At 36.9% G+C, this 72,089-nt stretch overlaps 4 protein-coding genes and 1 pseudogene across 6 annotated transcripts; 2 read left to right on the forward strand and 3 right to left on the reverse strand.

The window, feature by feature from the left end:
• Nucleotides 1-4,271: 4,271 nt before the first annotated feature.
• Nucleotides 4,272-9,875, reverse strand: LOC107879360 (annotated as a pseudogene).
• A 2,704-nt stretch (nt 9,876-12,579) lies between these two features.
• Nucleotides 12,580-14,411, forward strand: LOC107839703. 2 transcript variants are annotated; one of them, XM_016683307.2, is made up of 4 exons: nt 12,580-12,745; nt 13,043-13,194; nt 13,324-13,787; nt 13,903-14,365. In XM_016683307.2, the coding sequence occupies exons 1-4, from the start codon at nt 12,692-12,694 to the stop codon at nt 13,920-13,922; spliced, it is 690 nt and encodes a 229-aa protein (XP_016538793.2). In that variant the 5' UTR covers nt 12,580-12,691; the 3' UTR covers nt 13,923-14,365. The 2 variants fall into 2 exon arrangements, with proteins under 2 accessions (XP_016538793.2, XP_016538792.2); XM_016683306.2 differs by having other exon boundaries at nt 12,581-12,745; nt 13,324-14,411.
• A 776-nt stretch (nt 14,412-15,187) lies between these two features.
• LOC107839705 (fanconi-associated nuclease 1 homolog) lies at nt 15,188-17,140 on the forward strand. Of its 2 annotated transcripts, XR_001665127.2 has the most exons (3): nt 15,188-16,038; nt 16,296-16,418; nt 16,516-17,140. XR_001665127.2 is itself a non-coding variant. In XM_047394756.1 (2 exons), exons 1-2 carry the CDS (start codon nt 16,391-16,393, stop codon nt 16,725-16,727), a joined length of 240 nt encoding a protein of 79 aa, XP_047250712.1. In that variant the 5' UTR covers nt 15,188-16,390; the 3' UTR covers nt 16,728-17,140. The 2 variants fall into 2 exon arrangements, 1 of the variants encoding a protein (XP_047250712.1); XM_047394756.1 differs by having other exon boundaries at nt 15,188-16,418.
• Nucleotides 17,141-52,007: 34,867 nt separating this feature from the next.
• LOC107839704 (thioredoxin-like protein Clot) lies at nt 52,008-56,202 on the reverse strand. The gene is made up of 2 exons (XM_016683308.2): nt 56,115-56,202; nt 52,008-52,807 (listed from the first exon to the last, which is right to left on the reverse strand). Exon 2 carries the CDS (start codon nt 52,775-52,777, stop codon nt 52,397-52,399), a length of 381 nt encoding a protein of 126 aa, XP_016538794.1. The 5' UTR covers nt 52,778-52,807; nt 56,115-56,202; the 3' UTR covers nt 52,008-52,396.
• A 1,168-nt stretch (nt 56,203-57,370) lies between these two features.
• LOC107839702 (polyubiquitin) lies at nt 57,371-60,311 on the reverse strand. Its single transcript, XM_016683305.2, has 2 exons — nt 59,958-60,311; nt 57,371-58,985 (listed from the first exon to the last, which is right to left on the reverse strand). Exon 2 carries the CDS (start codon nt 58,983-58,985, stop codon nt 57,612-57,614), a length of 1,374 nt encoding a protein of 457 aa, XP_016538791.2. The 5' UTR covers nt 59,958-60,311; the 3' UTR covers nt 57,371-57,611.
• Nucleotides 60,312-72,089: the final 11,778 nt, after the last annotated feature.

The following is a 72,089-nucleotide window of genomic DNA, read 5'->3' on the forward strand; positions in this document are numbered from 1 at the left end:
CATCAGCCATGATTTGGAACTTGAAAAAAATGGAGGTGAAGAGTTGACAGTCATGTCTGATATGCAGAAGGTATGGCTCTTCATCTATTCATATTTTTCAGTTATTTATTACTGGCTAGTTTGCTGCAATGATGTCTTTAATGTTTAACTATTGTTTTACATGTTTTGATAGAATTTTCATTTGACACTTACTAATTTACTGCCAAATATTGAGCATAGATGGTGTGCTAGACATATATGGGCCAATTGGAAGCAGGTTTGGAGTGGTGAGGAAAGGAAAAAAAAAATTCTGGCAAGTTGCAAGGGCCCCATTTGAAGTGTACTTGCAAAAGAAACTTAATGAAATGAGTGAGTTGGGTATTGAAATTGTGGAAGATTTGCTCAAGTACAACAAAGAGGCAAGGTGTAGGGCTTTTTTAAGGAACATAGCAGGTGTGATGTGATTGAAAACAACATGTGTGAGACTTTTAATAGTTAGATTTTAGCTGCTAGGTTCAAGACAATTATCACTATGTTGGAGGAAATAAGATGCAAAGTCATGGAAAGAATGAATCAAATGAGAGATTTTTGTGCAAAATTGATCACTGATGTATCACCAATGGCTATGGAAGTTCTTGCAGAGAATGCTGAATATGCAGCCAAGTGTGAGGTGAGATTTAATGGTGATATGGGCTTTGATATTGGTGATCCACCTTATACACATGTTGTTAATGTGAAGAGGAAGCAATGTAGTTGTAGGTCTTGGCAACTAAAGGGAATTCCTTGTGCACATGCAATTGCTGCAATGCATTACAAGGGATGGAATGTGGAGTCATATTTTGATCACTGGTATCAAAGGAAAACATACCTGAAGGCATATGAAAAGTATATTCAACCAATGACAAATATTAACATGTGGCCAAGAAGCACAAGACCATCAATTGAGCCACCTGAGATTACTCCCATGCCAGGTAGGCCAGGTAAAAATAGAAAGAAAGCTAAGGATGAAACTGTTAAGAAGAAGTTTGGAAATGCTACAAGAAAGGGAATAAAAATGACATGTTCTGTATGCAAGTGTATTGGACACAACAAGAAAGGATGTCCAACTTTGGTAAGACAAAGTTTTTCTTATTGATGAATTTTATGTCCAACTTTGGTAAGACAAAGTTTTTCTTATTGATGAATTTTACTCTTTTTGACCTTTCCATAATTCTTTGTAGAAAAAAGATTTCAGTAGTAGCTATGGCATTCAACCAAGTGTGCAAGCCAACACTAGTACTGCAGCTGCTGCTGCTGAGAGAGATACAAATGCTTCAACAGCTAAAGAGATGCTTGTAAATGCTAAATCAAGCAACAGAAGGCCTGCGGGAAGGCCTTCAAATGCTCAAAGTGCACCAACATGTTCAGGAAGGCCTGCAAATGCTCACAGTACACCAACAGCTGCTGGAAAACATGCAAATGCTGCATCAATTGGAGGTGTGAGGTTTGCACGTGCCTCAACAACTGATATAAGGTCTGCAGCTGCTGTGATGCCCACTACCACTTCAGCAGTGGGTACTACTGCTACACAATCTACAACTCAGCTGTCTACTAGTAGTGTTGGTGTCCAAAAGAGAAAGACTAGTACAACTTTGAGAGGTGGTGCAAATCTGGCATATAAAAGACCAAGGCAAAAGAAGCAGGTTTTGGTGTGCTAGTTGGACCAAGTGGCAGTGTGGTAGAGAGGGTAAATTTCATATAATGTACTTTACATTTAATTGGTTTTAATTAGTGCATGAATAACTGATTTTTTTTATTTTTACAGTCTGGAAATACTGATAGAGTATTACATAGTCCAACACTTATTAGTTCAGTTCCAACCAATGTTGACTTGGGTTTCAAATCAAATGGACTAAGATGGAAAGGTGGAGCTGCAATAACTCAAAGACAGCTACAACAACAAAGTAGCAAAAGATCAAAGGCAAAATCATCTCCAACCACTTAAGCCACATCAAGCACTCAAACCAGCAAGAATCAATCCACAACAAGCACTCAAGCAACCCATTAATGTAATTCTCTTTCTGTATTGATCCCAAGTGTTGTTAAGATAATTTTTTAAGACTCTGGTTCATTGTTGTTAAGACAAACATTTTGATGTTGTTAAGACAAGTATTTGATGTCAATTATATATTGCAAATTTTTATGTTGGCAATGGTGTTTCTCATTAAATTTTAATTTCGCTTCATTATACATACCAACTACATAGATCAAGCCATCTTAAATAATACAACAGATAGAAACCACATGACAATGATAATGATAATAGTGATATCAATACTAATGCTTGGTCTTTCATATCTTCAGTGCCTTCCATATCTTCCCAGTCCTTGTTGTCTTCGTTGCCTTCGATGTCTACCTTTATATTGTTCATTTTCATCGGCCCATCGAAAGAATCCACAACCAGTACCAACCTGATATTTTTGACAGCCCCAAAACATTCTTCCCGGATTGGTTGGTGTTCTTAACATCTTAAGTTCCGCGTAAAGTCCACAATAACAAATTCGAACTGTCATGGTGTTGCAAAAAATTACATAAAAAAATAACTTTCCAATATTACAAGAATAGTAAGAAAAAAAAATTAATGAACAAAAACTTGGAGAGAGAAAAAATGGAGAAGAACGGATGAAAAAAATGCTCAAATTGCTCCAACAATGGTGTTGGAAGCAAATGAGGAAGAAGGAGCATTTATAATGGGTGTTGGAACCCTTTTTGATCGTTGGGGCCCTTTAATTTTTTGGCTGACGCGCGGCTGGAGTGTAAAACACACGCTCCTATGTGGTAGCAGCCACATAGGATACCATATCAGAAATTGTGTTTAAAAAATTGTTTTTTAATGGGTTTAGGGGTTCAGATGACAAACATATAAGTAGAAGCGTCCAACTTACAAAACTGACATAGTACAAGGGTCCACAAGGTCATTTTGCCACAAAACAATAATGCCAGGACGGAACCTCAAAAGAAAAATCTAACATTAGAGGAAAGTGCAAACAGTGCTCGTGTGTGTATATATGAACATATAGGAATGAATGTTTATGGTGAATTTGGTGAAGATATGAAGGTTTGAAGATGCTGTTGGAGTATTTGTTTGACCACGATTCTATAATTCCTCTCTATGTGAAGTGGTAACCGTCCCCAAAAAGGTTGTCATAATCATCTGAACATGCGATGGGGCAATAAGCTAGCAAATCTACTCTTCCAAGAAAAGCGCAACACCCATTTTTCGTTATCTTATAACCTGTTACAATAAGTTTATGATCGATTAAAGTGCAACATACATAAATCAAACGGAGGGAGTGTGTGTATGTGTATATATATATATATAGATGATTCTTACCATATTTTGTAGGGTTGTTGAGTAGATCAAGCATGATATTATAAACGTCAATGTAAACCATTTTGGCATTAGGAAATTTGTTATTAAGAGGTCTATCTCAGTAGAGAGCTTGTTGTTGAACATGTATACTTTCTCATTGACAGAATCTACACAATTTCTTTCAATTCCTCCTAGAGTATTTCTGATAACTGGCAGACATCCCATTGTTAATACACCAGCTACACCAATCTTACGTGCCCCCAACTTATTTAGATCCTTTCAGAATTAAAAATTTAAATAGCTAATATCAGACATATCAATATATACCTACACACACTGGGATATATATATACACACAAAATATAACAGATTCTGTGTAATTTGAAAATAGAATCTAGGAGGATAGAGTGCATTATTTATCCCTAACTTTTAGACATAGAGAGGTGGCCGATTTTCGATAAATCTTTAGCTCAGAATAAAGCATATCCAAATAATTAGAAAAAGGAAAAAACATAAATGAGGACAGTATCAAATTAATTTTTTTTTTTTTTTTTTTACATAAATAAGAAAGATATTATTCCTTAGAACTTGTTCAATATCACTAGTATGAAAATTGCATCCATTCGCCCGCACGGATCATGTTTGAATAGAATTCACTCCGACCATTCACAAAGAGCTTTTCCCCTCGTTGAGATAAGTACTTTTTACTACAATGTTCAGTCCGTTTGTAGTGTATAGTCATTCGTCATTTCAATTACTTCATTCATAAGCTTTACTTTAAAAAAGAATTCAAAATAATGATAACACTATAAAAAAACTATAAAAAAGTAAAACCGAAGCTTCCCTTCTAAAAGCAATAGCTCCCTGCCATTGATTCAACTATATATAAAAGAATTAAAAGTGGTAGGGTGCATGTGAATTGAAATTATTACCTGCAAGAAAGTGGAAGCAAAGTTGAGCATGATATCGATGTATGATGGATTTAGAGAGGAAGATGGATTCAATTGAATGTCATTGTTCCCCGTGGCTACTACATAAAGGCTCTCCTTCACTATTTCTAAGGCTCTTGTTTCTCCAACAATACCTTTAATTTTACCAATATATTCCTTAAACAATTCTAACTGTTTTTGAAGTGGTAGAACTGGCTGCATTTTCATCACAAAATAATAATGCTTTCAACCTCAAGGGTAATGGTTTTGCCAGTCAAAGTTTTCACGAAGATTTGCATCCCACGGCGAAGACGAAGGACCAAGTGAAGGGTCGACTCCTTCTGGATGTTGTAATTAGCAAGGGTGCGGCCGTCCTCAAGCTGCTTTCCAGCGAAGATCAATCTTTACTGGTCTGGGGGGATTCCTTCCTTGTCCTGGATCTTGGCCTTGACATTGTCAATGGTGTCGGAGCTTTCAACCTTGAGGGTAATTGTCTTTCCAGTTAAAGTCCACGAAAACTTGCATCCCACCACGAAGACGGAGCACCAAATGAAGGGTTGACTCCTTCTGGATGTTGTAATCAGCAAGGGTACGGCCGTCTTCAAGCTGCTTGACTGCAAAGATCAACCTTTGCTGATCTGGGGGAATCCCTTCCTTGTCTTGAATCTTAGCCTTAACATTGTCAGTGGTGTCAGAGCTTTCAACATCGAGCGTGATTGTCTTTCCGGGTAAAGTCTTCACAAAAATTTGTATCCCACCACAAATTCCTTTTTTTCCACTATACAGTAGTCATTTTTACCGCAGGTGAAAATATTTTATTGTAATCTACTCCCTCTTTTTGTATATCACCTCTAATAACCAATCGGGACTTGTACCTTTCAATACTTCCATCTGAATATTGCTTGATCTTATAAACCCATTTACAGGGCAATGCTTTCTTTCCTTGAGGTAAAACAACAACATTCCAAGTTTTATTCAATTCTAGAGCTGCTAATCCCTTATCCATCCATAGCTTCTTGCCATGCTGGAATACGCATTACCTGCTCATAGTTAACAGGTTCATGAATACTAGAAACGGAGTGGAACATGACTTGATTAGGAGAAGAAAATTCATTAAAAGGAAAAAAATAGGGGTCACAGGACTAAGAAAACATGTAGAACTTACATCTGTGAATTGAAGAGCATTGCAAATATAATCTTGAAGATAAGATGATGTTTTAGTTATTTTAGAAGACTTCCTAATCACGGTGTCCAAGATTAGATTTGGACGAGGAGAAGTGCAATTTTTGGTAGAAGTAGGAGAAGGGGATGAAACAGAGACTAGGGAATGAGGATCTGACTTAGTGAAATTAGAAGTTAGCATAGTAGGATCAATAATTGGAAAAGTAGAAGATTAAGTAAGATAATCAAATTCTGGTTTCGATAGATATAAAGGGAAATTAGAGCTTGTAGGCGCACCAGGAATATCAAAATTTGATGAAGAAGAAATAGAAAATAATTTTTGAGAAATATTTGACTTATCCAAAAAAGGAAAATATTCTTCATGAAAAATCACATCTCTAGAAATAAAAATATTCTTTGTTTTGAGATTCATTACCTTATATCCCTTTTTTTATAAGGATAATCCTAAGAATACACAAGGTAAAGCCCTTGAATCAAACTTTATTTTATGATTAGTTAAGATGGAAACAAAACATAGACAACCAAAACATTTGAGATTTGAATAAATAGGTTTAGATTTAAAAAGAACTTCAAAAGGTAACTTATGTTGTAAGATTGAGGAAGGAAATCTGTTTATAAGGTAAGTTGCCGTTAACAAGCATTCTCCCCAATAAATAATAGGTAAATGAGATTGATATAGTAAAGCCCTTGATGTTTCTAGTAAGTGTTTGCGTTTTCTCTCTACTATTTCATTTTGTTGTGGAGTGTAAACACATGTAGTTTGATGAATGATTCTTTTTTTAAGAAAAAAATTAAATTGTATTTTATCACTATCTAATTCAAAAGCATTGTCTGTTCTGGTTATTTTAACCTTAGTATTGAATTGTCTTTCTACCATGAAAAGAAATGATTGTAAAATAGGAAAAACATTTGATTTAGTGCTAAGAAGATGAGTTCAAGTGGCTCTACTAAAATCATCAATAATTGTTAAAAAAATACCTAAAACTATCATGTGTGTCGATTTTATAAGATCTCCAGGTATCCACATGTATTAAATCAAAAATTGCTTTAATGGAAATAACACTTTTAGAACAAAGATAACTTTAATTGTCTAGCCATTGAACAAATAGCACAAGGAGAAGAAATTTGAACAAGATAAAGAAACTGAAACAATCTTCTTCATATTACTCAATGGCATATGACCTAACCTATAATGCCATAGTCTTTCTTTTACATTGGAATCAATGAAACTCGAATAAAAAGTAAAGACATTAGCTACTGAATTTGAAAAGGACAAACTATTAGAGCTAAAATTAGATAAACTTTCTGCAGACTCTGTTGATTGACTCTTTGTGGAAACTGTTGATTGAATTAACTTGAACACATATAGACCTCCTTGTTCTCTACCAAGCACCAGAAAGGTCTTCAGTGAAGGGCCCTGCAACATGAAACAAGTATTAGGAGTGAAAAGTATGAATTTTTGAAATTGTTTACACAATTTATGAATAGGAAGAAGATTGAATTTGAAAGAAGGAATGTAAAGGACATTATGTAGTAGTAGATTACTTAAAAGATATACAGATACAGAATGAGTAACTTTCACTTTATGGGAATTAGGAAGATTAACCATGATAGGTTTGGACATGGAACTTAAATTAGAAAAGAGACTTTTATTGAAAGTCATGTGCTCAGAGGCTCCTGTCACGCCTCAAATCCTATTGGGGCGGACTGGCACTCGTAACCGAGGAGGCCCGGGAGAACCAGCTCATAACCTTATACTTCCCATGCATACCTCTATGACAACCCAAAATTCGGACAACATCATGTCGCATATAAAAGGAAATAATCACCTGTATAAGCTCGAGCACACATATATATGTATATACAATACTTGGCCGTTGGAGCCATCACGTCTATTAACAAAACACCACCTTGACTGTACATTAGGTCTACAAAGCCTCTAGACAATACACAGAGTTTAACTAAGGTCAGGACACACCCCGCCATATAACTAACTTCTATACAATACCAAAAGTGTCTGGATATGACACGAAAAGCCCCGAAGCAAACTGGAGCACACCAAAAGCAGTTGGGTATCCTGGCTCCTACTTGTGCGGTGTATGAGCTGAGGTACCTGTGCCTGCAGCATGAAATGCAGGTCCCCCGTGGGGGACGTCAGTACGAAATATGTACTGAGTATGTAAAGCTGTAGATAATCACATATGATATAGGAGCTCAATAGAAATCATAAACAAATGAATAAATCGTAATAGGAGTGGACCACACTTACTAGAACTTATGACAACCTGTACATTATATTTATTCAATCACTTTACCTTTGTTCTTATCATCTTTGTAATTATTACTGTACTGTATTGTGACCATTAGGCTGCCTCCAGTACATATCAATTGGGATCGACCCATGATAGGCTTATGCCCCTGGGATACCACCCATAAACACATAAATAGGGATCGACCCATGATAGGCTTATGCCCCTGGGATACCACCTAATAAGAGAGAACTTCCATCACTTAGTTCAATTAATCTTTGAGATTGTTATTTCGGTCGCCACCGCATCTTTGATACTTTGAAACAATGATACATCAATAAGAGACATATAAATAGACCATCAATGCAATAACAATGAAGTAAGAACTCATTGGCACATCAATGAAGTGTTTTGGAGTCATCAATGCCATAACAATGAAGTAGGAACTTATTGGTATATCAATGAAACGTTTTGGAGTCATTAATAGCACATGGATCTTGTTTGAGTAACCGGATACCTTCTGACATTCATTAGTGCAATAAACATGTAAGATTTGGAAAAACAAGTAAGTATTGGAATGCCTTGATATCTTGTAGGGTGGAAACAAGTTCATTGGTAACGTAGGACATCATACAAAACCATTATGGATCACATGTTATTAAATAACTTTGGAAACTTTCTTATTAGAACAATTGTTCACTTTCATGCCAAAGATATGGTATAGAGTATGCTTTACATACCTGACTATCAACCTTCAATACTAGTCCCAAATGGACTTCCCGTCTTTTCGGATTACTTATCTACAATGAACATATATAGCAATCTAGTATTAGCAACCATACATCACAATTCAATTATTTGAATTCACCAAACTAGTGGTTGAGTAGTAAGCCTTAATTACACCATAATGGGTATCACTTTAACCTTCTTATACTCCAATTACATTCACATGCCATGCATATTCATACAATATCCTCCAATATCAAGTTTGGATTCATTTATCCTTCCAACCAATCCATTAAACCAAATTGAGCCATAGACATAAATAATCATCAATTCAATAGTATATCACCATATCCACTTTCCATAACTCAATTACCATATTCACCTTCCACAATTCAATACAACCAAACCATGCAAAATAGTCCATAACCCTATTTTCATCACCTTTCAATAACAACCAATACATATAATCCTCTATCACATATATACATATGGAAGAGAACAAAGGCAAACAATATTCATACCTTAGAATTCACCTCTTGATTATGCAATCCTGTTTGCACAAATAATAGGTGCCATTCGAAGCTCTCGAGATGACAAACGCAGTTATCGGATTACTTTGGAATTTCTACGGTTGAATCAAAAGTAATTTAAAGGTCAAATTTGGCTAGGATTTGTTATTTCTCAATGATTGATGATGAAAATGAGTTTTTGAACTCATATACATGTATATATACACATATTCCCGTCCATAATATCATAGGGAATGACCAAAGTGTCTTTAAAATTTAAATAATGTCAAATCTGTCCTTTGGTGGACTGTTTTGATAAGCTAAAGTAGATCGACCATAACTCTTTGCTCCGATACCGGATTTGGGTGAAATTGGTATCGTTGGAAATATAATTCAAAGGGCTTTTATTTCATAAAGTAGGCCACCCAGTTCGTCCTGTACAAGGAGTTATGATCGTTTGAAGTTGACCCTAAAAATCTATTTTGAGAGGTTGAAGTAAAACGAGTATAACTCCTTACTCAGATGTTGGATTTGGATGAAACCAACTGCATTGGAAAGAAGACTCAAAGATCTTTCTTTTCATAGGTCGTAGCTCTCCCAGTTCATTATATTAAGGGAGTTATGATCGTTTAAAGTTGACCCAAAAAATTGGCTGGCCTCAGTAGTTTGTGTGCAGGAAATCTTCCTGCACATTTACTATTCCCAAATATCCCGGCCACCATTTTATAGTTTCGAACGTGCTCAATTATATCCGAAACTTATTCATTTTTGGAAATCCTTATATCGTTGGAAAGCTTATTCAATAACCTTCGTATGGAACCATCGACGGGCGAATTCCGGTATTAATAAAATAAAATAAAATAAATTCCATATAAATAAGACCAATACACGTAATTGAATACGCCAATACACGTACTTGAATACGGGGTGTTACAGCTCCACTGTCCATTATCTAAGAATCATTGTCAACTTTAAACAAGCAAGCATATGAATTGAAAAACTTTGTCATACCAGCACAAGTGAGATTAGCAGACGCATCAGTGGTTCCTGAATTTTTCTGATTTATTTTCTGCAAAAGCTGCATGAATTGTGCAACATTTTCTTGACTAAGTGACATACTATCTGCAGTATTATTCAGTTTCTGCGAATTTTCTTCACCTGTTCCAAAAATATTGTTAATCATAGCTCCTTTTTGGTACCTTTTGGTCTTAATGAACTTGAAATCTGCAGAAAATTCATGAATTTTGTAACACTGATCAATAGTATGACCTACTTTCTTGCAATAGTTACATATCAAGTTATTTTTCTTAATGAGATTGCCTTGTTGAGTCGTATACTCATCAAATTTTCTTCTACCTCTATTACCAACAAAAAAAGAAGCTGATTCTCCTGAGTAAGCAGGAGTAGCATGAATTTCTCTCAGTTTTTCATCTTGAATCAAAAGGGAATATGCTTGACCAATATTAGGGAGAGGAAAAACAACAGAATATTAATTCTAACCCTTATGAAGGAGTCATTCAGACCCATGAGAAATTGGAGCAGCCTCTCATCTTGATGGGATTTTCTCCCTTTTCTTTTGCACCACATTCACACTCACAACTACAAGCAGGAAAGATGTTAAGAGCATCAAATTCATCCCATAAAACTTTTCATTTTAGTGAAATAAGTAGAAATACTTGAATTTCCTTGAACTACAACATTTAAATCCTTTTGTAATTGAAATAATTTTGCTCTATTGGCCTGACCAAATATATCTTCTAGATCGAACCATAAGACTTTGACACTTTTGAAATATAGGACAGATTCAACAATTTTCTTTGATAGGGAATTCAAGAGCCAAGACAGGACCATGTTATTACATCTTGCCCAGTCTGTCTGAAGATTTGTATCAGTAGGAACAACTAGAGATCCATCAATGAATCCTAGTTTGTTCTTGGCTGAAAGTACAATCATAACCGTCCTTCTCCAGCCACCATAAATCCTTTCATAAAAAATGGTGGAGACAAGGTTTATGCCGGGATGATCAGAAAGGTGTATGTAGTAAGCATGTGACGAATCAACTGCATTAATTGCAGGGATTCCATCACTTTTTTCAGTAGTTTGGATTGGAAGATCTTGAACTTCACCCATTTTAGTTAATAAAAGAAAAGAGAATATGAATACTAAACAAAAGAGGAGAAAAAACACAGAAATATGAATACTGAATGAAAGAGAGAAAAAAATTCAGAAATAGTTATATGAAAAGAATAACACTGCTCTTAATACCATGTAAAAATAAGTAAAGAAATAAGACAACATGTGAAAGAATTACTTTGTATATTCTTGAATAAATAATAATGTACAAAACACCTCTATTTATACAAGTTGTTAAACCCTAAACCTTAACAATTAAAGAAAATAAAATATTACATACACCCAAAAATAATCGCTAGAGTACTAAGAAAATATATTTTGTACACTAAAAAACTATTCTGTATACTTAAAGAAAATATTCACCTAAATTAAAAAATTTCAACACGGCATGAGTTAGGCAAAACCTAATAATTTTAATAAAAATTATGTATTTGTATTATAAAACAAATTCACTTAAAGGGAATCAAAAGGGCTTTTGGGTACGAGTCAGTGAGAGAGAGTGGGCCAAAAGCCCAAAAATACAGGACCGGGTCAGTGAGAACTAGTGATTTTGTATTCAAAATTTGGAAGTTCATTACTTTGACCATAAGATTTAAAGACATTTGATATATTTAACACAATTTTAATTTAGAATCACAAGACTCAAACGTCTTTTTTATTTTCTTAAACTCCATATCAAGTCAAACGAGGTCATTCTTTTTTAAACGGAGGGAATAATTCATATTAAATTTTCTGGGCCTCAAACAAACGTTTTACTAATGGATCATTCAACCTCATTTGATCATAAGTATCCTCAGATAATACTAGATAGTTTTAAGAACGGAAAGGGTCATATATAGCTTCAAATCATTATAAATGGTACATATATATTCTTTTTTACGCCAACAGAAGGACACATGGTACAATCTGATACATTTGCCCACTTTATTATTTATTTTATGAAAAAGGAAAATATATGTACCCCAAATTATTGTAAATGGTACATATATATCCTTCATTAGATTTTGGGTACGTATTTGCTCGTGTCGTCAATTACTTGGGTTGTATATTCCCTTTACATTAACGAAGGGAAACAAGCACAATCCCATAAATGGACGGTAAGAGTTATTTAGCACGCAAACCAAATTATTTAGGGATTATAATTTCAGTATTAGGGGTCATTTGGTGTGAGGTACTAAATCAAATAGTTCTGGGATAAAATAATAATTTCGGGATAAAAATTTTAGTGCACTGTTTGGTTGTCAAGGTCGAGATAACTTATTCCACCATTTACACCATAGTGATGGAATAAGTTATTCCATATGAATAGTGTGAGAAGTTATCCCAGGTAATCCCAGGATTACTATTTTCCAACCAAACGACCCTTTAGATCTGTATCATGTCTGATTGAGGGTATAAATTTTTATACCATTAACAAAATATGATATAAAATTTAATACCAAATTTAAACACGAGATATCTCACTTCATACCACGTACCAAACACCCCCTTAGTTCGGTTATCATATTTAGTTTTTAATTTTTTTTTTTTTTAAAAAATACCCTCGCCCGCCCCTTTTCTTTCTTTCCTTTCTCCTCCGCCATCGCCGCCGCCTGCAGCCACTTCAGGCAAAATTGCGAATTGAACCAAAACATGAAGGTTGTTCGAAGAAAAAATATTGACAATTGGGAACTACAACACAAAAAGGTACCTTTTGTTACACAATTAATTTCAGCAAATGAATTTGATTCGATATAGTATAGCATTCGCAAATTTCAGCTCAATTTTTGATATTTTAAGTTAGAGAAGTGGGTTAATTAGGTGAATACTATATTACTGTTTGATGTTCTTTCTATGTTTACTTCCTTTATACTTTTGAGTCATCTTAGTAAAAATCATTCCTTTTTTCTTCATTAATAAACTAATTGTAGCTCGTTAATGCGAGAACAGAAATCAATCAAATAAGATTACAAATATAACATTTTATTGATGATATTGCATCAGCGTAACAAGAAAATGAAACGATCAGTAATACGGAAAAAGACAAGTAGTACAGAGGAGGAGAAAGGGAATTGTGACTACTTCAATAAGCTACCTACTGATGTTATAATCTCTCTTTTGCTAAGATGCCCCCTCAAGTCATTATCCATGTTAAGGTGCACATTCAAATCGTGGAATGAATTTATTGTTAGTCCTTCGTTCCTTCATTCACACCTGTGACAATCAACAGAAAATGACCCCCAGATTCTTTTTATTGAAACAAAACTTTTGGAACGGCCAAAAAGGATTTGGATGCGATTTGCTTCAGTTAACATGGATGGAAGCACGGAGGAGTTATACAGTTCCACTGTCTCTGTCTCTGTCTCTGATAGCCAAATCATGTCTAGCACAATGCAAGTATGCTACGGTTTGGTTTGCCTCTATACAGATTGTCGTATTTATTTGTGCAATCCTGCCATGCAACAATTTTCTGAATTGCCGAAATACTCACCTTCTGCTATCCCTGGATATACCCACTGCGGATTCAGATATCTTCACTCAAGGAAGGAATACAAAGTGATGCATTTTTTCTACAGGCTTCCTTCCACGAACACAAAGCGGCGTCTTCAGGACCTTAAGCTTGCACACCTAAAATGTGAGGTTCTTACCATAAATAATGTTGGTGGTGGCATTTCTTTTAATAGATGGAAAAAAATTGCAGAAGTGCCTTCTTGTCATCCGTTCGGGCCAGGGCTGTTAGTAAATGAATGTATGTATTGGTTGACAAGACGTTATCGTGGTACCCTCTTTCGTCGTGAAATTATTTCATTTGACTTTGAAAATGAAAAATTCCTAACTATATCTCCCCCATCATCTTTTGGAAGTATTTTTGGCCAGGCTCTAATGGATTTGAAAGGGATGCTTTGCTTGCCAGACGCACGCCGTTTTCGCAGGAGTTCAATTCTAGACCTGTGGATACTCAAGGATAAAATAAGTTGCACTTGGGTAAAGGAGTATAGCATCGATTTGGTCAACTTTGGGTCTGAGAATCTCACATCTCATTTCAAGACATGGAAGGAAGAAATAATATTTACGCATTTAGATACGGTCGTGGTCTATGACTTAAAAAGAAAATGCTTCAGAGGAGTGAAATGTCTTGGGTTTAATCGTACTTATGTAATTTACTCGAAAAGCTTGTTTTCTTTAGGGATTATGTAGGTACTTTTGTTAAGTATTTAATCCTTTTATGTGACATGGGACATGATAAAGGATTCATTATAACAATTAACAATGTTTGAATATTGTTGGATTTTAGTTCCAGGGTGAAAACTCCCTTTCCCTGTTCAAGGGTTCTAGTTCTGCATGTTTATTAATATTCTAATTTCTTGATGCATGCCATTTCTTTTCTTTAATCATCTAAAACTTCAACTAGTCCAAATATAATGATCAGGAAGTGCTGTTTGTTTCTTTTTCTCATAGTGCCATTTCGGTGCTCGTCATCCACTTTTGGACTTGACTAATCCGGATTGCACTAGAAAGTCTCATGTTGGAATAAAGCATCCACAGTGATTTCATATTCTACTGTTCGAACCCGAATCCTCTGTCAAATAGGAATAAATGAGTAGTTACTACAGGTTGATTTGCCAACAAATGTAATAGAAGAATATGTTGCAAAGTGCTTCACAGGTTGATTTGTCAATTATTGAGATTTTTTTCCTACCATTAGAGTCTATTGTTTCAGGGCCTTACCGCAGATAATTGTCTCTTCATTGTGATTTATTTCACTTAACATGGTGTATTTTATATAAGGTTCATGATTAATAGTCTTTTCTTCATCCAAAAAACTAATGGTGTTCCTGAACTTACACAACAGTACTATGCTTGATCAACTTGGCATATAAAAAACCACCATATAGCTAAAATTAGATCTTCACTGAAGCCAAACACCTTCTTTTTATGGTTAAAGGTTTATATCAAGTTAGATCCAATTTGGATGATTGTGTTCTTTTAACCATAGTTCAATCAATGTATCAGTTATGTGTTTTCGAGAAAAGATTATGACATGAATATCTCAATATTATGCCCAGTAGTTGATATTTCTAAGCACAAGGTTTCCAAAGATGACACTGATGGAATATCTGCCAAGAACTCCATCATGGCAAAGGAAATAGAAATCCTACGAAATCCAACTTATTGAACGAGGTGCCCTCTTTATTCTGTTGTTTGGCCTTTGATTGTAGAGGTCAGTCTTCAATTAATTTTTCTCGAAATGGACTTTTGGTACTAAAATCGATTGAGAAGCTCAAATGTTACCTTAGCATTTTTGATGCCAATGTTTTGTGTGTTTTTTCTTATTTTAATTTTCTCTGTTTCTTGTTCTTTTTCTTTTGTTTCTAAATTTGGGCTAATTTGCTTGGAAAAGGAAGAGAAATAGAAAACTGCAGTGAAACTGCAAGAACAAGCTTAATCATGTGGTAGAAGGATATATATATATGTGTGTGTGTATATATATATACATATATATGTGTGTATATATTCAAAAATGAGTCAAATAGCATTCTGGCAAAGAATGCGTTTTTTTTTAATAACGGAGAAATCTCCGAAGGCCAGTGGCATACGGCTCGGAACTCGGTGATACCAGGCCTGCTCCTCTACCCTCTTCTACTTAACTGTCAGACTTTGTGTGTGGTGAGGTTCAATCCCATGTGCACGTATTGCTTACCCTTTTATGCTTTTGCTTTATGCTTTAAGATTGTTCTTCGTAGAACTCCTCGTATATTTGTATTTTGCTTGCAGTTTCCAAACACTCTTTTGTGGAACAGCTGATTGTTTTGAAGATAACTAATGGTGTTCCTGAACCCGATTTTGCTTGATCGACTTAGCATATAGAAAACCTGCACAACAGTTGAAATGATTGAAGTCACTGTGGCAGTCTATATAATCATTTCAGTGAAGATGAAAAGGAGTCGAATCTACTTCACGCTTTGCAACTCAGTTGAAATTTGTCATTTTGTTCAAAGGTAAAAACTTCTTTGAACTTTTTGATGTCTTAAAGGGAGAACTTTCATGGTTAAAGAATACTCCTATTTCATTTTGTTTGTAAACCGACAAGTAAAGTTGTTTACATTTGAATATCAGCAAATGTCTATTAAATGAGCTAACCATTTGATATTATAGTTGTTATTTCGTATTTATTTTGCCCTAAGAGTTTAATATTGCTGGAAGCATAGTATCCTATTTACGAGCTCTGCTCCTTTCCCAACAAAAATGTGATCAGAACTTAAAGTTGCATGATGGACGTGATGAGGTTACTCACTAGTCATGACCCGAATTTGAGAAGTTTTGGAGCAGGTAGTGCTCCTGACACGCTTTATGAAGGAAGCTTTATCACGTTTGGAAGGTAATGTTGGAACTTGTAGCCATCTGCATTCTGCAACCTTTGTTGATCAACAACACTCTTCAGATCAGCTTCCTGAAGACAGTCTTTGTTTTTGCAGAGACTGCACCTTTGGATCTTGAAACTGATAGCTTTTATGAAGCCAGAAAGGGTGCTCTTCTAGATAAGATTGAGCATGGCATGGCGGAAGAGTTACTTATCATGTCATGGGAATCACATGTGGGAACTGCCTGTAGGGGAGTCAATTGGGACAAGCATTCCCTATCTGAGCTCCGAGCAGCTGTTACATGCATTGGGGGGGTCTTTGCCTAGGATCTTTTTCTTGTGAAACATCCAGGATCATCAACAATCACCACTCACTTTCCATTTCCAAGGTGAACCAATGTGGTGAAATCAGGAGGACATTGTGTAGGTTGTGAAATTTATGTTCCAAGACGGCTTGGTGATACTAACTAGCTTTGACAATCAATACTCATATGATATTAGAAACATACGTATTATGCACACTATTCTTATGCACACTATACCTGGCCCAAATACACAGTAAAGGCTTCAACTGATGAACCAATTCAGAGTCTTTGGACAAGATCAATATCCTCATATTTCTGCTGCAAAACTGGCTTTTAATAATATAACATCCTCCCTCCGTTCCATTTTATAGGCACGGAGTTTAAGAAATAAGTAAAGACTTGATGCTTTTTACCAAATTGTTCTTTATTTAAACAATATACTATTATTATTATTATTATTATTTTTAATTAAGTGGCCCTTATAAGTGGAATTAATAAGGGTAAAAATGTAAGTGTGTTTTTTAAATAGTTACCAAATAAGGAACTGTGACATTTTTTTTGGGACGGACAAAAAAGAAAATGATGACACATAAAATGGGACGGAATTTTGAGCTCAAATTTGTTATTGATCAGTTGTATAAAAATATAAATTGAGCTGGAAGGAATCCATCCAGCTAATTAAATTTCAAAAATTCAGCAGATCTATTCTGAAGTTTGACATGCTATAGTGTAGCATATCAAATTTATTAGATAATAATTTTGTTATAACTTCTCCTTTCTATCTTTAGTATTAAAATATACTGTTGGACAATAAAATTCTCGAGACTAAAAATAAATAATTGAGACAAGAAAAATACTGCAGTAATTGATTTATTGATTTCAATAAGTGAGTGTTATAATCTCTATGATTCCTCTGATTCACCTTTTCAACTATAAATTCAAGGGCTCCGAGCTTGATCTTGAACTTTAACTTGAACTTGACGGATTTGATCTTGACTTATGCTTGAATCCAAGGGCTTAGTAGCTTGTTCTTGAATCTTGCAGTCTTGATCTTGAACTTGATTTGAGGACTTGGTGAACTTGATCTCGATTTGTACTTGAATTCAACGGCCTTTGAGCTTATTCTTGAATCTTGTAGTCTTGATCTTGAAGCTTGAACTTGTTCTTGAATCTTGAACTCTTGATCTTGAAATCTTGAGCTTTTTCTTGAACTTTGAACTCTTGACATCTTGAGCTTGTTCTTGAACTTTGAACTCTTGAATTTGTAGAGAAATCTGCTGCTTTGAACCACGAGCTCTCTCTTGCTTCTTGTTAAACTTGTTCCTCCCTTTTCTGAATTATGAGGCCCCTATTTATAGTTGTAGGAAGTAGAGAGTCATGGTAAACATGAACTTCCTTTGATCAATCAGATTTAAGCGACATGACATTTCTTATGGGCTTTTAATTTACTGCATCATTTTGACATGTGGCGTGGTCTCATTGGCTCATTCACTTGACCTGGCATGCCACGTCATTTGACATGTGACATCAAATTGGGCCTCCAGCATATGATGACATCTTGGGCTTGCTAAAGTGGGCTCAGTCATTTGTAGCCGAAATTAATATGATGGCATCTTGGACTTGATAAAGTGTGCTAATCATTTTTAACCCAAATTAATGGACTAGCTCAATTAAAAGAATTGGACTTTAATTAAATCCACACATATTTGAATTTAAACAATTAATCCATTAATCCACAATATTTATAAGCTTTACTGCATGCATGTGAATCGTGCCATGCTTAGGATTGTATGCAGTACAAAAAAAAAATGTTTTCTAGAAAACCATGATGACTATTTATATTTTAATGCTCCCTTATAATTTTGGAGAACATAATCTCAGCAGCCACCTTTCTTTTTCTTTTAAATTTGTACCTTACTAATTAAAAGCATTTTTATATAGGAAATCATCATGCCTTAAAGATGTGCACTTTCAAAAAATCATTTGGTTAATCATCATGTCTCCTGCCCCATCATATACTTAATACCGTAAAGGCCAATTATTCCTTCCACTAATCACGTGCTAGTGATTATCTTTTAAACCATGCAGACGTAATAAGATATTTTCCGTAAGGTTTAGGATCTGCATATCACCGCTTCAACAGGTTGTGTTTTGAGTAAAATTTGTATTCTGCTGCAGCCGCTTTACTAGTCCTAGAATCTTAGTTGGATTATATTCAACCCTTTTGACTCAAACTACGAATCTTAACATTCACCGCTTCTATACACCTATAAATACCCCTTGCTAATCATTGTTTGCATCATATTCTGTAGCATTCTTGGCAGCAACCTTGAGGTGGATTGAAATCAATAGCAAGGTAATTTCTTTTCCGCTTATTGATTTTGTTTTCCTTTTTTTTTTAACAGCTTATGCACGACTTATATTTCTCTCCCAAATAACATCTTCCATGCAAAGACGATAACCACATGGTGCGAAGGGATAACTACTCGTTCCCGCCATAAGAAAGGTAATTTTATGGCAAAGGTAAAAGGTAACTTCATGGTAGCCTTATGGCAAAGGTAAAAGGTAAAAGTAATTTCACGGTAGTCTTATGGCAAAGGTAAAAAGTAAAGGTAACTTCATGGTAGTCTTGTGGCATGTAGAGATGGCCACTCGTCCCCGCCATAAGAAAGGTAACTTTATGGTAATTTATGGCGCATAGGGATGACTACTCGTACCCGCCATAAGAAAGGTAAAAGGTAACTTTATGTTAATCTTATGGCGCATCGGGATGACTACTCATCCCCGCCATAAGAAAAGGTAACTTTGTGGTAATCTTACGGCGCATAGGGACGGCTTATTCGTCCCTGCCATAAGAAAAGGTAACCTTATGGTAACATTCAAGATTTTGTTGAGCCTCCAGCCTCTTCTCATCAAGAGCTTCTAACTCTGCAAGACGCAACTTGGCATTTTCTTTATCGGTGAGCCCTTCTTGAATAGCCAGTCTCAAAGAAGGTATTTGACGCTCAAGTGGCAGGACTGCTTCAACTCCAAAAGCAAGTGAGTATAAAGTTGCTTGCATCGGTGTATGGTAAGTTGTCCTATATGCCCATAAAGCTTCTTCCATTCGCTTATGCCAGTCTCGTTTGGATTTGGAGACGACTTTCTTCAGCAAGTTGCATAAAGTCTTATTGAACGCTTCGGCTAGACCATTGGCGGCAGCATGGTACATAGAAGATTTGCGCTGCTTGAAACCAAAGAGATCACATATTTTGTTCATCATCTTATTATCAAATGGCTTTCCACTATCAGTTATTATGTACTGAGGAATTCCAAAGCGGTAGACGATATTCACTCGAATGAAGTTTGCAACATTTTCTTTCTTTACTTCCTTGAGAGCAACAGCTTCAGCCCATTTCGAGAAGTAATCTGTCGCGGCCAAGATGTATAGGTATCCACCAGAAGATTTTGGTAGTGGACCAACAATATCCATTCCCCAAGCATTGAATGGCCAAGATGCTACAGTTGGATGTAGTACCTCTGGAGGTTGATGTATGAAATTTGCATGGAATTGGCAAGCTTTGCATCTTCTAGCATAGTCCAAACAATCTTTCACCATCGTTGGCCAATAATATCCCATCCTCTTAATGTGAAAATGAAGCTCGGCCCAGACTGGTGCGATCTACAAACTCTCGAGTGTGCTTCTTGCAAGGCTTGGATTGCTTCTTCCTCTGCCAAACACCGTAAGAGTACTCCTTCAAATGATCTTCGGTACAGTGTGTCTTTGTAGTAAAGAAAGTGAGGTGCACGACGACGAATGTCAGTTTTTCTCCTTAGATCTTCTGGAAGTATTCCATAACACAAGTAGTCGATGATAGGTTGTCGCCAATCTTTCTTTACAGCTTCGAAAACGGCGACGAGGTATTCAAACTTACCTTTTATGTCCTTATCCTTATTTGATGACGGTACTACCCATTTTTGACGGATAGTAACTCGTGTCTGATTTGGAAGAGTTAGAGTTGAGGCCAAAGCAGCTAGGGCATTGGCTTGTTTATTTTCTTTCCTTGGCACATGCCGGAGGGTTACTTCTCCAAGCCATCCCATCAACTTTCATGCATAATCATGATATGGTCTTGACTCAGGCTTCCTGACTTCATAACTTCCCAACAACTGCTTTATCACCAATTGGGAGTCACCAAAAACTTGTAATTGCAGTTGCTTCATGTCGACAGCCATCTCTAGCCCGAGTATTAGCGCTTGATACTCGGCAACATTATTGGAGCAACGATTCGTCAAGGTAAAAGAGTAGGGGATGACCTCTTTTTGTGGAGTGACAAACACTACGCCAGCACCAACTCCGTCTCAATGTGCAGCACCATCAAAGTACATCTTCCATGGGGATCTAACTTCAACAGCCATTGCATCTTCATCAGTAAGTTCATCGCTCAGTTCCCAGTCATCAAGTATTGGGTGATCTGCCAAGAAGTCAGCCAATGCTTGTCCTTTTACAGCCTTTTGGGGGATGTACACGATCTCAAACTGCTAAAATTGAAGGTACCACTTTGCAAGTCGGTCTCTGAGGACTGGTTTCAACATCACAAACTTGATGGGATTTGCCTTGGACACAAGACGAACAACGTAAGCTTAAAAGTAGTGTTTCATCTTTTGGATAGAGAAAGCCAATGCCAGACATAACTTTTCGATCGGAGAATATTTCAGCTCATTTGGTGTCATCATTCTGCTTAAATAGTACAGAGAGTTTTCTTTGCCTTCATTATTTGCTTGAGCCAATAGTTCTCCGACTGACCTTTCTTGTGCCGCGATATAGAGTATCAGTGGTTTCCCAGGTATGGGTGCCACAAGAACTGGTGGCTTCATTAAGTATGATTCGATACTCTCAAAGGCATTACTACAAGCTTGGTCCCACTTGAAGGGAGTGTCCTTCTTCATGAGATAGCTAAATGGTTGACATTTTCCGGTCAAGTTTGAGATGAACCTCCTTAAATATGCTAGCCTTCCTTGAAGGCTTTTTAACTCGTGAATGTTTCGAGGCTCGGGCATTTTTAAAATTGCATCGACCTTGTCTTGATCAATTTTAATTCCTTGGTGTTGCACAATGAAGCCAAGAAACTTTCCAGAAGTAACTCCGAAGGAACACTTCAATGGATTCATCCTAAGTTGATATCTTCGAAGTAACTCGAACACCATTCTTAGATCTTTTAAGTGGTCATCTCTCTTTCTTGACTTCACCACTAGATCATCCACGTAGCATTCAACATTCTTGTGGAGTAGGCCATCAAATATGTTTTTCATAGCCCTTTGATAAGTGGCGCCAACGTTCTTCAAATCAAAAGGCATCACCTTGTAGCAATAAATACCTTTGGGCGTACGAAATGCAGTGAGCTCTTCATCTTTTGGCGCTATGCGGATTTGGTTGTAACCGGATGAACCATCCATGAAAGACATTGCCTCATAACCAGTGGTGGCATCAATCATCAATTCTGGTTTGGGGATTGGGAAATCATCCTTAGGACATGCATTGTTGAGATCTCGAAAGTCGACACAAACTCGAATTTGGCCATTCTTCTTCCATACTGGAACAATACTTGAAATCCACGTGGGATATTTAACTTTACGAATAAAGTCAGCTTCAATGAGTTTGTTAGCTTCATTTTCAATCAGTAGAACCAACTCTGGCCTAAAGCGCCTTTGAGCTTGCTTAACAGGACGAGCATCATTCTTGACCGCCAACTAATGGACCATTATTTTTGGATCTAAGCTAGGCATTTCCTTATAACTCCAAGCGAAGACATCCATATATTCTTTGAGTATATTCATATACGCGGTTTTTTCCTCCATCTCTAGAAAAACACTCAAGTAAGTTGGTCTTGGGTCTTCATCGGTTCCAAGGTTAATTTCTTTCAAGGGATCTAGTGTGGCCTTCACTCCTTCTTCAAGTTGAGAAGGAGCATCTCCAGCATCTTCCTCCTCTTGAGGATCATCGTCGTTGATGGATATGTGGTGACACCAGAAAGTATCTTCCATCTCTTCATCAACCTTCATTTGAGATGAGACCTCATTCTCATTCTAGGTCGTAACATGATATGAGGAGCCAACACTTTCTTCATCTTTCGCACGTTCCTTGTTATAAACCACAGTATGATCCTTTGATTTTAACACCTTGTTGCATGAAACTACCAGTTTCTTCTATCGCTTTATTCTAGAAGGAATCAAACTTTGGAAATCCTTATGAATCTTCGGCGAGGAGTGAACTGTCATATTTTGATGACTTCTACGACGCTTGTTACTTCTCTTCTTATTTAGATGACCCAACCTCTCAAATACAGAAGTTCTTGCGGTTGATTCTCCAAGTCGGTCAAAGACATAAGGCCTTTTGTTGGATGCGGTAGACTCCTCTTCTATAGTGATGTAGTTACTAACTGCCCTTCTTATGGAGATGCGAATCGGAGGTGGCTGTGTGTATCCTAGGCCTTCATGTGCCTTCCTTGTTGTACCTTCCAACGGAAGTTTACCTAACCTTGATGGCTCATTAGGATTATACTCAACCTTTACAAATAACTTGTATGCATTTGGGTCGAAGCCCTCCTTTGTCTGCTTCGTAGAGAGTGTTATATCATGCGGCGGATTTTGAGCCACAGCTAGCCTTGAGGATGGATTTATCGTGTTAATATTTCTAATAGGTAAAATTAGCCCATTTAGCCCATTATCTTGGGCATTAGATGGGTGATCTTTCTCTTTCTTTACCTTTGGCACGTAGCGAAGAACAAGAGTTACCTTCTTTTTCATAGGAGCGGCGCTTTCTTCATTTGAAGTGGAGAGAGGTTTCTTGGTGGAGACCTTTTCAATAGTCACCACGGCCTTCTTGGCTTCAAGATCATCACACTTGGTATTGGTGACATCATCAAGCCTTTTCTCATCCACAACATGCTTCTTTAAGTGGAATTTTATATCGGTAAAATGTGACTCAGCTTCAGTGAATGGCTTGTCATCGGCAACTTTCTTTCTTTCCACTCCGCCTTCGAGGTACTTCAAGCATTGATAGTAAGAGGACGAGATAATTTTGTTCCCATGCACCCCAGGCCTACCAAGCAATATATTGTATAAAGTTTTGGCATCGATTACATGCATCAATGGGTTTGATTGAAAATCATCCATACGAATCCCCAATTTGATACATCCTATGGCCCTCTGTCCCCCTTGGTTGAAGCCTTGGATCATTATACAACTTTCGTCCAATTCGCTAGTAGCAATGCCAAGTTTCTTCATCATGCGGGTAGGCAGGATGTTGACTCTAGATCCCTCATCTATCAAGATTTTATTAATCTTCTTTCCTAGAATTTGACCCACCATGTATAAGGGACGGTTATGTAGGGCCTCACCAAGCAGAATATTGTTATTTGTGAATGTGATTTTTGTATCACACACATGTGCCTCTTCGCCAAGAGTTTCAGCAAGCTTTTCGGAAGGTGAAGGAACCTCCATGGGTAGATTCTCACCCTTTGCCCCCTCTTTGGCGGTACTAAAACAAGACGCCTCAAGGTTGACTTGGGCAATTTTTACACGAAACCAACTCGGTAAGAATTATTCTAAAGTCACCGAACGCTGAAGTTTTTGGTGGTGAAGCTCCGTCACCCTCGTCTTCTTTGGGAATTCAACCAACTTCTATTTCCTTGGTTTATTTACCATTATCCTTATGGTTGGCTGCTCGGATGACTCCTTTCGCAGACTCATCCTCCTGCGTCTGCGCCTCGTCACCAGAGTCCAACCTTCATCAACTGAAGACCTGTCAGGCTCTAATATTTTCTTATTATGCTCTTCGACACATATTTGGACTAGGTCGAGCGAGCCAAAAGTAATAGAGATTTGATGAGAACTGGTCATCTCATCATCGAAGAAGATCTTTTTCTCTTTTGCCAGTTGCATGACTTTATCTTTAAAGACAAAGCACTTTTCCAGAGGATGACTTACGAGCCTATGATATTTGCAATAATTAGGGTCATTGGTCCTTCCATATTTGTTGGTACGCTTCATCTCTGGGAGTTCAATGAGCTTATGCTCAAGGAGTTCATCGAAAATCTCAGCAACATCAGAATCAAGGAAGGGATATTTTTTTTCTTGCATCTCCTTTAAAGTTTTCTGATTCGGACGTGCTCCAGAAGTTGTCTTCACATTTTGCTTCTTGCTTACCTTTGTGGTGACCTTCACAGGAGACACATCAACATTCATGGACTCCTTGTTTTTATTTTTGGGAACAAACTTGCCTCATCTTTTAGGTTCCTGCTTTTCTTTCCCCTTCGAGGGTCATGAATAGGCGCTCCTTCCTTTCCAGCAGAAGACATGCTCAACTCCATGTCGTGAGCACGAGTAGCTAACTCTTCAAAGGATTTTGGTTTAATTCCTTGCAAGATGTAGAGAAGCCCCCAGTACATTCCTTTGACGCACATCTCTATTGCAGAAGCTTCACCGAGCCTATCTTTGCAGTTTAGACTCGCATTTCTCCATCGATTGATGAAGTCGATGACTGGCTCATCCTTTCTTTGCCGATTATTTGTGAGCTCTATCATGCTCACTGTACGCCTTGTGCTATAAAATTGATTTAGGAACTCGTGTTCCAATTGTTCCCAACTATCGATGGAGTTAGGTTCGAGGTCCGTATACCAATCAAAGGCATTTCCCTTTAGGGAATAAACAAACTGTTTGACAAGATAGTCACCATAAGTTCCAGCATTATTACATGTCTCAACAAAGTGTGCGACATGTTGTTTCGAATTACCTTTGCCTTCAAATTGTTGAAATTTGGGGGGTTGATAGCCGATAGGCATTTTGAGGCTATCTATTCTCGCAGTGTAGGGCTTGGCATACGCAAGGGAAGACTTGGTGACAATGTCATACTTGTCTTTGAGGGTCCCTTCAATAAATTCCCTTAATTGTCCAATCGGGATCATTCCTTCAGCAGAAACTTGCACCTCTTTAGTCGGTGGTGTTTGTTTTACAGGATTTTCTATCTCATGAACCTCTGGAGCTTTTCCTGGTGCATGGCTAGATTCTCCATCTATCAAGCCTTCCACCCTATCTACTATCTTATCAATCCTAGCCTCTTGATTCTGAAAATAGTTGGTCAGGCCTTCAATTGCCTTTGTCAGATTCGCAAGCTGCTCCTCCATAGACGAGGCATTAGTTACCATTATTTGCATGATCACCGGAGACGTCGAAGAGTAACATGGATTATCACATAGGTTGATCTTCGAAGTGCTTAACTTATGCGGTGTAAGTGGAGATGACGTGTTTGTTGAATGACCATCGCTCTTTGCGCCAGAGTATTTGGAACCAGAATGCTCAAGTAGAGCAAGAGTCTTCTTAAGCGATTCTGCGACACTGCTTCCTCCTTCCAAAGCACTTGTATTGGACTTCATTCCTTTTGGGGTTGAAGATCCAAAAACTAGAGTTGGCGCGGACGATACTAGATGTGTTTGTTGTCCTAGAAAGCCTGCCTTGTTCCTCGTGACAGCTCCTAAACTTCCGAAAGTAACACCAAGGATGCTTTCCACTTCAGCAGAGAACCTTAAATCAGCAGCCTTGAAAGCAGTTGATTGAGAGTTGATCTTCTTGGAAGTCATTTCAGTATTCTTAATCTTCAAAGTCTGAAAAGTTAAGATGAGAGGTAGAGATCGTCCCACTGGGCGTGCCAGAATTTGTTGGACAATAAAATTCTCGAGATCAAAAATAAATAATTGAGACAAGAAAAATACTGCAATAATCGATTTATTGATTTCAATAAGTGAGTGTTACAATCTCTATGATTCCTCTTATTCGCCTTTTCAACTATAAATTCAAGGGCTTTGAGCTTGATCTTGAACTTTAACTTGAACTTGACGGATTTGATCTTGACTTATGCTTGAATCCAAGGGCTTAGTAGCTTGATCTTGAATCTTGCAGTCTTGATCTTGAACTTGAACTTGATTTGAGGACTTGGTGAACTTGATCTCGACTTGTACTTGAATTCAACGGCCTTTGAGCTTATTCTTGAATCTTGTAGTCTTGATCTTGAAGCTTGAACTTGTTCTTGAATCTTGAACTCTTGATTTTGAAATCTTGAGCTTGTTTTTGAACTTTGAACTCTTGATCTTGAAACTTGATGAACTGATCTTGGATTCTTAAATTTGTAGAGAAATCTGTTGCTTTGATCCACGAGTTCTCTCTTGCTTCTTGTTAAACTTGTTCCTCCCTTTTCTGAATTATGAGACCCCTATTTATAGTTGTAGGAAGTAGAGAGTCATGGTAAACGTGAACTTCCTTTGACCAATCAGATTTAAGTGACATGACATTTCTTATGGGCTTTTAATTTACTGCATCATTTTGACACGTGGCGTGGTCCCATTGGCTCATTCACTTGACTTGGCATGCCACGTCATTTGACATGTGACATCAAATTGGGCGTCTAGCATATGATGACATCTCGGGCTTGCTAAAGTGGGCTCAGTCATTTGTAGCCTAAATTAGTATGATGGCATCTTGGGCTTGATAAAGTGGGCTAATCATTTTTAACTCAAATTGAAGAACTAACTCAATTAAAAGAATTGGACTTTAATTAAACCCACACATATTTGGATTCAAACAATTAATCCAATTACGTTAATCCACAATATTTATTTGAAATTAGTATATTTTAATTTAATATTATCCGAATTTTGTACGGATAAAATTTTGTTGCTTACATATACTTATAATTTACGATAATAATGAAGCTTGCAAAAAGTACAAATTCAAGTAAAAAGAAAAGGAGTTTTGATTTTATTTTTATTGTCCTACGTAGCAAATTGAAAAACGCACTTCATAAAAGTCATTTAAATGTCTTATAAAATTATTCATTATATTATAAAATTTTACCAAAACAACATGAATGTCACGTTGTCAATTAACTAACATTATGAGTTTTCTTTACTATCGATTTGGTAGAGTTGAATTTATTTATCTATCGCACATAAAAAAAAATAAAAAATAGTTATTTTATCCTTAAAAAAAAAAAAATTCTTTCTTACAAACACACTACGGATGCGTTTGGTTATAAAAATAAAAAATATATTCACTTTATTTGGCCATAGTATTTTACAAATGAGATATTTTTTAAGTTAAAAAATATAAAAAGTTAAATATAGAGTTTTATGAAAGACAAAAAAATCTTTTTTTGAAAAAAATAAATTAAAAAGTGAATTCAATTAAGTATATTCAGATTTGATGGGGTCTGATATTGGGATATAGACTGCCACGTGGCTTCTCTAGAAGTGTACTAAAGAAGATTCGATTCTCTTTGGAAAATCCCAAAATAACTCAACTGAAGTCAGCATGTACAAGTTTAAAGTACAATCCAAGTGTACTTTAAAGAGAAGTTATACACATGCTTGCACAGGCATATTGAGTAAATTGACCATTATAGCCTTGGACATCAATTTAATAACTATTCCTCTCGTCACTTTTACTTATCGTGAGCTTGACACATTCATTAAAAAAAATAACGAGGATGATTAAAAATTTTGTGAAGGCTATTTTCATTTATAAAAATTAATTAAATAATTAATTTTGATAAAAAGATTAACAAAAGATAATTAAGTTAAAGCTTTTTGATCTTGTGAATAGTAAAGAAAAAAAATTTAAGCTTTTTGGCATGAAGTACAAGTAATTTAACACAAGCAAAATAGTGCAGTGGATCCTTGTACTTGGTCTGATTTATAAAATAGATACTTTTACTTATACATTTGTCATTTAGACCCTTGAACTCATTAAAAACAAATATTTTAACCCCTATTTCGGTGTGTGTAACAAACTTGTTGCCACGTCAGCTTTCAATAGATTCGACATCATTTTTCACGTCAGATAGAAAATAATCCTTTTTTTTTTAAATAACAACAACTCTCCCTCCCATATCGAACATACAAGGCATGCCAACATACAATATGATTCAAATGAGGATACTTAATCGTAAAATTCAAATTGAAATCAGACTCGGGATAATTTGATGGGTCTTTTGTGAAATAGAAAATTTTCAGATCATTTTCAATCGAATTCAATTGCCTCAATTGATTTATGTTCACCGAAACAGCTTCGTCGGTCAAATTCACCATCATAGGATTAACAAAATCACAATTGGATAAGTTCGGAGTTATTTCTGACCAATCAAAAAATTGGGGCTAGAAACCCTAATTGACAAATTGAAATAGTTTGGACCATCAATAATTAGGCATTTTGATATAGTAGCGTTCTCCTTTTTCCCAGGTATCGATTGACATTGAATTTGCCCAATTTAACTGGTAAAATTTGCATCGTCAAAATTTAAATAATTTTCGACAGTGCAATCGACACAATTAATGGGGGAGAGGGGCTGAGGGGTGGGACGGGGGAGAGGGGCTGGGGAACTAGTAGGGGTAACGGGGAAGAGGGGCAGGGTGACTAATATATAAGTAAAGGTCGGAATGACTAAAATTATCGAAATACCCTTGATAGTCACGCCAACCTTCACTTATATATACCGAAATATCTTTAGTAGTCATTTAATAAAGAAGAAAAAGATATTTATAAAAACAAAAATATCATATACAATTTAATTATAAAGGTCTAAATTAAAATATTATATATAAATGAAAGTTAAGGTAACTAAAATTACCAAAATACCCTTGATAGTTACCTAATCTACACTTACATATAGCTGTAAAAGTAGAAAAAGTATTCTCTCCTACTCCTAGTCTCTCATACACTTGTATATCTATAATCTATAATATATTAAAAGTATGAATTTCCTTAGAAAAGTGAATTGAATTTTTTGCCCATCATTAAAAATTTTCACAATAGACAAAACTGTCATTTACTAATTTTTATATTTAATAATTTAAAATCACTTAAAAATTAAATGTAATAAATTAGTAGTTCTTTATTTAAACTAGGTAAGAAAACCTAATATTTTGGGTATCCTTTTAATTTTGGTCACAATAAAAAAATACGAACTAAACAAACCAAATTAAAGACAAAATAAATTAGTAGTCCTATTTAAGGTAAAATTTGATTATTCAAACAATTATTTGAATAAATTGTAGAAATCTTCATCAAAGGCAAAATAAATTTAAAGCCTTACTGCGGGTCTCATATATTTATTGGTAGCAAAGCAATTTTAAACCTAATCATTTTCTTTACTTTTAAAAAAATAAAATTAAAATCTTGTAATTTTTTATAACTAAAAATAGATTGACTTTTGTTATTTCTTTTATTTTTTAATGAAATAATTTATAATCTCATAAATATCAAGTTTTATTTTAAATCACAAATTGCAAATATATTATTTAATTTTTTAGGTTAATTTAAACAATATATTTATATCTATAATCTATATATAATAATAATAATAATAATAATAATAATAACAATAATAATAATAATAATAAAAATAATAATAATAATAATATACTAAAATGGAACCCCCTTATAAAAGTGATTTGAACTTTTTATCCTTTAATAAAAATTATCACAATAGACAAAACTATCATTTACTAATTTTTATATTTAATAATTTAAAATCACTTAAAATTAAATGTAATAAATTAGTAGTTCTTTATTTAAACAAGATAAGAAAACCTAATATTTTGGTATCCTTTTAATTTTGGTTATGATAAAAAAACATAATACTAAACAAACAAATTAAATATGTACGAGACAAATCAAATTAAAGACCAAATAAATTAGAAATCCCATTTAAGGTGAAATTTGATTATTCAAACAATTATTTGAATAATTGTAGAAATCTTCGTCCTAAAGACAAAACAAATTAAAAGTCCTATTTATGGTGATTTAATTATTCAAACAAGTATCAAGATAATTATAGAAATCTTGATTATTTTTTTATATAATTTAATGATTACGTTCTTGACACTTTGAAGTTGTTTTGATTTTCTTCGTTAACCTAATTGTGTGATTTTTATGTGTTTTATGGTATTATGAGATTTTATGCTTCGCTTTTGTTTAAATTAGTTCATATATTATTATTGCCATAATTTATGTTTGTTAGGTTGTCACCTGACGCAAAACAACGCTACAAGACTAAAAAATTTCAAGTAAGCTTCGACGCTTTATTGTATTTAGAAAATAAAATAAAATATTTTAATATTTTGATTCATAAGATGCACATGTTTACCTTCAGTTTAAATTCATTATTTTTAAGTGTTGCTTTGATTTTTTTTTAAACCTAATTGTGTGACTTTTTGTGCATATTTTGTGGTATTTTGAGATTTTATACTTAATATTTTTTTAAATTGATTTATATTGTTTAATTGTCATAATGTATGTTCATTAGATTGTGACCTTTAGAAGAATACAACAAGACCAAAATTTTCAAGTAAGATTCAAAGCTTTGTTGTATTCAGAACATATAATAAAATTTAAAATTTTAATTTTTGTTATTATAATTGGTTAGGAGTCGTGATAAAAGTGTTTTACTTTTTGGCATTATATTAATAAATTATTAATATTAAACATAAATAAATAAAGTGTGAAGGTCCTTAGAAAGAACTTTTTGTGAATCATTAAAAGACACTACAATAAATAAAATTGGTATTTATTATTTTTCTCAAATTTTTGTTTAGTTTTTTAATTTCAATTTATGTTATTCTAATTAGTTACGAGCCGTAATAAAAGTGTTTTCTTTTTTCTTTTGAATTATATTAATAGATTATTAATCTTAATTATAAATTAATAAAGTTTGAAGGTCCTTAAAACAATAGATAAAATTGTTATTTATTATTTTTATTCAATTTTTTATTTAATTATTTTATAATATTTCTCCTAAAATATGTAGAAAGAATTGTGATAAAATAATGACTCTTAAACCATAAAAGATTAAGAATTTGTAAAATATATTATATTAAAGGGTATTAATGTCAATATGAAGTAGTTGATGCGAAATTTTTTTTGGAGACACGTTAGACATAAAATAATTAAACTCATAAATAGAAATATTGAAAGACAAAATTAGAAGGTAGTTTCTAAGGTCAGACGATTTCTTTTTCACTTTTAAAGTTGAAACATTGTTGTCTAAGGAATGACTTTGTGGTACAATCAAACTTATGTACATTGTACAACATAAATATGATTATCTAGAATTATTTGGTTAATTAGATCTTAGTATTTTGCTATTTTGTTATTTCTTTCCTTTTTTTTTGTAATTATGTGTCTCACACTTTTTTCTTTTTGAGTTGAGGGTCTATGAAAAACAATATCTCTACCTCACAATATATCTATATCTATATGTATAATCTATAATAATATATTAAAAGTGTGAAGGCCTTTATAAAAGTGAATTGAACTTTTTGCCCTTCATTAAAAGAGTCCGCTTTAGATAAAACCGTCTTTTAACCTTTTCTCTACAATGAAATTCTTCAAAATAAATATACTAATTTTTTTCGACAATTGAATTCTTCCAAAATTTAATTTGGTTTGTACCTGGTTTCTTTCACCCAAAAAACACCCTAAATTTTCGTATAATTAACTTTTTTCAAATTTAGTTTTTCCCCTATTTTTTATAAGTATTTTTCCCTAACTAATTGTAAAACATACAATTTTTTTCCTACACCCTAAATTTCCCTATAACTAGCTTTTTCCAAATTTAGCTTTTCCTCCATTTTTTATAATTTTTCCCCCTAACTAATTGTAAAACATACGTTTTTATCCTACTATACTTGATTAAAACACCTTTTTTTTTTAGTTAATCCTATTTGGTTCCTACTTGGTTTCTTTCAACCCACAAACACCCTATATTTTCCTACAATTAAATTCTTTCCAAATTTAACTTTTTTCTACCGTCTTTTCACTAATTTTTAAATGTATTATTTAATTATTTTTATTATATTAATTAGACTTATTAAAATATATGGATTCCTAAAATATATAGTAGGAGAATTAATTAATATTTTTCTTTCTACTAGACTTCCTAAAATACATGGTAGAAGAATTAATTAATATTTTTCCTTCTATTGTTTAATTAGAAAAATACTTCTAAAATAGGACTCTATTAAGGAAATATTTCTATAAATATTGAGATGTACGTTAAACTAGAGAACAAGCCGGTTTGCCTATTGGAAGAATATCATTGATACTCATCTAACTTGATTCAATTTCATGTCTAGATTGATGGATGTTTGATTCTTTAACCCTCAACTTCTTCACTGTTTTTGTCAGCATAATAGAATTCAATAGGGTGTGTATGTGTGTGTGTGTATGTGTGTATATATATCTTTATTGTTTGTCAAAATTTTCGCCCAGACAAGAATTAGTTGGATGAAAATCGAAGCTCTGTGATCATTATTATAATTTTTTTTATTGTTTATAGGTTGTAGATGAATGTCAGTAGACTTTGAAGAATTTCTTGTGTAAATGTTAGGTTTAATTGTATTGTTTTGATATCTTTATTATCTTATTGTTTTATTTTAATTTACAGATGCTAGATGAATGTGTCGGCTTTGAATTTTTTTTTTAGGTAAAGGTTAGGTTTAATTGTATTATCGTAATATCTCTATTAGTTTGTTATTTTGTGGCAGTTTACAATTCGTTGATGAATCTCGATCGGGTTTGAGAAATTTTTGTGTGTAAAATTTAAGTTTAATTGTATTTTTTTATATCACTTTTATCATATTATTTTGTTGCAGTTTACAGGTGATAGATAAATGTTAGTCGGCTTTGAGAATTGCAAGGCGCGTACACTTAAACTAGTAGCTGTAAAAATAGAAAAAGTATTCTCTCTAGTCTCTCATAGTTTCTCTCCATCACCATCACCTTTCACTCACGTCCACCATCACTCTTCACTTACGTCCACCACAATGAAGACGAGTGCCCTTCAACGGGAAGGGCACCCTATTGAAGAAGAACATGTTGTTATGGCACAGTTGGCAGACGTAAATGCATGGGCCTATGGTCATGAGCAAGAAGCAGCAATTCCAATTCCTGTACAACAAAATCCTGTTCAAGAAGCTGATGTTCATGAAGAGGGAGGAGAAGAAGTAGAGAAAGAGGATATTCAAGAAGCAGCAATTCTAATTCCTGTGCAACAAAATCCTGTTCAAGAAGCTGAAGCTGATGATGAAGAGGCAGGAGAAGAAGTAGAGCAAGAGGAAGGAGAACAAGAAGAGAATGTGGACTTCCAAGAGCAAGAAAATGTGGAAGAATTTGATAATGATGATGATGAAGTAGAAGAAGAAGATCAAGAATTGGCTGCTAATGATGATGATGATGAAGTCCCACATGAGGCTGATAATGATGATGATGAAGTCCCACATAAGGTATGGAACACAGCTTTAGAAGGAGCCAATTTTCAGCTTGTGAATGAAAAAAAACTGACCGACATAAACGTTAATAGATTCAAATTATCCCTACCGAAGGGTAAGTTGAATGTCCCTGAATTTCTCAATGAATAGCAGTGATCAACCTTAGATTTGGAAAGATCAATTCAAGTTTCTCTACGAATGGGAGAGAGGAATCTAGACATGAAGATGAAGTTGAATCGGGATGGAGGGTCTCACAAAGATGAGTACACACACTTTATAATGTGGAAACCATTCTTCATTAAAAATGGTTTCAAGAGGGGTGATATTATTCAGATATGGAAGTTCGTCGCACCGAACAATGCCGCCCATGCATTTGTTCTTAGGAAACTGGAGTAAAAGGAATGAATTTTTTTTGTAAAGAGGCACCGTTGGCATTTTTGTAGAAAAACGGACACCCTTTTGTGTTTTATTTAGTGTTTTGATGTTGAATTTGAGTTATATTGATTTGATCCAGTGAAAAAAAGATGATCTTGATCTTCAATCAGAAGTGATTTTTCATTATGTTTGTCAACACCCTTTTGTGTTTACTTAGTGTTTTGGTGATGAATTTATGTTATATTGATTTTATCTAGTGAAAAAAGATGATCTTGATCTTTAAGACAAATGATTTTTCGTTATGCTTATGAACACCCTTTTGTTAGTTATGGAAACCCTTTTGAGTTTTGGTGATGAATTTGAGGTTGGATTGTGGAATTTATAAATTGGTTGGCAAAAAGATGATCTTGATCTTCAATCAAAAGTGATTTATCATTACGTTTATGAACACCCTTTTGTTAGTTATGGACACCATTTTGTTAGTTATGAACACCCTTTTGTTAGTTATAGACACCCTTTTGTGTCTTATTTAGTGTTTTGATGTTGAATTTGAGTTATATTGATTTTATCTAGTGAAAAATATGATCTTGATCTTGAAATATGAACACCCTTTTGTGTTTTATTTAGTTTTTTGATGATGAATTTGAGTTAAATTGATTTTATCTAGTGAAAAGTAGGATCTTGATCTTGAAATGTTCTTGTTTATGAACACCCTTTTGTGTTTTGATGATGGATTTGCTGTTAATTATTGTTATGGATAGGGAATAACAGCTTGATGATCTTGATCTTCAACACGCTAGTCTTCTTGGTGGTGTTCCTCCTTCTGCTGTTGTACCTCAGAAGTTAATCTTGATTTTGATTTTCTTGTTATGTTTTTTAACACCCTTTTGTGTTTTATTTAGTGTTTTATCTGGGTATGCGAAAAATAAGAGGTTTTGTGATGTTGCTGATGTGTTTGAAGCAATGCCTGAGAAGAATGTCGTGTCTTATAATGCGATGTTGAGTGAGTATTTGTGGATTGGTGATTTTATGAGGCACGGAAGGTGTTTGATGAAATGGGTGAGATAAATGTTCCGTCGTGGAATGCGATGATTAATGGGTATTTGAAGGTGGGTAGGATGACGGAAGCGTGTGAGTTGTTTGATGATATGCCAAATAGAAATGAGGTGTCGTATACGATTAGGATTTTTGGGTGTGTTGGGGTAAGTGAGTTTGAGGAAGCGTGGAGGTGGTTCTTGGATATGCATAGGAGGGGAGTGATACCAGATCAGAAGATGTCTTGGTTATTTTATCGGTGGTTATTGGATTGGATAATGTAGTGACCCATGCGAATTTAGTGACATTGGCTATGAAAATGAGGTATAGCGAGGATGTTGTTGTAGGAACTGCGATTTTGTTCAAGAATTACTTGAAAGAAGCCCACTTTTGATATTTGGAGAAAGTGATATGGTGTCACTGATATATTATATGCTGCTGCTAGGAGTAAAAGTTGTGATCTTTGTAGGGTTCTGTTAGATTTTGCTATCACCCTGATGTTTCTGGTGCGTGATGGTGGAGAGATGGATAAACACCTTGCTGAGGTTCCATTTGGGAGATGATGAATAGAGCAATTCATGCAGCTGCTAGAGCAGGTAATCTGCAGGTACTGAAGGAGCTTCTTGCTGACTGTTGTGATGATATCTTGGCTTATAGAGACATTCAGGGTACAACTCCCTTGGATGCTGCTGCTGGCAAGGGCCATGTTGAGGTATGACTTGCTTGCTTTTTATTTTGAGTTTTTTGCATTGATGTTTTCTTAGCCTGTCTACTTCTAATTCAAGATGTGAATATAGCTGGGATATTTGACCTGAACTTTATGATTGACACTGCACACACTTGACACACTAACAAAAAAAAAGGGGAGTAATCCACACACACCTCACAGCGAAAACACACACTAACAGAAAATGGGGAAAACATCAGGCGGAAACAACAACAACAATAACAAACCCAGTGTATTCCCACATAGTGGTGTCTGGGGAGGGTAAGATGTACGCAGTCCATACCACTACCTCCGAAGAAGTAGCAAGGCTGTTTCCGATAGACCACCGGCTCAAGACACGAGATAATAACCAAATCCGTAATAAAGCACAGAACAAAACAAGAAGACATAAATACGCCACCCACAATGAATAATAAACAAATAATAGTAAACAAATTCGTAATAAAGCATGCAACAAGGTGGCATAACAAGAAAAACATCAAGCGAAAAATGGTACAGAGATATGGAGTGAACAGGAGAGAAACAGAGAGAGAGAGAGCAACCCTTCAATTCAGACATTCCGGCCCATTCCAACCGAAACAAACTCACTAGAAAAGCCCGACCAAACACCTGCTAGAATCAGCAAAGCAATAGGAGAGAGAGAGAGAAAACAAAGGATAAAAAAAGAAATAAATCATAAGGGTATAATGGTCATCCTAAAAAGAATCAGAGGACAAGTTTCTGCTTTCAAGCAAATCAGAAGACACCCTTTAAATGTTTTTATCCATCAACCAACAGTGTGACGAGATGATTGAGATTCTTTCACTATTAGTTAGCATTTTAGATTCCATTATACTAAATAGAGAAAAAATCCTTATAGCGAGCGCGTTCTCTTTTTGTAGGTCCAACGTGATATTATAAACTAGATAGTCGGACACACCAGACCAAGAACTCAACAAAGTGAGGCTGAGGTCTGGTGCTGACATGGAGAGGAAACTGACTTGGTATGATTTAGTAGCACTTGGATTTGGAGGAATGCTTGGTGTTGGAGTCTTTGTTACTACTGGCCCCGTTGCTCGAAAAACCTCTGGCCTTTCTTTTCTCATCTCATATATAATAGCTGCTATATCAGCCCTTCTTTCTTCCTTGTGCTATACTGAGTTTTCTGTTGATGTTCCTGTTGCTGGTGGCGCTTTCAGTTATATTCGAGTTACCTTTGGTAAGATTTTGACTTGTATACATTGACTGCCGCGTCATTTAAAAGATAACTACGTGTAACTGTGTATAATTTAACTGATACTCCCTCCCTTTCCTTGTGAAGTGAAATGTAAAGGAGCGAGGGAGTATATGCACCGTCAGTGTAATTTATCATGTCACATAAATTGTCAATATTTTGGTTGTTTAGAACAAGTTTATATATTTGTTGTTAATGGATATGTAGGGGAATTTGTGGGATAATTTGCAGGAGAAAATATATTAATGGAATATGTGTTATCAAATGCTGCTGTGTCAAGAAGTTTTACTGAGTATTTGTCATGTGCCTTTGGTATAAATGATCCAAATTCATGGAGAGTTCATGTGTTAGAGTGGGTAAAAGTCCCACATTGGTTGGGGGATGGACTAGTGGTTTGCTTATATGGACTTGGGTAATCCTCACCTCTTGAGCTAGCTTTTGAGGTTGAGTTAGGCCCGAGGTCCATTCTTGTCACGGTATCAGAGCCAGGTCCATTCCCGTTTTGGGCTCCCGATCCACGTGCCAGTGCCAGTTGGTCCTGGGTGTGAGGGGGTGGTTAGAGTGGGTAAAAGTTCCACATTGGTTGGGGAATGGACTAGTGGTTTGCTTATATGGACTTGGGTAATCCTCTCCTCCTGAGCTAGCTTTTGAGGTTGAGTTAGGCGCAAGGTCCATTCTTGACATCATGTACATGGTTTAATGCAAGGTTACAACAACAGTGGAATTAATCACCAGACCCATTGAAAACTGTCGGTAACCACCCACCACTCCATCGACAAAATAAAATTACACTCCCATATTCTTCTTTCTTTTATTCTCTTATTATATAAGCCAACAACACAAACACTAATAAATTGTACCTAAAGCAATCTAAATGGTACTTTCTCGTCTTTGTGGAAACACGTGGCAACATTATTGTTAAGCACGTATGCTATAAAAGTGAACAAAATATAACTATGCTCTCCTCCGCTTCACAACTTATCAGCCGACTCGATCTTTCCCCAAAGAATGTCAGCGAAGATTCTGCAAAGGACTGGATGAATTCCATTTAAAGGTGAGGGTTAAATCCCGAACTCTTCAATATAGTATTTTTGATTCTTTTTTCCTTAAGAGACTATTGATCTAGAAATACTAAGTCATACTCGGCAACTGATGTATGGAGGAGCTAACAAGAGAAGTACGAAGTATGAACCTATACCAAAAAATTGTACCATTTGCAGTACAAACTAACAAGGGAAGTGGTTGTCATTATTTTGCGGTGTATGAAACAGAGACTTTCGGTTTGTACTTTTCTGTCATTTTGCCTTCCTAATTTTGGATGTTTTCTTGGCTTTTCTTTGAATGCATTATACAGAAATTGGTTGTGCCATGTTTTTTGGCAGAGTCTGTATGTGGACATAAATGAATTAAGATAGAGTAGGAAGGTGGAGTTTAGATAATTAGATACGTCTTGCTACATTCACGTTGAGGTCCAAAATCAAGAATGCTCCATTTTGGGGGGATCTTTATCTTTATTTTTTATAATTTTTTTTTGTGTTTTTGTTGGCTGGAATGGCTATTTGGATGTATCCCTTTACTGGTGGTTTATTGATTGTCTTTATTACAATGAACTTGCAGGAAACTTCGTCAGCTCAATATATATTGCAACAGTATACTATAGCCTCTGGAGGTCAGAAACTTCAGAACATTATGTATAATGCATATGCAATGGGAAAGGTGAGGATGCTGGCATCAGATATTGAGATGGTTTGAAATATTTGGCGTTCGATTCATGTTTTGGATCTCTCTATGGATTTTATCTATTTCTCCAAGCTTAATTTTTTTCCTGTTTCTCCGTCTAGGTGTCTCGTGACCTTTATCACCTTATGAATTAATGATGAATAATTTTTTTTTCCCTTGCATTTCTTATCGGCTAATGTCGAATTGATCTCATGTGCAAGAGATACTTTGTTGGTCATAGATAAGATAAACAGATTTTTGACACATAATCAAGTTCTCTTTTTTATGTATCATCAAAGCTTAGCAAATTATAGAAGCTGATTTGGAAGCAAATTTGCAAGAAGGGTCCTACGAGAATGTTAACGGGATGGAGGTATGGTGTTGTGGATAGGCTGTTGTTGCTAACTGTCCATAAAGATGTGTCTATCTTTGGTAGAATATTTATTTCCAAATCCAAGAAAAGTGAGTGTTATGTGACTGAGAATTTGTTTGAAGAGAAGTATAAAGGGACTTATAAAAAGACTGGACGGAGAATTTGTCATTGGTTTCCAAGACCCACACTATCTTATAATAGTTATAACTAAGTTGAGGAAGTAGCAAACACAGAAATCATCAGTGATATGGATAGGCATTTCCAAGGGAATATGTAACACCCCGCAAGAGTCGTGCATGTATTAGCTCCTAGTAGAATGCTCTTAGAGTTAAAGACTAGATTTTTTTTTAAAGTGTCAAAAGGGACTTAGTCTCATTCTTTGACTTCCAAAGTGAGTAAAGTTTAAACCATATATATAATTTCCCTAATTTCGACTTTTCATCACATGAAAAATTTGATAAGCTTTCCGCCAATTTAAGATTCGCCCAAATCCGATACCCGAGCAAGAAATTATGGCTAATTTAAGTCCTAGTCGTAAAACACCATCATTTTGGTTCTTGGCGCGTCGCGGAGGGGTTCTATTTAACAATTGTCAAATTCCAGTAGCCTAGCACGATTGTTGCGCGTTGCGCTGAAGTTTCAGGTCCCAACCAGTGGGACAACGCGATGGCTCCGCGTCGCGGTGACCCTAAAAATCCCATTCGTCAATTTCTAGTGAACTACTGTGATTGTGGCGCATGGTGGCCCATAAAATCGGATTCCAGTTATATTTTATTTCGTCTCATTAAGGGTATATTAGGTATTTTCGACCACCCCGCTTATCAGCTTAAACACGGGATTATACTCTCAAGTGACCACATTATTCATAGTTTCTTCAAAAATTCACAAGAAACTCTCTCTAGGGTTTCAAACTAAAAACCCAAATAACTCAAGATTTAACCGTGGGCTTTCAAGATTGATTGAAGATTTGGAATCCCCAAATCGTAGGCTTCAAGAATCATCCACTAAATTCCTAAATTGAGGTACGTGGGGTTTTCCTAAAAATTTATGGGCAAAGAAACATTCTTTAATTCATGCTAAAGATTTAAAAATCGTGATTTTCCGAAAAGAGTTTGAATTTTACCATTTCTAGCATATTTTAGAAGCTTTAATTAATATTGTTTGGTCTTTAGGCCTTTCCCCGAAGTGATTTGAAATCTTATGTATATGTATGTATGTGTTTTAATGTGATGTTTGAATTGAGAGCATGACTCACATGAAATTCCTCTTTTGAAATGATTTATCCCATTTTTCATATGATATGGCTTGTTTTGAAATGCATCTTGAAAAGCATGATACGAAATGTATTGATTTATACTATGACATGAATATGAATTTTGAATCAAAAGAGGGGTTTTTTTGTATTGATAAATATTGAATATAAATATCTAAGGGAAAGAGTTGCATGGTTTGACAAAGATTTCAGGACCACCACATTGTTATTGAAAGAATGATAATCCTTGTATAGTTTTGACTTGTGCTTTTGGAACATGAAATCTATTATACTAATTGTATGTTTGGGTGGTCTGAATTGAGTTTTAATGAAAGAATCATGCATGATACAATATGGCTCAGAAATAGGACTTGCAAGTTATGGTGTGACAATACCAACTCAGATAATGCCATGTTAATTCAGAACAGAATACAATGCATGTTTGAAATAAGATTTTCAGATTTTGAAACTAGAATGACGCATGTATCAGAACAGATTAAAATTGGGCATAAAGAGAGCTTAGGTGGTTCCCCGAAGAAAGCATGAGTTCAGACAACTCATTGCCCAAAACCGTGATTTGCCGATCTGGATATATTATTTTACGCTGGCCTAGTGCCTTGTGGCGTATCAGACTCAAACACTCCAACCCTTGCGGCACACTTGGGTTGGGGGCTTCCCCGCCGAGTCAATGACAGATTCCATATAGCCCGTGGGATATCAGACTTGTAGGGGAGTACCACCTAAATCAGAAGTAATACAAAGATCAGAGACTACATTGACAGAAAGGTTTTATGATTATCAAAGATGCCCATATATTTTGGAATTTATATCATATATGATGTTTTATGACTAGCTCACAACTATTTTATTTATATCAAAAGCTTTATTTTGGATTGCTCTGCGTATTAGTACATTTGTATTAACCCCCTACCTTCCAGGTTCTGAGGTACAATCTAGGGGTCCTGATAAGCAGTAGATTTCTTCAGACAGAAGTGCAGAGTTCAGTCGGTGAGCCTTCTATATTTCAGAAGGCCTATTTATTTTCAGACATTTATCGTTAGTCGTGGTTTTAGTCTACTGGGGGCCTTGTCCCAGAATTTTCAGACAGTTGTTATTAGTCATGTAGTAGAGATTTCGCAGACGGTTTTTTTCAGATGTTATTAGAGGGTTTGGGTTTCATTTTTTTTCCATTGTTGAATTTGTATCAAACCTATGACCATGGTTTCATTTCGTTATATTTTTCCGTATTTTCTTATTGAGTATGAATGGTGTATATGATTACAAGTTAAAAGGGCTCTCGGGCTTATATGGTTTGGGATGTCCATCACGGCCAGGGCCTGGGTTCAGGTCGTGACAAACTTGGTATCAGAGCACGGTTAATGGTCCCAGGGTGTCTGCGAAATCGCGTTGGGTAGAATCTTATTTATGGGTGTGTAGCGCGCCACACTTATAAGTAGGTGACTACTAGGCATTTAGGAATGTTTCCCTTCTTTGTGGTTTATTTCGTGCTTCAGAGTCTAAATTGTTCCCTAATCAATGATCTTTTGTGTTTCAGAAAAACAGTCATGCCTCCCCGTCGTACTATCGATCAGAATGCACAAACAGATGAGGTCTGTCCCACTCATGGGATGAGGACCCAAAACAGAGCCTCAATTTCGGAGATTTATGCTACTCCGGGAGTCCTACCTACTTAGACCATCCTACACAGGGCACCCAGAGCTCTCTGGACGGGGACTAACTGCACTCAGCTTCGCTAGAGAGAGGTATCTAATACAGAATTCAGACAATCTATTTACATACTTGCATAGTTGGTAACCACACAGACTTAACGGTATGGAGATATTGGGTCTACATCTATTACGTCTGAGGCTACAAGGGTGGGCCAGTTCATGAGGATGAACCCACCCAAGTTTCTGGTACCAAGGTAGAAGAGGATCCACAGGAGTTTGTGGACGAGATGGAGAAGATCTTTAAGGTGATGCATGTAGATGAGGTAGACGGGGTGAGTTAGCAGTTTACCAGTTGAAGGATGTAGCGAACCAATGGTATAACGAATGGGAGGATTCTAAGGGTGAGAGTGCTGAGACCACGGTATGGGGCGAGTTCATGGAAGCCTTCCTTGACCGGTTCTTTCCTCTTGAGTTGAGGGAGGCCAAAGCTGAGGAGTTTATGAACCTTAAGCAAGGAAAGATGAGTGTTAAAGAGTACACTTTGAAGTTCAACCAGCTGGCTCGTTATGCTCCAGAAATGGCTGGTAATATGAGAGCCCAAATGAGAAAATTTGCATCCGGCCTTTCGGATGACTTAGTGCTTGAATGTAAGGGAGATATGCTGAACAGGGACATGGACTTCTCTAGGTTGTCAGTGCATATGCAGCAGGTAGAGGAGTAGAAGAATAGAATAGCAAAATCTAGGGAGAAGGACAGGCAAGCAAAGAGAGCCAAAACAACGGATCAGAACCACAGTTAGCCACAGAGTGGTAATTGGGGAAATAGATGGCAGAAGAAGAAGAATTGGGGTAATGCACAGTCCGCAGCCAGCGCCCCAGTGCCCAGACCTCCAGTAGACCGATGACCTCAGAGTTTCCAAACTAATCATAGATCCAGAGCTCAGGATACCCAGTCATAGGGCAGTGTAGCTCAGTAACATCGTATGTTTCCGCAGTGTGAGACCTGCGGTAGGCATCATCCAGGGAGGTGTCAGTTGGGTTCACTGGTACGCTATTCATGTGGTCAGTAGGCTCACTTCCAGAGAGATTGTCCTTCGGCTAGAAGGAGTGTTGGTGGTGCCAAAACTCAGGCAAACTCTTTTGCACCACTACTGCCTCAAAAGGGTGCCACCTCAGCTGCCGGGAGTGGGCGCAACTGGCTATATGCTTTGTCTAACCGCCAGGAGGCGAAAGCCTCGCCAGATGTAGTCACTGGTACGTTACAAATTTTTTTCCGTGATGCTTATGTGTTACTTGATCCCGGATCTACCCTGTCTTATGTGTCCCCTTATGTGGTTGTCGGTTTTGGGTTTGAGCCCGATGTAATTTTGGAACCTTTCTCTGTTTCCACTCTGGTGGGCGATTCCATTGTGGCTAGGAGGGTGTATAGAAATTGTGTGAAGACTATTTGTGGCTGGGATACTGTGGCAGACCTCATAGACCTAGACATGATTGATTTTGATGCTATTCTAGGGATGGACTGGCTTCATTGTGCTATGCCACACTAAATTGTAGAACCCGAAGAGTCACTTTTTCTTTCCCGAACAAACCAGTAGTAGAGTGGGAGGAGCATTGTTTAGCACCTAAAGGGCACTTTATGTCTTAACTCAGAGCCCGTAAACTCATTTCTAAGGGCTATTTATATCATCTTATTCGGGTTAAAAATTCGAGTACCGAAAGCCCTTTTCTTCGTCCGTCCCTATGGTGAATGAATTCCCAGAAGTTTTTCCAGATGATCTCTCAGGAATACCACTTGATAGGGAGATAGATTTTGGTATTGATTTGTTGCTAGACACCCGTCCCATTTCTATTCCGCCATATAGAATGGCTCCTGCAGAACTGAAAGAGTTGAAAGAACAGCTAGCAGATCTTCTAGACAAAGGTTTCATCCGTCCTAGTGTTTCTCCCTGGGGTGCATCTGTACTCTTCGTGAGAAAGAAAGATGGTTCCCTGCGTATGTGCATAGATTACCGCCAATTGAATAAGGTCACTGTTAAAAATAACTATCCTCTTCCTAGAATTGATGACCTTTTTTACCAGCTTCAGGGTGCTAAATATTTTTCAAAGATAGACCTTCGTTCGGGATACCATTAGTTGAAGGTTAGAGAGTCAGATATTCCCAAAACAGCCTTCCGAACCAGATATGGTCATTATGAATTCTTAGTCATGTCCTTTGGGTTGACTAACGTCCCTGCAGCTTTCATGGATCTGATGAGTAGAGTGTTCCGTCAGTTTCTAGACCTGTTTGTGATAGTTTTCATTGACGATATTCTGATTTATTCCAAGAGTGAGGAGGACCATGCCAATCACCTCTGAATCATCCTTCAGACTCTTAAAGATCACAAGTTGTATGCAAAGTTTTCCAAGTGTGAAGTCTGGCTTAATGTTATTGCTTTCTTGAGGCATATCGTGTCTAGTGATCGGGTCAAGACTGATCCCCAAAAGGTTAAGGCAGTGAGAAAATGGCCCAGACCCACGACTCCAACCGATATTCGGAGCTTCTTAGGTTTGGCGGGGTATTACAAAAGGTTCGTAGAGAGTTTCTCTTCTATAGATGCACCACTCACTAAGTTGACGTAGAAAAAGGTGAAGTTTGTGTGGTCTGACTCCTGTGAGAATAGTTTTGAGAAGTTAAAAGATAAGTTGACAACTGCTCTTGTTTTGACTCTTTCGAAAGGTATGGAGGGGTTTGTTGTGTACTGTGATGCGTCCCGTGTGGGACTTGGATGTGTACTTATGCAGCACGATAAGGTGGTGGCCTATGCATCTAGGCAGTTGAAGGTGCATGAGCGAAATTACCCCACCCATGACCTGGAGTTAGCGGCTGTAGTGTTTGCGCTTAAAATCTGGCGGCATTATCTCTATGGGGTACATGTTGATATATTTACTGACCACAAAAGTTTACCGTATGTTTTCTCGCAGAAAGAATTAAACCTTAGGCAAAGACGGTGGTTGGAGTTTTTGAAGGATTATGACATGAGCCTGCACTACCATCCGGGCAAGGCAAATGTGGTAGCCGACGCCTCAGCAGGTTACTTATGGGCAGCCTTTCGCATGTTGAAAAGGGGAATAGGGAGATGGTGAAGGATATTCATCGACTTACAAATCTAGAAGTACGACTCTTGGAATCCGAAGATGGGGGGTGGTTGTTCATGAGGTAGCTAAATCTTTCCTTTGTGCAGAAGTTAAAGAGAAGCAGGTTGAAGATCCCATCTTAATGCAGATCAAGAAAGATGTGGGTCATCAAAAGGTGATGTCTTTCGAAATTGGTGGTGATGGAATTTTGAACTTCCGAGGTCCCAAAACCAGTATGATTCTATTTGGGTAATTGTAGACCGGCTGACCAAGTCAACTCATTTTCTACTTGTGAGGACCAACTATTCAGGAGATGATTATGCCAAGCTTTACATTGAGGAAATAGTCCGCTTGCATGGAGCACCTGTATCCATCATATCTGACCGAGGTACGCAATTCTCTTCTCAGTTTTGGAGATCTTTTCAGAGGGGGTTTAGGTACCCAAGTGAATCTGAGTACTGCATTCCACCCTCAAACTGATGGACAAACTGAGCGCACCATTCAGACCCTTGAGGATATGTTGAGGGCCTGCGTGATTGACTTCAAAGGTAGTTGGGTATATCACTTGCCATTGATAGAGTTTGCTTACAATAACAGCTACCATGCCAGTATTAAGATGGATCCATTTGAGGCATTGTATGGGAGAATATGTAGGTCGCCGAAAGGGTGGTATGAAGTTGGTGAGACGCAGTTGTTTGGGCCTAATCTTGTTCATCAGGAAATGAAGGACATGAAGATTATTAGAGAACGACTTAAGACAGCCCAGAGTAGACAGAAATCCTATGCCGATGTTAGAAGAAGGGAGCTAGAATTTGAAGTTGGTGATTGGGTATTTCTTAAAGTCTCCCCTATGAAGGGAGTTATGCGCTTCGGGAAGAAAGGTAAGCTGAGTCCTCGCTATATAGTGCCATACCAAATTTTAAGAAGGGTAGGTGGGGTTGCGTATGAGTTAGAGTTGCCTGCAGGTTTGGGTTCTGTTCATCCGGTATTTCACATATCCATGTTGAAGAAATGTATTGGAGACCATTCATTAGTGTTGCCTGTAGAGGAGGTCAAAGTGACAGACTTCTTATCCTATGAAGAAGAGCCCGTGGCAATCTTGGATCGCCAAGTTAGGAAATTAAAGAGCAAAGAAATAGCCTCGATTAAAGTGTTGTGGAAAATTAGAAAGTTGAAGAAGCAACTTGGGAATCAAAAGGTGACATGAGAGATAGATACCCAGACTTATTTGATCCGGTGAATAATGAAATGAAAGGTACAATCTTTGTCCTTTTCTTTTATGGCCTTAGTATGCTTGAAATCGTGCTTGTCTGTGTTCCGCGTCATCATTCGGGGAAGAATGATCCTAAGGGGGATAATGTAACACCCCGCAAGAGTCGTGCATGTATTAGCTCCTAGTAGTATGCTCTTAGAGTTAAAGACTAGAATTTTTTTTTTTAAAAGTGTCAAAGGGACTTAGTCTCATTCTTTGACTTCCAAAGTGAGTAAAGTTTAAACCATATCTATAATTTCCCTAATTTTGAATTTTCATCATATGGGAAATTTGATAAGCTTTCCTCCGCTTTAAGATTCGCCTAAATTCGATACCCGGACAAGAAATTATGGTAAATTTAAGTCCTAGTCGTAAAACACCGTCATTTTGGTTCTTGGTGTGTTGCGGAGGGGGTCTATTTAACAATTGTCAAATTCCAGTAGCCTAGCACGATTGTGGCGTGTTGCGCTGAAGTTCCAGGTCCCAACCAGTGGGACAACGCGATGGCTCCGCGTTGCGGTGACCCTAAAAATCCCATTCGTCAATTTCTAGTGAACTACTGTGATTGTGGCGCATGGTGGCCCATAAAATCGGATTCCAGTTATATTTTATTTCGTCTCATTAAGGGTATATTAGGTATTTTCGACCACCCCGCTTATCAGCTTAAACACGGGATTATACTCTCAAGTGACCACATTATTCATAGTTTCTTCAAAAATTCACAAGAAACTCTCTCTAGGGTTTCAAACTAAAAACCCAAATAACTCAAGATTTAACCGTGGGCTTTCAAGATTGATTGAAGATTTGGAATCCCCAAATCGTAGGCTTCAAGAATCATCCACTAAATTCCTAAATTGAGGTACGTGGGGTTTTCCTAAAAATTTATGGGCAAAGAAACATTCTTTAATTCATGCTAAAGATTTAAAAATCGTGATTTTCCGAAAAGAGTTTGAATTTTACCATTTCTAGCATATTTTAGAAGCTTTAATTAATATTGTTTGGTCTTTAGGCCTTTCCCCGAAGTGATTTGAAATCTTATGTATATGTATGTATGTGTTTTAATGTGATGTTTGAATTGAGAGCATGACTCACATGAAATTCCTCTTTTGAAATGATTTATCCCATTTTTCATATGATATGGCTTGTTTTGAAATGCATCTTGAAAAGCATGATACGAAATGTATTGATTTATACTATGACATGAATATGAATTTTGAATCAAAAGAGGGGTTTTTTTGTATTGATAAATATTGAATATAAATATCTAAGGGAAAGAGTTGCATGGTTTGACAAAGATTTCAGGACCACCACATTGTTATTGAAAGAATGATAATCCTTGTATAGTTTTGACTTGTGCTTTTGGAACATGAAATCTGTTATACTAATTGCATGTTTGGGTGGTCTGAATTGAGTTTTAATGAAAGAATCATGCATGATACAATATGGCTCAGAAATAGGATTTGCAAGTCTTGGTGTGACGACACCAACTCAAATAATTCCATGTTAATTCAGAACAGAATAGAATGCATGTTTGAAATCAGATTTTCAGATTTTGAAATTAGAATGACGCATGTATCAGAACAGACTGAAATTGGGCATAAAGAGAGCTTAGGTGGTTTCTCGAAGAAGACGCGAGTTCAGACAACTCATTGCCTAAAACCATGATTTGTCGATCCGGGTATATTATTTTACGCTGGCCTAGTGCCCTGTGGCGTATCAGACTCAGACACTCCAACCCTTGCGGCACACTTGGGTTGGGGTCTTCCCCGCCGAGTCAATGGCAGATTCCATATAGTCCGTGGGATATCAGACTTGTAGGGAAGTGCCACCTAACTCAAAAGTAATACAAAGATCAGAGACTACATTGACAGAAAGGTTTTATGATTATCAAAGATGCCCATGTGTTTTGAAATTTATATCATATATGATGTTTTATGACTAGCTCTCAACTATTTTATTTATATCAAAAGCTTTATTTTGGATTGCTCTGCGTACCAGTACATTTGTATTGACCCCCTACCTTCCAGGTTCTGAGGTACAATCTAGGGGTCCTGATAAGCAGTAGATTTCTTCAGACAGAAGTGCAAAGTTCAGTCGGTGAGCTTTCTATATTTCAGAAGGCCTATTTATTTTCATACATTTATCGTTAGTCGTGGTTTTGGTCTACTAGGGGCCTTGTCCCAGAATTTTCAGACAATTGTTATTAGTCATGTAGTAGAGATTTCGCAAATGATTTTTTTCAGATGTTATTAGAGGGTTTGGATTTCATTTTTTTTCCCATTGTTCAATGGCGGATTTCATATAGCCCGTGGGATATCAGACTTGTAGGGGAATGCCACCTAACTCAGAAGTAATACAAAGATCAGAGACTGCATTGACAGAAAGGTTTTATGATTATCAAAGATGCCCATGTGTTTTGAAATTTATATCATAGATGATGTTTTATGACTAGCTCTCAACTATTTTATTTATATCAAAAGCTTTATTTTGGATTGCTTTGCGTACCAGTACATTTGTATTGACCCCTTACCTTCCAGGTTCTGAGGTACAATCTAGGGGTCCTGATAAGCAGTAGATTTCTTCAGACAGAAGCGCAGAGTTCAGTCGGTGAGCCTTCTATATTTCAGAAGGCCTATTTATTTTCAGACATTTATCGTTAGTCGTGGTTTTGGTCTACTAGGTGCCTTGTCCCAGAATTTTCAGACAATTGTTATTAGTCATGTAGTAGAGACTTCGCAAACGATTTTTTTCAGATGTTATTAGAGGGTTTGGATTTCATTTTTTTTCCCATTGTTCAATTTGTATCAGACCTATGACCATGGTTCCGTTTCGTTATATTTTTCCGCATTTCCTTATTGAGTATGAATGGTGTATATGATTACAAGTTAGAAGGGCCTTCGGGCCTTTATGGTTCGGAATGTCCGTCACGGCCAGGGCCTCGGTTCGGGTCGTGACAAATATTAGTGATATCCCAATTGTTATTTGTACACCTGGAAGACTCACACCGAATCCTAACAAAAGGGAGCGATGTTGTTTACCGGGAGACGACAATAAATTCACTCCTTGATGATTACAGGCCGGTTGAGGGGATCCAAAAGATCAATTGTAACCCTTTTTCGATTTGGTGAAACAACTATGAGTCACACCAGGACTAGGACAGAAGAAGCATGGACTATCTAGGTAGTGGCATTCAATGTTCCAGGCCTATCCGAAGAGTGTTTCATTCCCCCGGCTGAGCTAATATTGTGAAAAAAAGGAATTGGTTGCCACACGTTTTATAGGCTTAATTAACACACATCCAATAACACAACCAGCACAAATATACAGAAAAAGCAAAAACAACACAAGAAGAAGCTACAAAAACCAGATCACGATTGAATATTTAAACATAATTCAACCGTTTCTAGACTAATCGAACACATACCCAACATAACAAACAGCCTAAACATCCCCAAAAAGATAATAACAATAAACAAGAAAATTATATAAGAAGAAAAAGCAATGATACCTTGAGAGATTTTCTTGAAGAATTCTGAATAGATGATAAAAATATTCTTTCTATGAATGAATGATTTGGGGTTATAGAGAGGGTCCTTTTATAGGTACAATAGCCGCCTTGATGACCAAATTTGCTTAATGAAAGTTACGTGGACCATACGTTTTGTAAGTTGACACTTCTACTTACATGTTTGTCATCTATAACCTAAACCCAATAAAAAGAAATATTTTAAATACTTTTTTTGTGAGTGAACACACTTTCGCTATGTCAATTATCACATCAGCTGCCACATCATTTTTATTTTTAAATATAAAAAATATTAAATATTTAAATAAATAAATAAACTCCTCCCACCTCCCCCTTCCTCTCTCTTCCCCATTTTTTTTAAATTGATTTACGTTTCTTCTTCTTCTTTTACTTGTGGTTCTCCCTGCTCTTCTCGTTCTTCTTTTCCTTCATCATTTTCATCTTCCAAGATTCAATCCAAAATTGATTGAATGCCATCAATTTTGGTTCGTTTGTTGCGCTACAGATCAGATTAATTTGACATTAATGGTGGTGTGACCATGGCAGCCTTGAATCCCCAAAAGTTGTTAATGGTGGATTTTGAAAATTTTCTCTTAATGTAGTAGTGGAACTTCATTTGATTTTTTTGAATTTTAAAATTCTTAAGCTTTTTTCTGTGAATTTTGATTGATTTACACGGTTCTGTGAACTGGATTTGAATCTTGATTGAAAAGATTGAAATTTTATATGATTTTGAAACTAGATTTCGAATTTTGTTTGTGAAAGGTTGAAACTTTAGATGATTTTAGAGGTGGGTTTTGAGTCTTGTTTATCAAAAGGTTGAGGCAAAAAAAAAAAGCACTATTTTTTTTCTTTTGTTGCACAATTTCTAATGGTTCTTGAAGCTTTTCGTTCACCTGTTTGTCTATGTTTGAGCTTTGGTTGTTGTTGAAGATGATGATGATATCAGGATTACTCAATTTGAAACAGCTGATGATTAGATTTTTATTATTTGTTTGGAAAAATTGAGAAGTGAGAATCGAAGAAGAAAGATTCTTGTTATTTAATTCTTATTGTTTGTTTGGAAAAATTGAGAAGTGAGAATTGAAAAAGAAAAAAATCCACGTCATTTATTTGTTTGTTTCTTGTTGATTCATCATCTCCGTCTTCTGATTCTTGTTGGTTGTGTTGATTGTGTTGATTTGTTTGGAAAAAAATTGCTCAAAGTTCTATTCGATTGTGTTGATTTGTTTGTTTTTATGTTGTGAATTGTTGTACTTTACGCTTGAGAAGTTGCACTTAGCAATTGCAATCGTGATTTTACAATTGTCATGGCAGCCGGTGGAGGTAGGGGATTGGTGAACGGCAGTGGGGTGGGGTGGGGGTGCTGGACGGGGAGGGATCTTTTTTATTTTTATTTTTGAAAATTTATTATTTTTTAATTTTTAAAAATATATTTAAATTTTAAAAGTTGTAGTTGGAGGATTTTTTATTTTTTTAAATTATTTTAACATAAAATTGACCAAAAATTGACCTCCACTCGCACCTCAGGCGAGTGACTACACTTTCCTTGTCTCAGTCAGCCATTTAATGCCACATAGGTAAAGTCAAAGGTTAAAGAATTTAAAATATAATTTTTTAGTGGGTTCAAAGTTCAGATGACAAATATGTAAATAAAAGTGTCCAACTTATACAACCGACCTAGTATTGAGCCATTTGCCATAATTGTATGACACGTTTACTTTTTTTGCTTTGAATGAATGGAGAATTATTAGGTGCCTTTTGTATGGCAACTTCCTCTACATTGCTATAGTCAATTTCAGTCCAACTAGGCAACTTGGAACAAAATTAAAAGAGAAAATGTTATCTTTTTCCACTTCAACTATAAGATTGAGACACACCGAACTTCAAGAGAGTCCTATTACTTCTGGACTAATTAAAATTATATTTTTAATAATTTAGTGTCTACGTGACACATACTTGTGTGTCACGTAGGCACTAAGGTTATCAAAAATACGATTTTAATTAATGCAGAGGATAATAGAAAGTTCAGGTGTGTCTCAAACTTTTTCGCGTATAGTTCAAGGTGGAAATAGAATTTTTTCCCAAAGTAAAATCAAGTAAAGTTGTTGACATAATTCTTTTTTAACATGACGAAACTTAATTTCCATACAGAAGGGAAGCAATTTTGTGATCAAGGTGTGCTTCGTGGTCTTCAAGTCGACCTTTGATTGCATCATTTTCCCATCGGATTAAGTTGAACCTGCCATCTACTCGCCATGGGTGCTGTGGAGTTCTCCAAGTAGGTCTGTCCCCGACGTATGCCCTCAGCAGTGCTATATCGTCACTTGACGCTTCCAGTTTCTTGTATATAACAGGTTCAGCTCGTACACAATCAGGGCACCAACTAAGGTTGGTAGAAGGGTCTACATCAGCGAGGAGTAGGATGAAATTGGCTTTGTTTTTGGGCGACTCTGCTCTGAACTTTTCGAAAACTCCATCAAAAGTTGCTAAGGTTGCGTCCAATACCTTCAACGGCATTCTTACAGCAGCAGACTATCACGCCTTTTTCTGAGCCGAAACTCACAACCAACAAAACAGACAACACAAAATTAAAGAAAATCGAATTAAGTGCATGTATAAAACATTGAAACAAAACCAATGATTTGTTTGGTCTGGTGTCAAATAAGCAAAAAATTCAACTTCTTTCCATATACAAAATATTGAAACTGGATCAAGATTACGTTTTTAACTTTCCGATTCTAAACATCAGACCAAACAAAACAGATTGAAAAAAAATACCAAACATTCAACTTGGTGCACATACAAAACATTGAAACAAATTCAAGATTGAGTTATTAAAACATTCATACAACCAAAATGAGCACACAAATCCTAACGCGGCTTATACAAAAGGCAAGGCAGCTCGGTGCACAAAGTATCCGGGGTTAGTAGGGTCCAGGGAAGTACCCCAAAAAGGAGTGTGATGTAGTCAGTCTAGTCCTAACGCAACCACTAGCGGCTCCTTCCAGAGATTGCAGGTCACAAAGACAACTTTACCGTTGCTCCAAAGCAACCCTTAATGGCATATAGAAAGCAATAAATGAAATCAAGATTGAGTTTTAAAACTAGATTTAGAAGGCTTTTCAGATTCGAAACAAAGACCCCAAAAATTGAAGTTGGTACATATACAAAATGTTGAAACGAAACAGATAACAGAATTACAGAAAATTAAACGAAGAAACATCCATCCAACCAAAATAAGCACACAAATCCAACACAGCATTTACAAAAGGCACGACAGCCCGATGCACAAAATATCCCGCATAGGCAGGTTCCAAGGAAGGATCCCAAGGAATGTGATTTAGACAGTATTTTAATGCAATCACTAGTGGCTGCTTCCTCCCAGCTCAAACCCATGGCCCATAGATCACACGAAGACAACTTTTCGCATATACAAAAACTATAAAACAGGTAGCACAAAATACAGAAAACTGTACTTGGTGCATATACAAAACATTGAAACAAAATCAAGATTTGAGTCTCTATAACATAATTAGAGGGTCTTTCTGATCTCTAAACGCAGACCCACAAAACGGATAACTGAACTTAAAGAAAATGAAAGGAAGTTTCATACAACCAAAATAAGAAATAAAATCCCACACAGCATATACAACAGACAGGCAGCCTGATGCACAAAGTATCCCGCTTTACAGGATTCCAGAAAGGGGACAGTCTAACAAAAGCTTACATTGCTCGAACTCTTCAAAAATGTTAGACTAATGCATGTCGGATCCTCTAAAAGTAGTATATTTTTGGATACTTTTGGAGGATCCGACACGAGTAAAGCAACATTTTTGGAGAGTCCGAGCAACATAGATAAAAGCATTCATGGTTGCTTCCACAACGACTTAGGGACTCACTATTAAGTCATGAAAAGACAACTTTACCATTGCTACGAGGCTCACCTTCACAGCATATACAATAGCTATAAGCAAATCAAGATTTAAGTTTTTAATAACATAATTAGAGGGTCTTTTTGAACTCTAAACACAGACCTACAAAACAGATTAACAGAAAACTAAAGGAAGAAAGTACATACAACCAAAATAAACAATCAAATCCAACACAACATATACAACAGACAGGCATCCCAATGCAAAAAAAAATCCCTCTTTTAGCAGGATTCAGTAAAGGGGACGGTCTAACACAAGCCTATGTCGCTCAAACTCTTCAAAAATATTAGACTAGTACATGTCGGATCCTCCAAAATTAGTATATTTTTCGGATGATCCGACACAGGTGCGGCAACACAGGATTCAGTAAAGGGAACAGTCTAAGAAAAGCTTATGTTGCTCGAACTCTTCAAAAATGTTGAGGGGGCATGTCGGATCCTCTAAAAAATACTTTTGGAGGATCCGACATAAGTGCGGCAACACAGGATTCAGTAAAGGAAACAGTCTAACAAAAGCTTATGTCGCTCGAACTCTTCAAAAATGTTGACGGGAGCATGTCGGATCCTCCAAAAGTAGTATATTTTCGGAAGAATCCGACACAGGTTCGGCAATATTTTTTGGATAGTCCGAGCAACATAGATAAAAGCATTAGTGGTTGCTTCCACAACGACTTAGGGACTTACTATTAAGTCACAAAAAGACAACTTTACCATTACTACAAGACTCACCTTCAAGCAAATCAAGATTAAGTTTTTAACTTCAAGATTTATAAACACATACCTAATATTTTTTTGTAGGATCCGACACGGGTTCAGCAACATTTTTTGGAGAGTCCGAGGAAACATAGATAAAAGCATTAGTGGTTGCTTCCACAACGACTTAGGGACTTACTATTAAGTCACGAAAAACAACTTTACCGTTATTACAAGACTCACCTTAAGCAAATCAAGATTAAGTTTTTAACTTTAAGATTTATAAACACATACCTAATATTTTTTGGAGGATCCGATACAGGTTCGGTAACATTTTTTGGAGAGTCCGAGCAACATAGATAAAAGCATTAGTGGTTGCTTCCGCGACGACTTAGAGACTTACTATTAAGTCACAAAAAGACAACTTTACCGTTACTACAACCAAAAATAAGCAATCAAATCCAACATATACAACAGACAAGCAGCCCAATGCACAAAATATCCCTCTTTAGCAAGATTCAGTAAAGGGGACAGCCCACCAAAAGCTTACGTTGCTCGAACTCTTCAAAAATATCAGACTAGTGCATGTCGGATCCTCCAAAAGTAGTATATTGCACCCAAATATACTACATTTGGAGGATCCGACACAGGCGCGGCAACACAGGATTCAGTAAAAGGAACAGTCTAAAAAAAAGCTTATGTTGCTCGAACTCTTCAAAAACGGGTGCATGTGGGATCCTCCAATTTGGAGGATCCGACACAGGTGCGGCAACACAGGATTCAGTAAAAGGAAGAGTCATAAAAAAGCTTATGTTGCTCTAACACTTCAAAAATGTTGACGGTTGTATGCCAGATCCTCCAAAAGTATGTATATTTTTTAGAGAATCCGACACAGGTGCGGCAACATAAGATTTCAGTAAAGGGAACAGTCTTAAAAAAGCTTACGTCACTTGAACTCTTCAAAAATATTATACTGCATGTCGGAAACATCCAACACAGGTGTTACAATATTTTTTGGTGAGTCCGAGCAACATAGATAAAAGCATTAGTGGTTTACTACTAAGTCACAAAAAAGACAAGTTTACCGTTACTACAAGACTCACCTTAAGCAAATCAAGATTAAGTTTTTAACTTCAAGATTTATAAACACATACCCAATAAAACAAATAACACAAAATACATAAAAAAAATTAAAATAAAGAAAATTAAGAAAAAGAAAAGCAATAATACCTTTGGGAGGTTTTCTTGGAGAATGTGAGGAGATGATAAAAAAAAGAATCTATTGATGGCTTTTTATCGGTGGGATTGGAGTATAAGGATAAAAGGGTAAAATAGCATGAGGTCGATGGTAAATTTGAGCATGAAATCTTTCATATTTTTAAAAATAAAATTTATATATTTAAAAACTATATAAAAAGTACTATAAATTACAATAATTAAAAATACAAGTTGTGTCGGATCCTCCAAAAATGTCCTACTTTTGAAGAATCCGACATGCACCTAATGACGTTTTTGAAGAGTCCGAGCAACATAGTGTACTAGTACTATTATGAGTTGGCTTATAAGAGTACTAGTACTATTATGAGTTGGCTTATAAGATGACTTTTGATGGCCAGAAGTCAATGACAACAACATACCGAGTATAGTCCAATAAGTAGAATCCGAAGAGGTGTATACTCAGACCTTACCTCTAGCTTCGTGCGACGGAAAATGTGTTTGATAGACCCTTTCAATCGGCAAAATGGAAGCTTTGGCGTGTACCAAAGTAAGACGGTACCTAAAGATCCATAGTGAACTTCGATGGGAGTTTGTCTTGTCCATAATCATGATATCCTAGTGTGACGCGCTTATGAAACCAGAATGAACTTACCAGATGTGCCATCGGGCCAACGGAGCTAAAGAACAGAAGAGAGTAGCAGCATAGTTGTCCACTTTGATGGCGCTTTCAGTACGCAAAATGGAAGCTTTGGCGTGTACCGAAGTAAGATGGTACCTAAAAATCCATAGTGAACTTCGAAGGGAGTTTCTCGTCTATAATCATGATATCCTAGTGTTTTGCGCTTATGAAACCATTATCAACTTACCAGATGCACCATCGGGCCAACGGAGCTAAAGAACAGAAGAGCATAGCAGATTGCAGATATCAACTATGTAAAAACTACACAAGCCATCTAAGAGCTAAAGATCCAAAGTTTGAGATAAATACTTGGTCACTGATTGCAAGTGGTAAAAGCAAGGTAAGGCTGCACACAATAGACCCCGAGCCCTTTCCCGGACCTTGTGCACAGTGGGAGCTTTAGTACAACGAACTGCCCTTTTACTGATTGCAAGGTAAGATCAAACCTTCCCCATCTCATGAACTGATGGAAGTAGGGAAGAATTTGCGCAAGTTCAACATTAAAGGCTAAAACAGCAGAACAGCCATGAACAATAAATTAAGACAGAAGTATGCCACAACATTAAAGATCATCATCAACAAGAGCGTAAAAGATCAAACTTCAAGATCAGTCTTCTCATAGATTGCAAACAAGAAAAAGTTCCAAGGCCAAACAGTTTTAAACCTCAAATCTTTAGCATAATTATTCACTAAAACAGAAACATGAGAGTTCACGAGTAATTCTTGACTCTCTTAAGACACATTACAAGATAAAAAGAAAATAGACTAGTTCATGAACGCAACAAAGCAACAGCAGCAAATGACCCAGACGCCAACAACAGCAGACCCTTTCAGAAACCACCACGGAGACGGAGGACAAGGTGCAAAGTAGACTCCTTTTGGATGTTGTAGTCCGCCAGAGTCCTTCCATCTTCGAGCTGCTTCCCTGCAAAGATCAGCCTCTGCTGGTCTGGGGGAATGCCCTCCTTGTCCTGAATCTTAGTCTTCACATTGTCGATAGTATCAGAACTCTCCACCTCCAAAGTGATGGTCTTCCCAGTCAAGGTCTTCACAAAAATCTGCATACCTCCCCTTAGCCTCAACACAAGATGAAGGGTCGATTCCTTCTGAATATTGTAATCGGCCAGTGTCCGTCCATCTTCCAACTGCTTACCAGCAAAAATCAACCTTTGCTGATCTGGTGGGATGCCCTCTTTGTCCTGAATCTTGGCCTTAACGTTGTCGATTGTGTCGGAGCTTTCCACCTCAAGGGTAATGGTCTTGCCAGTCAAAGTTTTCACGAAGATTTGCATCCCACCGCGAAGACGAAGGACCAAGTGAAGGGTGGACTCCTTCTGGATGTTGTAATCAGCAAGGGTGCGGCCGTCCTCAAGCTGCTTTCCAGCGAAGATCAATCTTTGCTGGTCTGGGGGGATTCCTTCCTTGTCCTGGATCTTGGCCTTGACATTGTCAATGGTGTCGGAGCTTTCAACCTCGAGGGTGATTGTCTTTCCAGTTAAAGTCTTCACGAAAATTTGCATCCCACCACGAAGACGGAGTACCAAATGAAGGGTTGACTCCTTCTGGATGTTGTAATCAGCAAGGGTACGGCCGTCTTCAAGCTGCTTGCCTGCAAAGATCAACCTTTGCTGGTCTGGGGGAATGCCTTCCTTGTCCTGGATCTTAGCCTTAATATTGTCAATGGTGTCAGAGCTTTCAACCTCGAGAGTAATTGTTTTACCAGTGAGGGTTTTGACAAAGATCTGCATCCCACCACGGAGACGCAATACCAAGTGAAGGGTGGATTCCTTCTGGATGTTGTAATCAGCCAGGGTACGGCCATCTTCCAATTGCTTACCAGCAAAAATCAGCCTTTGCTGGTCTGGCGGGATACCCTCCTTGTCCTGAATTTTGGCCTTAACGTTGTCGATGGTGTCGGAGCTTTCCACCTCAAGGGTGACTGTCTTCCCAGTGAGGGTCTTCACAAAGATCTGCATCCCACCACGCAGACGGAGCACCAAGTGAAGGGTGGATTCCTTCTGAATGTTGTAATCGGCTAAAGTACGGCCGTCATCAAGCTGCTTTCCGGCAAAGATCAATCTTTGCTGATCTGGTGGAATTCCTTCCTTGTCCTGGATCTTAGCCTTAACGTTATCAATGGTGTCGGAGCTTTCCACCTCGAGGGTGATGGTCTTTCCGGTCAGGGTTTTCACAAAGATCTGCATCTGTATATACAGAAAACAACCAAAATTAGCACACAAACTCAAACTGGTGGTCAAGAACAGAATTTAAGAGTCTCTTCCGATCCTAGACAGAGACTCAACACAACAGATTGGCACAAAATACAGAAAATCAATCAAATATTTAAACAGATCAACAACCAAAACACAAAAACAAAAACAAGATTGAATATTTAAAACATAATTAAAAGACCCTTATGATTCTAACACAAACCCAACAAAACAAATAGCTCAAAATATACCATACAGCACAAACACTGAAACAAAATCAAGATTGAATATTTAAATCAAAACTAAAACCCCTTTATGATTCTAACACAAACCCAACAACACAAATAGCATAAACACTGAAACAAAATCAAGATCCAATTTTTAGAACACAATTAATAGCCCCTTCTGATTCTAACCGAAACAAATCAAGATCCAATTTTTAAAACAGAACAGCAACCCCTTTATGATTCTAACACAAACCCAACAAGACAAATTGCACAAACACTGAAACAAAGTCAAGATCCCATCTTTTAAAACACAATCAATAGCCCTTTATGATTTTTAAGCCTTGGAAACAGGCTCTGCCATAAATTTGTGCTGGGGCCCTTCCCGAACTTCGTGCAGAGTGGTAGCTTTAGTGCATTGGGCTGCCCTTTTACCCAATAAAATAAACAGAACAAATATACAGAAAAAGCAAAAACAAATAACAAGAAGAAGCTACAAAAATCAGATCAAGATCCAATTTTTAAACATAATTCAAACGTTTTTAGGCTAATTAAACACATACCCAATAACAGAAACAGCATAAATATACTACAAAACCAGATCAAGATCCAATTTTTAAACATAATTAAAACGTTTTTAGACTAATCAAACACATACCCAACATAACAAACAGCCTAAACATCCCCAAAAAAATAATAACAACAAACAAGAAAATTATATAAGAAGAAAAAGCTATCATACCTTGAGAGATTATCTTGAGGAACTCTGAATAGATGATAAAAATATTCTTTTCTATGAATGAATGATTTGCGGTTATAGAGAGGGTCCTTTTATAGGTACAATAGCCACCTTGATGACCAAATTTGCCTAATGAAGTTACCTATAATTGTATGACACGTTTACTTTTTGCTTTGAGTGAACGGAGAATTATTAGGTGCCTTTTGTATGGCAACTTCCTCTACATTGCTATTGTCAATTTCAGTCCAACTAGGCAACTTGGAACAAAATTAGAAGTGAAAATGCTGTCTTTTTTTCAGCTTCACCTGTACGCGAAAAGACTAAGATATACCAAACTTTAAGAGAGTAAAAAGAGCGATTGAAAATCTCGAGAACCTAAACAAAAATACAGAAGTGAGCGCACCCTGAGACTCTCCTCTCTCCCTCATTTTTTAGCCAACACCATCAACCCCATTTTTTATTGGGTTAAATAAAAAATAGATCGGATATTTCCGTGAGCAGTAAGCAGCAGATCTCCCCGCGTGTGAATTCTTTAAAAGCAAAGGGCGGCCTAATTCGACATTGTGTTGTTTACTCTGATCCGGTCGAGGTAATTTTCGTTTACCAGCACGTAGGTCCTATTAAGCTGGACTAATTAAAATCATATTTTTAACAACCTAGTATCTACGTGACACATACATGGCACAACATACCGAAGGGTCCACATAGGCACACGTGTGTGCCACGTAGGCACTAAGTTTTTCAAAAATACACGTGACACATACATGACACAACACACTTAAGGGTCCACGTAGGTGTTGGACGGTAAAATTTTGAGTTGGGAAAATAAATAATCGAGACAAGAAAAATATTGCAACAATTGTTTTATTGATTCCAATAAGTAAGTGTTACAATCTCTATGAATCCTCTGATTCGTCTTTTCAAATATAAATTGAAGGGCTTGAAGTTTGATCTTGAATTTGAGGGACTTGAGGGACTTGATCTTGACTTGTGCTTGAATTCAAGGGTTTTGAAGCTTGTTCTTGAATATTGCGGTCCTGATCTTGAATCTTGATGAACTTGATTTGAATGCTTAAGCTTTTTAGAGAAATTTTTAGAGAAATTGCAACGTTTGATCCACGAGCTTTCTCTTGCTACTTGTTAGAATTCTAGCGGATCCTTTTCTGAATTATGATACCCCTATTTATAATTGTAGGAAATGAAGAGTCGTGATGAATATAAAACTTCCTTTGACCAATCAGATTTAAGTGATGTGACGTCTTTTTATGGACTTTTATTTCATGGACCTGCTGCATCATTTTGACATGTGGCGTGGTTCTACTGGCTCCTTCACTTGACTTGATATGCCACGTTATATGACACGTGACGCTTATTTGGACCTCTAGAATATGACAATATCTTGGGTTTATTAAAGTCTGCTCATCATTTGTAGCCCAAATCAATGGGCTAACCCAATAAAAAATTGGACTTTAATTAAACCCATATATGTTTGGACTTAAATAATTAATCCGATTATATTAATCCGTAATATTTATTTGGGACTAATATATTTTGAATTTAATATAATTCGAATTTTATACGAATTTAAATTTAATAAAATTGAATCACGCACAAATTCCCCTCATTCAAGACTTGTCAAGAAATTTATTTATTTAAACCGAAGACTAATCTTGAATTACCGTCAAATTTAACTTAATATCGGGTCGTGTGCACTTTCAAAGCACATAGGAGTATATGTTTTAAAATTAATCACTAGCTAATGATTATGTTTGCCATTAGGATATCAAAAAAGAAAAAAAAAGAATGCTTGCCATTTATACTTTCCATATTGGGAAAGTCCAAAACCATTGTACATTGTAAACTAATAACGTGAATCAGTAGCCTTACCTTTTCAAATTATGTAAACATAACAACAGATAACGTTAGAATGTGATTAGGATTTTAATTGGTATGCATCGCCTCAACAAGCTGTGTTCGAGCAGAACACAGATTCTTCTACAACCGCCACTCACCTATTATAAATACCCCGTGTTCATTGTTTTGCATCATATTCTAAAGCACTCTCATCAGCAGCAACCTTGTGGTGGATTGGAATCAATCAAGGTATTTCTTTTTCCTTTCCTTGTGGTTTCTTTTTTTCTTCTTTTGTAAGGTTGAAGTAAATAGCAATATGCAACACTCGGCTTAGGGTGCGAGAGTTTAACTTCATCTCCATACACTCTAAGACTGACAAATTTAACAGATGGTGACTTTGCAACAATCGGCTTAGGATGCGAGAGTTTAACTTCGCCTCCGTACATTCTAAGATCGACCAATTTGACTTCAAGATGCTGACTTTATAACAATCGGCTTAGGGTGCGAGAGTTTAACTTTGCCTCCGTACACTCTAAGACCGACCAATTTGACTCCAAGATGGTGGCTTTGCAACAATTGGCTTAGGGTGCGAGAGTTTATCTGTACACTCTAAGACCGACCAATTTGACTTCAAGATGCTGACTTTGCAACAATCGGCTTAGGGTGCGAGAGTTTAACTTTGCCTTCGTATACTCTAAGACCGACCAATTTGACTTCAAGATGCTGACTTTGCAATAATCGGCTTAGGGTGTGAGAGTTTAACTTCGTCTCCCTACACTTTAAGACCGACCAATTTGACTCCAAGATGGTGGCTTTGCAACAAATCCATCAGAATGTCAGCTTAAGGTGCAAAGGGACAAATCTTTTCCACCTTAAGGCATGTAAATTTTTTATATCCTTTTAAGGATAAACACGTAAGAGACCAGCTTAAGGTGCAAAGGGACAAATTTTGTCCACCTTAAGGCATGGAACTTTTGAGATCCTTTTAAGGATAAACCCGCGAGAGGCCAGCTTAAGGTGCAAAGGGACAAATTTTGTCCACCTTAAGGCATGTAACTTTTGAGATCCTTTTAAGGATAAACCCGCGAGAGGCCAGATTAAGGTGCAAAGGGACAAATTTTGTCCACCTTAAGGCATGGAACTTTTGAGATCCTTTTAAGGATACACCCGCGAGAGGCCAGCTTAAGGTGCAAAGGGATAAATTTTGTCCACCTTAAGGCATAGAAATTTTGATATTCTTTTAAGGATAAAACCATGAGAGGCATGTAAATTTTTAGATCCTTCTAGTTGTAGGCTCGGAGAACTTTGGCATTCCAAATTCTATTGAAGGAACTCTTTTTCTTTTCGACGGGTTGCCCCCATTGAGTCACAAATATTTAGAGTAAGTCCAAAATTTAATTATAATAGTTTCATACTTGGTATCCATATGGTAGATACTGCAGGAACATATTTTTTTTTTGACACTCATGCAACTGAACTCAGAATGAAATTTCAAGCGCCTAAGTACCTTAGTAAAGAGGATCAAGTCACAACGTAGTTCTGGGTGAGTGTTTTTTTTTGTGTCCTAACTTTTGCCTAGGCCGCCTCTTTCGAGATTTTCAACCTAGCGGACTTTTATTTTTTAATTTTTTTAGTCGAACACAGTTTATACTCTTGCGGGTCAGGAGTGGACATGCAGTTTATACTAGTGCCTTAAGGAGTGTACATGCAGTTTATACTCGTGCCTTAAGGAGTGTTATCTTCCTTTAGGGATAGTACTTCTTCAAGAACTTGGCGTTGATGGGACTAATCCCCACACCATCTGCATCGACAAGCTTGTAAGCACCATTTGAATATGCCTCTTGTATGACATATGGTCCATCCCACTTCGAGGTGAATTTACCCCCAGACTTATGAGAAGTGATAATAGGTCTCCTTACTGCAAAGACTTGGTCTCCAACTTGGAAGCACCTCAAGTAAACCCTTTTATTGAAAGAACAAGATAGCCGGGCTTGATAGCATTCAAAATTTTGTTGAACCTCCAGCCTCTTCTCATCAAGAGCTTCTAACTCCGCAAGACGCAACTTAGCATTTTTGTTCATTAGTGAGCCCTTTTTGAATAGCCAGTCTCAAAGAAGGTATTTGATGCTTAAGTGGCAGAACTGCTTCAACTCTAAAAGTAAGCGAGTATGGAGTTGCTTGCATTGGTGTACGGTAAGTTGTCCTATACGCCTATAAAGCTTCTTTCATTCTCTCATGCCAGTCTCGTTTGGATTTGGAGACGACTTTCTTCAATAAGTTGCATAAAGTCTTATTGAATGTTTGGGCTAGACCATTGGCGGCAGCATGGTAAATAGAAGACTTGCGCTGCTTGAAGCCAAAGAGATCACAAATCTTATTCATCAGTTTATTATCGAACGATTTGCCATTGTCAGTTATTATATATTGAGGGATTCAAAAGCGGTAGACGATATTCACTCGAATGAAGTTTGCAACATTTTCTTTCTTTACTTCCTTGAGAGCAACAACTTCGGACCATTTTGAGAAGTAATATAATCTATCGCGGCCAAGATGTATAAGTATCCACCAGAAGATTTTGGTAATGAACCAATAACATCCATTCCCCAAGTATTGAATAGCCAAGATGCTACAGTTGGGTGTAGTACTTCTGGAGGTTGATGTATGAAGTTTGCATGGAATTAGCAAGCTTTGCATCTTCTGGCATAGTCCAAGCAACCTTTCACCATCGTTGGTGTAACACCCCGTATTCAAGTACATATATTGGCGTATTCAATACATGTATTGGTCTTATTTATATGGAATTTATTTTATTTTATTTTATTTATACCGGAATTTTCCCGTCGATGGTTCCATACGAAGGTTATTGAATAAGATTTCCAACGATATAAAGATTTCCAAAAACGGATAGGTTTTGGATATAATCGAGCACGTTCGAAACTATAAAACGGTGGCCGAGATATTGGGAATAGTAAATGTGCAGGAAAATTTCCTGCACACAAACTACTGAGGTCAGCCATTTTTTTGGGTCAACTTTGAATGATCATAACTCCCTTAATATAATGAACTGGGAGATATGCGACCTATGAAAAGAAAGATCTTTGAGTTTTCTTTCCAATGCAATTGGTTTCATCCAAATCCGACATCTGAGTAATGAGTTATACTCGTTTTACTTCAGCCTCTCAAAACAGATTTTTAGGGTCAACTTCAAACGATCATAACTCCTTGTACAGGACGAACTGGGTGGCCTACTTTATATTAAATGAAATCCCTTTGAATTATCTTTCCAACGATACCAATTTCACCCAAATCCGATATCGGAGCAAAGAGTTATGGTCGATTTACTTTAGCCTATCAAAACAGTCCACCATGGACAGCTTCGGATTTACTTAAATTTTAAGGGCAATATGGTCATTTTCCATCACCTCATGGACGAAAATTGGTCATTATATAAATATACTTAGCCTCATATCCATCATTTATCATCCAAATTATTGAATAATAAGAAACCCTAGCCTAAGTTCAACTCCAATTATCTCGTGATTCAACCGTAGAAAATCCAAATTGATTCCGTAGTTGTGTTCACCGTCTCGAGGGCTTCGAGAAGCACCCCTTATTTGTGCCAACAGGACTTCGAAATCAAAAGGTCCATTTTATGGTAAGGATGTAAATTATGTTGGTGTTATTTATATGGATATGTATATATATATGCATGTGAGCATAAGAAGTATGTTATTTGATTGTTGTTGAAAGATGATTGGAAATGATGTTGGATTATTCTTGTGCATAGTTGGATTATGTCGAATTGTGAAGGGATTTGGTATGATGATGTGGTATTGAAATGATGATTATATATATATATATATATACACATAAACCAATTGTTCAAGTTGGTTTTTGGAATGCTTTGCAAATATTGGTTGTATGGAATTATGGAAGAGAATTGTGGTGTTGGGTTGCTAATACTAGATGCCAAACATTTCATTGTAGATAAGTGATTTGTAAAGGCGGGAAGTTGTGTTGAATTGGTATCCGAATCTACAACGAGGTATGTAAAGCATACTCTAACGATGTTCTTTGGCATGAAAACACCAATGTTCTATCAAGTAAGATTCCGAGATTGTCCAAAAACATGTATTGTTCTACATTACCAACGAAGTTGTTTCCATTCTATAAAGTGTCAAAATGTTTCATTGATATACCGAAAGGCTCCTATTCCATTTTTGTGATATTGATGATTCCGAAACATATTGTTGATGTACCAATGAGTCTTTATTACATCGTTATTATATAGAAAGTCTATTACTTGGTTCCTATTGATGTATCATTATTCCAAAGGTACTATATTGGCATGAACACTAATGTAATAATCTCAAAAGCTTTTGAACTAAGTTATTGGAAAGATCTCTTATGTGTGTTACTTGATATACGTGTGGGTGGTAGCTTAGGGGATTAAGCCTAGCATGGGCCGATCCCGATATTTGATATGATTACAGTTGATATGTACTGGGAGCAGCCTAATGGTCACAGTACGATACAGTATTGATTATTGTTAGGTGGTTGGAGGTTCGGGAGGAGGAGGTAATGGCGAATGATAATTGTAAAGAATGAAATGAACGAATGTATACCATTCCACAAATGTGTTTGAATTCAAGAACCCAATTCAGATTAATGATAAGATAATGTACATGATCCTAAAAGTGTTTATGAAGTGTGGTTCACTTCTATTATGATTTATTCACTTGCGTCTGATTTTCTTGATCCCCCATACCACATATGATTATTTACAGCTTTACATACTCAGTACATATTTCGTACTGACGTCCCTCACGGGGGACCTGCATTTCATGCTGCAGGCACAGGTGCTTCAGCTCATTCACAGCATAGATAGGAGCCAGGTCATACAACTATTGTTGGTGAGCTCCAGTTTGCTTCGGAGCTTTCCGAGTCGATCCCTTATATTTTGTTATTTTACAGGAGTCATGTGTGGGCGGGGGTTTGTCCCGACCCTAGTTATGTCATGTATATCCTAGAGGCTTTGTAGACATAAAGAAGGGTAAAGTCATGGAAGTTTATATAGTGATGTTATATTTGTATATGTGGTGCCCCGACGGCCAAGTATTATATATATATATATATTTGTGCGTGTTGTGCTGATACAGGTAATTAGACCCTTCTATATGCAATAAAGTGCTGTCCAAATTTTTGGTGACATGTAAGTGAAAGTACAGGTATTTGAACGGGTTCTCCCGGGCCTTCTCGGCTTCGGGTGCCAGTCCGGCCCGATGGGATTTTGGGGCGTGACAGTTGGCCAATAATATCCCATCCTTTTAATGTGAAAATGAAGCTTCGGTCCAGACTGATGCGATCCACAAACTCCTGAGTGCGCTTCTTGCAAAGCTTGAATGGCTTCTTCCTCTCCCAAACACCGTAAGAGTACTCCTTCAAATGATCTTTGGTACAGTGTGTATTTATGATAAAAGAAGCGAAGTGCACGATAATGGATGTCGGTCCTTCTCCTTGGGTCTTCTGAAAGTATCCCATAACACAAGAAGTCAATGATAGGTTGTCGTCAATCCTCCTTTACAGCTTCGGACACAGCGACGAGGTATTCAACCTTGCCTTTTATGTCCTCATCATCATTTGACGGCGGTACTACCTATTCTTAGCGGATAGTAAATCGTGTCTGATTCGAAAGAGTTAGAGTTGAAGCCAAAGCAGCTAGAGCATCAGCTTGCTTATTTTCTTTTCTTGGCACATGCTGGAGGGTTACTTATCCAATCCATCCCATCAACTTCTGTTCATAATCATGATATGGTCTTAACTCAGGCTTCCAGACTTCATAGCTTCCCAAAAGTTACTTGATCACCAATTGGGAGTCACTAAAAACTTGTAACTGTAGTTGTTTCACGTCGACAGCCATCTCAAGTCCGAGTATGAGCACTTCATATTTATCAACATTATTGAAGCAACGATTTATTAGGGTAAAAGAGTATGGGATGACCTTTTCTTATGGAGTGACGAACACCACACCGGTACCAGCTCCATCTCGATGTGTGGCACCATCAAAGTACATCTTCCATGGGGGTCTAGCTTCAATGACCATTGCATCTTCATCAGGAAGTTCATCGCTCAGTTCCCAATCATCAGGTATCGGGTAGTCTGCTAAGAAGTCAGTCAATGCTTGTTCCTTTACAGCCTTTTGGGGAATGTACACAATCTCAAACTACTGAAATTAAAGGTACCATCTTGCAATTCGATCACTAAGGACTTGTTTCAACATTACAAACTTAATGGGATTTGCCCTAGACACAAGACGACAACATGACCTTGAAAGTAGTGTTTCATCTTTTGAATTGAGAAGGCCAATGCCAAACATAACTTTTCAATTGGAGAATACTTTAGCTCATTCGGCATCATTATTCTGCTCAATAGTAAAGAGAGTTTTCTTTACCTTCACTTTTTTCCTGAGCCAGTAGTGCTCCAACTAACCTCTCTTGTGCCGTGATGTAGAGTATCAATGGTTTCTCAGGTATGGGTGCCGCAAGAACTGGTGGCTTCATTAAGTATGATTTGATACTCTCAAAGGCATTACTACAAGCTTGGTCCCATTCGAAGGGAGTGCCAATGGTTTCCCAAGTATGGGTGCCGCAAGAACTGGTGGCTTCATTAAGTATGATTTGATAATCTCAAAGGCATTACTACAAACTTGGTCCCATTTGAAGGGAGTGTCCTTCTTCATGAGATGACTAAATGGTTGACATTTTTCGGCTAGGTTTGACATAAACCTCCTTAAATATGCTAGCCTTCCTTGAAGGCTTTTTAACTCATGAATATTTCGAGGCTCGGGCATCTTCAAAATCGCATCAACCTTGTCTTGATCAATTTCAATTCCTCGGTGTCGCACAATGAAGCCAAGAAACTTTTCAGAAGTAACTCCAAAGGCACACTTTAATGGATTCATCCTAAGTTGATATCTTCGAAGTAACTCGAATACCATTCTTAGGTCTTTTAAGTGGTCGTATCTCTTTCTTGACTTCATCACTAGATCATCCACATAGCATTCAACATTTTTATGGAACAGACCATCAAAGATATTCTGCATATCCCTTTGATAAGTGGCACCAGCGTTCTTCAAACCAAAAGGCATCACTTTGTAGCAATAAATACCTTTAGACGTACGAAATGCAATGAGTTCTTCATTCTTTGGTGCCATACGAATTTGGTTATAGTCGGATGAACCATCCGTGAAGGACATTACCTCATAACCAGTGGTGGCATTAATCATCAACTCTGGTATGGGGATCGAAAAGTCATCCTTAAGGCAGGCGTTGTTGAGATCCTAAAAGTTGACACAAACTCGAATTTGGCCATTCTTCTTCCGTACTGGAACAATACTTGAAATCCATGTGGGATATTTGACTTCACGAATAAAGTCCGCTTCAATGAGTTTGTTAACTTCATTTTTAATCAAATGAACCAACTCCGGCCTAAAGCGTCTTTGGGCTTGCTTAACAGGACGGGCACCATTCTTGACCGCCAACTAATGGACCGCTACTTTTGGATCTGAACCATTCATTTCCTTATATCTCCAAGCGAAGACATCCATATATTCTTTGAGTATGTCCATATAAGCGATTTACTCCTCCATTTCTAGAAACGTGCTCAAGTAAGTTGGTCTTGGGTCTTCATCGGTTCAAAGATTAACTTCCTTCAAGGAATCTATTGTGGCCTTTACTCCTTCTTTAAGTTGCGATGGAGCATCTCCAGCATCTTCTTCCTCTTGAGGATCATCGTCGTTGGCGGATATATGATAACACCAAAAGGCATCTTCTATCTCTTCATCAACCTTCATTTGAGATGGTAAATCTTTCTCGTTCTGGATTGTAATATGATATGACGAGCCAACACTCTCTTTATCTTCTTTGCGTTGCTTGGTATAAACCACAGTATGCGCCTTTACTTTTAGCACCTCATTGCATGAAACTACCAGTTCTGTCTGTCGCTTCATTCTAGAAGGAATCAAACTTTGGAAATTTTATTTTTTTAAGTGAAGAGTGCATCATCATGTTTTGATGACTCCTCTTACACTTGTTGCTTTTACTCTTATTTAGAGGTCCTAACCTTTCGAACACAAAAGTTCTTGCAGTTGATTCTCCAAGTCGATCAAAGATAGAAACCCTTTTGTTGGATGCAGTAGACTCTTCTTCTACACTGATGTAGTTTCTAACCGCCCTTCTTATGGAGATGCGAATTGGAGGTGGCTGCGTATATCCTAGGCCTTTACGTGTCTGTCTGGTCGTACCTTCCGACGGAAGTTTGCCCAACCTTGATGGCTCATTTGGATTGTATCCAGCCTTTATAAATAGCTTGTATGCATTTAGATCGAAGCCATCCTTCGTACGTTTCGTAGGGAATGTCATATCTTGTGGCAGATTTTGAGCCACAGACTCTTCAAAAAGTCTGAAGAATGGATTTATTGCATCAATCTTCCCGATAGGTAAAGTTAGCCCCTTTAGCACATTTTCTTGGGAATCCGATAGGTGATCTTTCTCTTTCCTTACCTTCGGTACGTAACGAAAAATAGGAGTTGCCTTCTTTTTTGTAGAAGCGACACTTTCTTTATTTGAAGTGGAGAGAGGCTTCTTGGTGGAGACTTTTTCGACAGTCACCACGACCTTCTTAGATGCAAGATCGTCACACTTGGTCTTAGTGATATCTTCAACCCTTTTCTCATCCACAACATATTTTTTTAAGTAGAGATTTGCATCGGCAAAATGTGACTCAGCTTCAGTGAATGGCTTATCATCGGTAACTATCTTTCTTTCCACTCCGTCTTTGAGGTACTTCAAGCATTGATAGTAAGAAGATGAGATAATTTTGTTCCCGTGCACCCAAGGCCTACCAAGCAATATATTGTATGAATTTTTAGCATCGATCACATGCATCAATGGGTTTGATTGAAAATCATCCATACGAATCCCCAACTTGATACATCCCATTGCCCTCTAGCCCCCTTGATTGAAGCCTTGGATTATTATACGGCTTTCATCCAGTTCGCTAGTAGCGATGCCAAGTTCCTTCATTGTGCGGATAGGCAGGATGTTGACTCCAGATCCCTCATCTATCAAGATTCTATTGATCTTCTTTCTTAGAATTTGACCTACCATGTATAAGGGACGGTTATGTAGGGCCTCACCAAGCAGAAGATCGTTATCTGTGAATGTGATTTTTGTATCACACACATGTACCTCTTAGCCAAGAGTTTCAGCAAGCTTTTCGGAGGGTGAAGGAACTTCCATGGGTTGATTCTCACCCTTTGCCCCCTCTTTGGCGGTATTAAAACAAGACGCCTCAAAGTTGACTTGGGTAGTCTTTACACGAAACTAACTCGGTAAGAATTCCTCTAAAGTCACCGGACGCCAAGGTTTTTGGGGGTAAAGCTCCGTCAGCCTCGTCTTCTTTAGGAATTCAACCAACTTTTGTTTCCTTGGTTTCTTTACCATTATCCTCCTAGTTGGTTGCTCGACTGACTCCTTTCGTGGACTCATCTTCTTGCGTCTGTGTCTGGTTACTAGAGTCCAACCTTCATTATTGTCTTCGTCAATTGAAGACCTGCCAAGCTCTAATATTTTCTCATTATACTCTTCGACACATATTTGGACAGGATCGAGCGAGCCAAATGTGATGGAGATTTTATGAGAACTGACCGTCTCATCATCGAAGAAGATCTTCTTCTCTTTTGCTAGTTCCATAACTTTATCTTTAAAGACAAAGCATTTCTCCAGAAGGTGACTTATGAGCCTATGATATTTGCAATAATTAGGGTTATTGGTCCTTCCAGCTTCATTGGGACGCTTCATCTCTGGGAGTTCAATGAGCTTATACTTAAAGAGTTCATCAAAAATCTCAGTAAAATCAGAATCAAGGAAGGGATATTTATTTTCTTGCATCTCTTTTAAAGTTTTCTGATTTGGACGTGCTCCAGAAGTCATCTTCACACTTTGCTTCTTGCTCACCTTTGTGGTAACTTTCACAGGAGACACATCAACATTCATAGATTCTTTGTTATCATTTTTGGGGACAAACTTACCCTTTTTTTTAGGTTCTTGCTTATCCTTTCCCCTTCTAGGGTCATGGATAGGCGCTCCTTCCTTTACAGTAGAAGACATGCTCAACTCCATGTCATGAGCACGAGTAGCTAACTCTTCAAAGGATTTTGATTTAATTCCTTGCAAGATGTAAAGAAGCCCCCAATGCATTCCTTGGACGCACATCAATATT

This window comes from Capsicum annuum, chromosome 8, assembly GCF_002878395.1.
Source record: "Capsicum annuum cultivar UCD-10X-F1 chromosome 8, UCD10Xv1.1, whole genome shotgun sequence".
NCBI lineage: Eukaryota > Viridiplantae > Streptophyta > Magnoliopsida > Solanales > Solanaceae > Capsicum > Capsicum annuum.

Coding starts and splice junctions, on each gene's coding strand:
- LOC107839702 (XM_016683305.2), bottom strand. CDS start 58,985: ATGCAGATCTTTGTGAAAACCCTGACCGGAAAGACCATCACCCTCGAG.
- LOC107839704 (XM_016683308.2), bottom strand. CDS start 52,777: ATGCCGTTGAAGGTATTGGACGCAACCTTAGCAACTTTTGATGGAGTT.
- LOC107839703 (XM_016683306.2), top strand. CDS start 12,692: ATGAAGGTTGTTCGAAGAAAAAATATTGACAATTGGGAACTACAACAC. Junction 12,746..13,042: donor GGGAACTACAACACAAAAAG/GTACCTTTTGTT, acceptor ATATTGCATCAG/CGTAACAAGAAAATGAAACG. Junction 13,195..13,323: donor AAGTCATTATCCATGTTAAG/GTGCACATTCAA, acceptor ACGGCCAAAAAG/GATTTGGATGCGATTTGCTT.
- LOC107839705 (XM_047394756.1), top strand. CDS start 16,391: ATGAAGGAAGCTTTATCACGTTTGGAAG. Junction 16,419..16,515: donor AGCTTTATCACGTTTGGAAG/GTAATGTTGGAA, acceptor TTGTTTTTGCAG/AGACTGCACCTTTGGATCTT.